Raw genomic sequence first — 72,089 nt, 5'->3', positions numbered from 1 at the left:
CCCGCTTGTAGGTGCTGGTGAAGTTACGGATGAAGGCTTCAGTGAAGTCTAGCCAGCTGTTGACGATGTAAGGTTTGAGGCTGTTAAGCCAGGTGCGCGCCGTGCCTTGGAGCATGAGGGGCACATATTTTACGGCAACACGCCTGTTGCCGTTCGCGATGCTAACCGCGGTGGAGTAGTCGATCAACCAATCCTCCGGCTTCACGAAACCATTGTACTTGGGCGTGTCTCTTGGGAGCGAGAACCCTTTGGGGAAGGGCTCATCGCGGATGCGGGGGCCGAAGCAAGGCGGGCCGACATCATCTTCTTCTTCCAGGGCCAGGGATCGCGCAAGGCGGTCGATCCGGTGGCGGGCATCATTCTCGCCGACTCCTTCATGGTGACCCAGCCGGCCGCTGAGAGTCGGATGCGTGACAGGCGGCGGGGTAGGGTATGTTTCCCCACGAGGCAGAGGAGGAGGGGGGTTGCCCTGCCACTCCATGGCTCGAGGGCGGCCCTCTGCGTCACGCTCGATGGAGATTCGAGTCTGGCTGCGGCTGGCAGCCGGCTCCTTTTCTTTTCTTGCGCGGGTGTTTCCCGCGGTCGGTGTTCGGGACGTCGCGCCGTGCTCTCGGCGCGGGGGGGGGGCTCTCAGCGCAGATGCCGGCTTCATGCCGCTCCGTGGCCACGTCGATAAGTTGCTGGATGCGCCTGGTCATGTAGGGGAGCTCATTAGGCCCCAGCCCATTCAATTCGGCTGCGGCCGCCTGGGCGGCGCGCAGGTTCTCGAGAGGCGTGGCATAGACTGGGCGGTCTGCTCCCAGCATGTCAGCGATAGCCGCGCCGTGTTTCTTGACGATGCCGACGCGGCTCGGCCCGTCGGGAGGCGGCGTGCCGAAGGCGGCACGGTCGACCTCGCGCTGGTGAGCCTCGGTGAGGTGTCTCATGGTGGCTAGCTTCTGGCCCTCCGCAACGAGGGCTAAGGGGCGCGCCTCCAATGTCTTGGCGTCCACGTCGGCTGGGACGGGGACGGACAAGTCGTGCAGCACTGTCTGCAGGGTGTCGTGGGCGTTTTCGCCTGAGGCGGTGCCGTGGCTGATGACCAGTACCTCAGTGATGGCACTGCCGCTGCTGTCGGCTTGAGGAAGAGGGTCATTGATGATTACCACATTGGTGGGAAAGGCGTCAAGGGATGCCGTGTCGGAGTCGACAAGCATCGGGTCGGTGGAGCCAACTGACTCCAAGTCCGCGGCAAGCTCGCCGGAGACGTGGAGCTGGTCGAGGAGGCTGGCGAGGTGGCTCTTGGGGCAATGCGGGCTCGTCGGAAATGCGAGCCTCGCCAAGAAGATCGGCGAGGCAGCTCGCTGCGCAGGCGTCGGCGACGTCTTGCAGCGCGTCGTGGCAAGCGCCATCGGGCGAGCCAGGCTGGCTACGCACGTTGGGAAGGAAGAGGGTTCCCGTCCAGAACAGGTCTTCGGACGACGGTGCACCTGGCCCACGGTGGGCGCCAAATTTCGGGTGGTTGGTGCGACATATGCCAATGGATGGCTTATCATTGTGGGAGCCAATAAAACATCGCCGGTGCCTGGAAACGGGATAAGGCGAAGACATGCACGCCGGCGAATCTTACCCAGCTTCAGGGCTCTCCGTGGAGATAACACCCCTAATGCTGCTCTGCGGGGTCTCCGCATGATCACTATCTTGACGGGTAGCTACAGGATGCTCCTTGAGCTGTTCGGTGAAAGGATGAAGGAGGGCAAGGCCAGTCCGCTCCTCTTCTCCTTGTGGTGTCTAAAAACTATCCATAGAGAGATCGCCCTGCATGGGAGCCCTGGGGGGTTTATATAGGCCTACCCCCCAGGGGTACAATGGTAATCCGACTGGGCATGGGCCCCAGCCGTCTGTGCCTATGCCCACTGGCTTCTTTGCCGACTGGTGGGGCTCGCCGACTGGTGGGCCCCGCCGGCTGCCGGTCCTCTGGTCGACAGGCCGGCCCCACCGCTCGGGGGCTCTGTTGGGGGCTGGTTACTGTGGCCCCGCCTTTAGTGGCGAGGGCTTCGTCTTGGCAAGCATGGCTATAGTGATAAGCCGCCCGGCGGCTTATCACTGTAGCCTTACCTTGTCTTATCTCCTTAATGGGGCGCCTCCTTCGAGGGAGTGGACTGGCCGGCTACTGGGAATCGGTCGTACCCCAGGCCGACTGGGGGTGGCCTGGCCGCCTTCGGGTGTCTCCATGATGGATGGGACCCGCCACCCACGGGTCGTACTGACGGCTCGCCGTGGGTGACATCATGGTCAATATGGCAACAGTGCCGCGCTGAACGGGTGATGGCCGCCCGTACGGCGTACTGTGGCCAGGCGTGCTCCGGGATTAGGGGATGGCAGGTTTTGATGTAGCCACGCCCCGTCTCATCGCCGTTATGTGGGTGCAGATTTTGAGGGCACGATCTGGGCCGCCTGCTGAGGGGGGGTCGGCTTCTTGGAGTCGGCCTTCTGGTGGCCGGCTTCGTGGAGCCGGCCCTCTCGGGGCTTTCTTCTTGGCGATTTTTAGGCCTAGGCCGCCTTCGCACAGCCGGCCTGAGGGGTAGTCGGCTGGAGGAAGGCGGCCCCACATCTTGGAAGCTTGAAGGCTCGATTGGCCTATAATTTTTCCGAAGTGCCAGGGGGAGCCGGCTAGGCTACCCATGGTCATTTACTCCGTCAAGCATGAATAATAAATCTTTATCATGAATAAGGAAATATAAAATAACAACTTTATTATTGCCTCTAGGGCATATTTCCTTCACCGACATGAACAACAACAGTTGGGTGATACTCGAATGATTTCCTCGAGTGTTTGCCTGAGTGCGATTTTGGGAAAAGAATATCATTCAACTGAGATGTGTTTGTCGTAGAAGCTCGGGTCCTAGTTTTGGCGGCCAGGGTTACCTGATATCAACAAAAATCCAGTTCCACTGGAAGCTCGAAATAATAATTCGATAAAAAGAGCTTGTGACTGCCTGGGTGAAGACGATTCGACGACACATTTCTGTGTCATGATCTGCGGCAGTGGAGATTAGGCCCTGAACCCTATCTAGCCACTACCCAAAGAAAGTCAAAAGGGGGGTCGGCATGAGCGTTGATATTCAACACCGAGCTCGCTCCCCCCTCGAAAGGATCCATCAATCAGCGCAGGCTCTGTAGCGATTCCATCCCCTATAACCATCTCTCAATGTAGGGTGCTGGAGCTCCTTAGTGAACCCTATCTAGCCACTACCCAAAGAAAGTCAAAAGGGGGGTCGGCATGAGCGTTGATATTCAACACCGAGCTCGCCCCCCCCCCCCCTCGAAAGGATCCATCAGTCGGCGCAAGCTCTGTAGCAATTCCATCCCCTATAACCATCTCTCAATGTAGGGGGCCGGAGCTCCTTAGTGCGGGTACAATAATTCCATACATGCACACTCATGGGCGTGTAAGATGACCTTATAGCAATAGTCGTCATATCTTCCCCTAATAATAAAGCACGGGTTGAGTCTGTCGGCTTCATCGTCGCGCCCTTTTTGCAGAAAAGCCCCTACTGTTTTCTGGTAATTAACCCGCGGTACTAATTTAAGTGGTCAATGGTGAAAAAACGTTTCGTTCATGGGATGACGCACGGGCTCTCCTCCCCCCGTGCAGTGCCCCTCGAACTCTAAATCGGGAGGGGAGCTCCCGATCCAGAGCCCCTCGCCGCCCCACTGCCTTCGCGCTCGGCCTCGCCACCGGCCGCCGCGCCGCCGTCGACCATAGCCGGACCTCCACGCCTCGCGCCCCCTCTTATGGTTGTCCCTCTTCTCCGTTTCCTTCCCCTTTGTTTCTCTCCCTCACACAAGGATTGCCTCTCCCCTTATTCTACAGGAGCAGCCATGGCCACCAATGACCGCCGCCTCGCCCGGATCCAGTCGGAATCGACCTCCTGCGGCTGTATCCGCCCCATCCCGACCTCGCCGACCTTCCTCCCGCTCTTCATCGCGATCCATCGCCGGTCTCGAAGACCAGCGCCTCCCTCCGAATTTTAGTAAGTTTTGTATGTCCGTCCCACAATCCCATTATCTAGCAGCAACCGCCGCTGCCGCCAGCAGCAGCAGGCGCGGCTGGAGATCCCCTCGTGGGCCAGCGCCGGCCAAAGAAGCCCATGCGCGATGACGATTAGCATGAGGGCGTCGCCAACTCGGACACCCTGCTCGCCTTCCCTCAGGACAACGAGCACGACAAGGCGGCAGCGGAGGACGAGGCCAAGGACAGCGTGCAGGACAAGGTGAGCCGCTATTCAGTTGCCATTTTAGTAGGATGGATGGCCGACCGAACCGGTGATATGTCGAGCTTTTATTGAGATTTTGTGATTGGAAGCTTACTCTGTTTTGGCCTACAATGTAGGGACGGGGAAGACCAGCTTAATGCACCGTCTGGTGTGTCATATGCAAGCATCGGCGAATATGAGGGGTTATGTGCTCAACCTTGACCCTGCGGTGATGACACTGCCATTTGGAGCCAACATTGATATCTGTGATACTGTGCGTTACAAGGAGGTGATGAAAGAGTACGGACTTAGTCCCAATGATGGCATTCTTACCTCACTCAACCTGTTCTCGACCAAGTTTGATGAGGTACGCATCTTATATGCATCTCGAATGTTTAGAATGGTAATGTGCACTGTTTACGTACTCTGCTAGGCTATAAAATTCAAGGCAGTACAAACGTACAACCACTCAGTAAACTGGGTTGTTTCATTTTTGCGGGTAACTGATTCATGTAATTCCATCATTCAATGTAAGATGTTGCAGAAATTGTGCTTAATTTATAGTGTGATGCAGAGTTTGTAAAAATTATCTGATTCTGCTATGAATAGTGACAACTTATTTTTGCGAAATTGTATATTTATGCTACATTTATGGTATGTGAGACATCTTTTTCCCCCTCTATCATGTGCCATTCAGCTAATAGATGTCCAATATTCATCCTTGAAGGTTATATCTATTATTAAAACTAGTAAGCATGCACGTGCAACGCACGTCTCAAACAAAACATGTTCACATGATATAATACTAAAATGATTTTTACAAAAAATTCAGATCGCTACAAAATGTTATCATATCACTCAAATTGTATTTTCAAAAAGTGCGACATATTTGTGATCCAACACACATATCATAAACATGTCTTCGCATAAAATTCACTGTCACATAATAATTGTATTATAATTGCTACAAGAATATATTCTCAAATCCGCAACTAAGCATGTTTTGAAGGTCCATCTTTTGAAGCAATGAAGGTCCATCTATAGATGCGATCAATGATGCTTCGTTCAATGTATGGGATATTATTTTTAGCTTCATTCTCTTCGTACTTTAAAATATGCACCAAAAATTGCTTCCTCAGTTGAAAACCATCCTACATTGGCATTATACAACATTGTTATAACAAGTTGTATGTGCAATGTGTATACAAATAAGCATGGTGTAAATAGTCACCTGGGGTATGGGAAAATATAGATTTCCATCGCGCAATGAGTGCCTGTAGTTAAAAACCAAATAACCAGACAAGGCACTGCATATATGAAATAAGCACATAATGTGCGTTGAGTGAATCAATTAATATTGTAATGCGTTTAAAAGATTCATACCAGCATGAGTTTGTTGGAGCATCAGGAACTATGCATTCCCATTTAGAGATATCATCCTTGAATGCAGGGTTTGCAACTTTAAGCGCAAGGTTTAGATTATCGGCCACAGTTTTAAGTACATTCTTTCCAAAAGTAGGTATTGGTATCGGATCAAAAATTAAGACAACTTTTCTATTTTGATCCAAGACAAACAATAGAAATAACCCAAACATATACCAAGGCAATAAAATCTGCAATGATGAAATAGTTTAGAAACACATAGAATATTAATTAAGACCAAGTAAAGCACTGTGACAAATGAAAAAATCTTACCATATCACATTGAGAGATATGATAATCATTACTGTCAGGCCAGCTATGAAACAACCGTTTCAATGTAGCAATTTCCATATGTTCACGATGGCTTGAGTCTCGTGCATAGTGGAACATGGACTAAAGTAAGAATGAGAAAATATTAGTGCAATGAGAAAAAAATGTAGTACGTAATTATAGTAACTTACACAAAAGTTCAGATCCATATAGTGAGATGGAATGTCTCTGAGAAGCTGGACTTCGTGGCGCGCTAGTATTCGCACAGCCACATTAAAGCAATGAATATCCATGTATTCATCATTGCTTAATATGTTTTTAATTTGTCTCAAATTTAAGCTAATAGGGTACGGATCAGAGCTTTTCACCCATTCGCTCCTGTAAAATCAAAATTCTATAAATTATAATGACATCAAAGTAATTTGTTGGAATATAAAATAAACTAAAAAATATGGCTTACTCTAGTAGAGCGACATCATCAACCATACTGATGAACAAACAAAGTTCATCTATTAAATCATCGTTTGTTGGGTTGACAGACGGTGAAAGAATAAATGACCGCGGGATGAGCTCAACTTCTGTTGATGTATTTGATGTTTTGAAATTCTTAGGGGGTCTATCCAGAATCATACATTCTGTGGGATCTGTGTTGTTTTTGTCCTCTTCCATGTCTCGATTTCTTATATTATCATCATTCAATTCTGAGTCCACCAAAATGACAGCTAGTTTTGTTCTAAAATCTGTCATATGTTCCTATTAAAATAGTAATAAAAGTTAAATAGTGATACAACATAGAATAAATGTAATGATACACAGTAAAAAAAATACCTGTGTAGGAATGTCAGACAATATAACTCCTGTGAAGTACTCCATAAAATTTACCATCCACAGACCACAAGATGACTTGCATGATTACAAATATAAAACTTAAATAAACTCAATCATTTTTTATCAAATTTATAGATATTTGTATAAAAGAACTTTTAGAATCATCAAATGATCATGACTGAAACAAGCCGTGATGAAAACAAAATTTTCACAAACTTAGTGAACCGGATATGCCCTATGAAATATAATGTTTATTTCGAAGGTGTAATACAGTACGGTATATTTTTGTAGTATTTTTATTTGGACAACGCCGCACTCAGTGAAACTCCCACCGCCCCCTCATTTCTCCTTTCCTCCCCATTCTTCCCTCGTTCGTGGCCAAGAGATCCCCATCCACAGCCGGCGGCCCGGCGATCTGCTCTGCGCCACCCCTCACTCCTACTGGCGACGCCGGGGCCATCCGTCGCGTGCGCTCTCTGGTGGCCGCTCCCCCCCACCCCCCTCCCCTCGTCACCAGCGCTGGCGGACGGGTAGGCCCTGCTCTGCCCCGCCCCGCCCCTCCCTCCTCCTGGCGACGCCGGGGCGCTCGAGGTCGGCATGGTCGCCGGCGACGCCTTGGCCCTCCGTCGTCCTGATGCGATGTAGCTGCCAGGAGCCTATCCAACCTCTCCCGCGCATCACGAATTTCCCTCCCCCCTGCTTGGGACGCTATCAAGGTCTGGTTCCAAGTCTTCTTCTCCCCTGGATCCGGATGCTCTACTCTCCGATCCCATCTAATTTTCCATGTTTGATTCGGTCAGGAGCAGGAGCAGTTGCTGCTCGCGACCTCCATCTTGATTAAGATGACAATGAAGACCTCCGCGTGTTGTGCTGCTGCTCGGGGGATGACCCTCCCTACGCTTCTCCTCACTCGTCCGGGTCCAGGTTAGTCTCTCTGACCCCACCGCCTGCTCCTCCCCGTCAAATTGGTGCATAGCCTCACTGTGTGCAATGTTCGTCCCCTAGGGTTAGCTGCTCGGGGGCCATGGCGTGTTCCGAGCAGGCGCTGCCTTCGGCGCCGCTGTTGATGATGTGTCCCTTAATAATTCAGATATCTTGAAGGAGAACAAGGAGGTGCCTAAAGGGGATGAGAGCAAAAAGTTTCAATCGAAAGAGGTATACCCATCTGTCTGCAGTTTGATCTTAAGACACTCCTCCCTTGGCCATGCTGTGATGTTTACATCTTTCCACTTATCCAATTTTAGTTCCATTTGAAGCGATGCATATTGGAACATATTTTTCAGTCCTTCCAGCTATTACATGAATAAATGACCAAGTATTAGCATCAGAATCAAAGAATGATAGAAATTGTCTTATCAAAAGATGGTGCAGTGGGACTAATAACTAACCATAGCGGTAAGGTCTTGGCAGGGCATTCCTGGGCCTAGCGAGTCGAGCACCTGGATACGTTTCACCCGGGTATTTATAACTGCTAGGTACCAATGAAAGTGTTCAATGTTTACTGGAATGAATATCTGAAAAAGGGATTTGTTAGTTTAGGTCTCATCTATACAAACATCCGTCCTCGATTGAATTCATCATAGTAATATGTACGGAACTGAGACTCACCATATCATGTTCTAAATAAGTTGTAGCTCTCTTTAATACCCATCTTGGTACGTCATCCCGTATAGAGCTAAATTCCTTTATCATTTTAGAGATGCATGCATTCTCTAAGAACACACTTCCAACTGACCTCATCTATAGATGCTCTTTAGCACTTGTGCAATGTATGTATGCGTATATGATCTACAATATCAAGTGCACACCTTGGTTATAAGAGATATATGAACTTATGTTAAAATCGTCTTGTCATAAAACTACATATACTTACTTCGTCGCCAACAAATTCTCCGGCGGTTAAAAGACATAGTAACTATTTTTTTAGATATGAGTCATTGATGCTCACTAAATTTCTTTTATCACTTGGTTCAGACATGATATTTTCAATGACGGACCAATCATCGCCGGTGCAGGCGTAATCTATCATGATGTAAGCAAGAAGAATTATTAATAATGAAGAAAATTAGTGTAGCAAAAGCAGGGTATAGAAGGATTTGTTCATGCCTTCTGGAGCCACCACGTAGTCTTGTGCCTTCTTAGGTTTGTTATGCATTCGGATAGGGATAGGCTTCCCTGTTTGTGCCCCTTTCATGCCGGATGTGTGTGCTAATTCTTCGTCCTCTGATGCCTCTGTCACTTCGGAGACTTTGGAATCAGTGGACTGCATGCTATGCTTTTTCTCCACTTCTTCTTCGTCAGCTATTCCATTTGATTCTGGCATCGTCTCCCCTATAGTTTCTGCCCCTTCTGCGCCGAATTTTTGTGCTAATTCCTCATCCTGAGCTGGCTGCATTTGTTCACTTGTTTCATTGAAGGTTAATTCCTGAGAGCAACATTACAAGATATAATATAATTAGAATTAGAACTATATGGGACATAGTTGAAAAAATATATATGCCTATGTCACCTCGGATTCAGTGAACCGTGAGCTCTTCATTTTGTGCACTTCATCTTTGTCGGCTATTCCATTTGATTATGCCAGCTTGTCCCCTATATTTTCTCCCCCTTCGGTGTCGAATCTTTGTGCTAATTCATCGTCTTGAGTTGGCTGCATTTGTTCACTTTTTTCCTTGAAGGTTAATTCCTGAGAGGAACATTACAAAGAATAATTTGTATGGAGGATATAAAATAATTAGAATTAGAACTATTTTGGATACCCGAAAAGAAAGCATGCCTTTGTCACTTCACAATCAGTAGCTTGTGTGCTATTTTTTTTCTCTACTCCATCTTTGTTGTCTATTCCATTTGATTCTTCCTCGCTTACTAACTGAAACACACAATAATACAATATTATCCAGTAATTATAAAACAGAAAATATTATTAAGGTGAGCAAAGAATTGTAGGCATGATATTATTATACTACAAATTACATATTGTTTTGTCCCACTAGAATAAAAATAATAATGACATGTGAAAATAAAAATCGCCTTTGTCGACTTAGAGTATCACCTCATCAATCTCCATATTTTCTGTATCATCCTTGATGGTTTGGTCTTCTATCGCCTTTGTTGACTTGGTGTTCATATCCTCATCTTTGATTATCATGCCTTCAATCTGAATATTTTGTGTATGCTCGTCCTTGGCTCCCTTGTCGATGAGTTCCTGAAAACCCAAGCATATATAAATCGTATGCTGCTGGTGGTATGATATTCTGTTAAATACATATATATCACGCACCTACAGATTCTATGGATTTGCAGATGTTTTGATTACACAATAGCGTTGTTTACCGAACTGAAGTTGTGTCATATTCAGAGGGTTAGTATAGTCCTGATATGACTGGCACCTCACGGCCAGGCAAGTTAAATTCTGTTCTGGAATAGATATCCATCTGACATAATTTTGCCATTGTTTCATGTTCAATGGTTACTTGGGCTGAATTGGTGAATGAATTGATGGCAGAGCTCATGTGGTAAATAAGCACTCCTATTTGTGTGTGGAAACCACAGTTTCTGATCTGCTCTTACCATTAGACCCTATGTTTTGTACATCACAACTGGATGCAGATATCCGTACACGTTTACTTAACATAGTGCTACCAGAATATTGTTTTCACCTAAATTATAATGATCTATTTCTTTGTTCAATTATCCAGTCAACCTTTTGAGATTCACTTGCGTGACTAATCATCTGGATGTTGCAATAATAAGAATTTCCTAAGTCACACGGAGCATGTTGGTAATTTTGTAGGGTCACACAGATCATCTAGATGTTGCAATAATAAGAATTTCCTAAGTCACACGGAGCATGTTGGTAATTTGGTAGGGTCACACAGATCATGTTGTTTTACTTAGTTGGATCCCCTTGTTGTTTTGCAGATGCGAAATCATGAATAGGATGAAATTGCAGAGAGATACCATTACCATGATTATTGTAGATTGATCCGTACAGGCCACCGGGGATTGTGGCGCAGACATGGAGGACGATGGTAGGTCACCACTGGCAGATGTGTGCGGCAAGGTGGAGGCCTTCGCGGCGGAGGAGGCCTTCGCGGTGGAGGAGTGTGAGGATGTGGCAGCGAGCTCGCAAAGCAGGATTCAGGGGAGGTTGAAGGGAAACCCTACGGTGCAAAACCCTTTGCTTATTTGGGCTCCTGATGGAGAGGTCGTTAGGTCTAGGCAATATACAAGGTGGAAGTCACGGGAAGGACTTCCATAGCGTGAGGAAGAAAGGGAATCATGATCGCTATGTCAGGCCCCACACTTCCCTTTGATTTATCTCTAGCCCCACGCTTTCCTTTGATTTATCTCAGGCCCCACATTGTTTTTCCTTTTTATTTATACCCAAGCACATTAAATTAATTGAGTTATTTTCATAATACATTTTATACAGAAATATTGAGTTAAGCTAATTGGAACGTTTCTTCGATTTTGTGTCTTCTTTCCTTTACCATTTTGTACAGATAAAACTTAAACCTTTCCGTAAAGAAATATAATTCGTGTTTCCTTTCTCTTGCCAGTTTATTGTACCATCAGTGGCCGTGCTGGATAGGAGGGGCCAGCTAAGTGCTTTTAGTTATGAGTTTGCTAACCCGGCGGAATCTAATATTCCAGAGATTGAAGGATGTAACATTGCAAATGTTGTACTACAGCTGAAAACTCTTGGCATTGATGTGTAACCATCAAGATGAGTTTAGTAATTTTGTTTTCTCATTATCCCTGGTCATAAGTACAAGGAAAATTTGCATTGAGAAGATAGACGCTAGTAAATCCAGCCATCATAAAGTTACAATATTTCAGGTGTGCTAGTGTGCCTTTTATTTACAAATAAATAAATCACACAAATAAACGACATAGACATGCAGATTCGAAGGTCACATCGACATCCTTCTTCTTTTATGATTATTATATAGTGCTATCTGATAAAAACCTGGAAGTAAAGAAAAGATAAGTGCTAGTAAATCCAGCCATCATAAAGTTACAATATTTCAGGTGTGCTGGTGTGCTTTTTGTTTACAAATAAATAAATCACACAAATAAACGACACAGATATGCAGAGTAGAAGGTCACATTGACATCCTTCTTTTTTCATGATTATTATATAGTGCGATCTGATAAAAACCTGGAAGTAAAAAAAACAAAGATAAGTGCTAGTAAATCCAGCCATCATAAAGTTACAATACTTCAGGTGTGCTGTTGTGATTTTTATTTACAAATAACTAAATCACACAAATAAACAATACAGATATGTAGAGTCAAAAGTCAAATCGACATCCTTCTTCTTTCATGATTATTATATAGTGCGATCTGATGAAAACCTGGAAGTAAAGAAAAAAGATAAGTGCTAGGTCCAGAATTAGTTATAGAAAAGTAAAAGGTGCAAAGAAAATACGAACGATCGCACGTACCTCACCCCTCTAAAACATCTGTGTACATAATGTTTTTGGTGCTTCTCCTAGATTTATCAACCTCCCTGTTAGGCTTGGCTAAAATCCGCGTTGTCTGTCTTGAGACACCTCTTGACAATGCAACATATACCTGGCCATGTGAGAATACAGGCTCTGGAAGGTAAATACCAATGTTTGGGATGGTTTCACGCTGTGCCTTGTTAATGGTCATCGCAAAACTCAGGCAGATGGGGAACTATTTTCTCTTAAGCTTGAAGGGAAGTGAGGTGTCCTCCGAGGGTGGCATAGGGATCCTAGGTATGAACACCCTCTTTCCGGCATGCTGACCACCAACAATCTCCGCATCGATTGCATTATCCTGGAAAGCTCTGATCGTAAGTCGTATTCCATTACATAGCCCATTATGAGGGTCGAGGTTCCGTAGCAAAATGACCGGGCAGTTCATTTTTACTCTCAACACATGCGGGGGAAACCCATTTGGTGTGAGCGAGTTCAGCAAATCAATCGTGTAATTATTTTGGAAGTCATCCTCGATAGAGTCAAAGCTTTGGTACACCTTTTCTTCGTCTGGAAACCTGGAGATCATCTTGTCATTCAGGTCATCCACATGCTCGTTTTTGGTCGAGAGGATTGCACGTGTGCTCATATACTCTCTCGACATAGCATTGGTGTGCAGGGATGGGAAGACATCTTTGATGAGCTTGTTAACAGGTTCTTCGTCCTCGGTATAAGAAATCACAATGTCTTCAGGGAGACACACATAGTCATCGCCAATTGTTTCTTCCATTCCATCGCCTATCCTAAGGAGGTATTCAGAGAACCAAGGGTCCGCTTGTGCTCGCATATTACGCGTGAGGCGTATCTTGCGGATGTTCTCCCACAAATAGGATCTCAAAAGTGTAGCATCCGTGATCTGTGCTCTTGTCCCCCAGGTCACAACGGGGAGGACCTGCCTAAAATCCCCACCAAAGACGACAACCTTTCCACCAAACGGTAGAGGACATTCCATTATATCCTGCAGCGATCTGTCAAGCGTCTCAACTGCTTAATGCTTTGTCATAGCAAATTCATCCCAAATTATCAAGGATGCCTGTTTAAGCAACTCTGTCGTACCACTCTGCTTTGTGAAACTACACATGTTGCTGTCAGTGAGCTTGATTGGAATTTTGAACCTGGAGTGTGCAGTCCGGCCTCCGGGCATTATCGACGCTGTAATACCTGACGTAGCAGTTGCGATCGCTATTAGGCCCATCAAACGGACCCTCGCAAGCAATGCCTTGTACAAGTACGTCTTCCCAGTGCCTCCAGGACCATCAACAAAGAATATCTGGCTTTTTTGGTTCGTCACATGATCCATTATGTCATTGAAACCAGCCAGTTGCTCATTGTTCAGGTAGTTGAATAGATCTAGATGTTCTTGATCTGCTTTAACTTGCCTCTCCTCTTTTACCTCCCTATACTCGGCGTCTGAAGAACCATCTGTGTCAACCAAATCCGGAAGCCCATACATTTTAATATCCTTTCCCATGGATTGCATCAGACCCTGATATCCCTAAGGACCATCTACTCAAGTGCTGCCTCATTCGATTGAGTACAGCGGTAATCTTCAGACATTGATGCTAGGTGTTTGTCCCACAACTGACGGATTTATGTTGCCTCACAGAATACCATTATAGTTGCAAACAACCGTCTAAGAGCAGAAGGCATCTGAAATGTTGTTGCCTCTGTCATGCAATCATCAAGTGTCCTGTCATGCTCAATGAGTCCTAAGTGCTCACACGCCTCTCTGAAGGAATTGCATGGATTGTCATTCACTGTTTTTAAATCATCAAATGAAGTGGCACCTCGGACATGGCTGAGGAGCACCCGCAAGTAGTACCTCTCTCCTTCATCAGGGTGTGCATACACCAGTCTTCCAATCTGTGGTCTATTATTTTTTCTTGGTTGCCACTTCTTATTACTGGCAATCCACCTATAATGTTCTGGGATCTCTCTGTACAGCCATTTCTGTGCCTCTGGATACTTCTGGTTCATCTCAAAGTACTCGGTAAGCATGGATTTGGAAGAAGATGACCGAGCAACAACATCTTCCAGATTTTCATAAGCCCTAAATGCAAATGTATGCATGTTTGGTAGATGAAGTTGGAGCTGCAACACAGATGGACTGACACCAAACATTTTAAAGCCAAATATCCTATAAATAGCTTCCGGAGGAGATATATAGTGTGCATCCCTATACTATCGGATTTCGTTGATGATTCCCCCATCATTGATAATATCTTGCTCGAATGCAAATGATGCCTTATCATGCCCTTTGTAGATGTATTTGAACAAGTACTTGACTGCCTTGATGCTCGAGCATGCTTCGACATTAATGTGACGGTTGTATGTCATTAGCAGGAAGGGGTTGTAAGGGACCACCCATCTGTTGTCCAAATCTGCTCCTCTGATCCTAACTCGAACCCCATCGTCCCTCCTTCTGTAGATCGGATATGAATCTTTCCCTTGTAATGTGGCATCACAGAAATCTCGTGGGTAATGAAACCGACATTGTCCATCTATCATGCAAGGGGAAATCTTCTTCAGCGCACCACATGGTCCGTGCAACATGTGTTTGACTACCAGATCATGGAGAACAGGATATTTCTTCTTGTCGGGTATCTCTGCAGATATCACCCGATCATAGTCATCTGGGGTCCTTAACTTGCTTTTGGCTTTCATGATTAAAAGTATATGCTCATGAGGGAGACCTCGTTTCTGAAACTCGGTGACATGTACATAAGTCACAACTTCTTCGAAATGCTTACCCTTAATTAGTAGGTCCATCATACTTCGCTATTTAGCTTTGTATACTCTTGCCACAAGGTCTGGACGGTCTTGCGGCAGTTGTCCAGGCAACATTTCCTTAGTTATCTCCTCCCAGTAGGGATTGCATGTCATGGTGATAAAATAATCTGGTTTACCCCATCGTTGTACTATTGCCATCGCATCCAGAAACCTGCGCTGCATGTCACGGTCACCACAAGAAAATGTACGTGGAAGCACTATTCTCTTGCCAATCCTATCACCATGTGACTCGCCGGCATAGACGGTGTCAACAAGACCCTATAACGAATCAATATTTGACGCTAAGTAGTGTACAAGGTTGAAGCAAAGAGTGCATCATATATAATGTGATTTATTGGTATTAACAGAAGCATGTTACCTGGTATAGGTCAGCACATATAACCTTTTGATTTTCTGGCCATGAGTACCAGTCAAGCCTCATTGTCTCAATCTTGATGTACATGTCAACAGCCCACTATTGGAAAAGGCGCCCCCCGAATAAGATGATGTTAAAAAGCTTTTTTCGGACCTGTAGCTTGAAGCAATAGTACTCCCTCGCGCTAAAAAATTTCCTGGATTTTGTGGCATTAATCTCATTGTCTCCAAACTCCTCCAGGTTATCATCATTGTCATCTAAAAATTGATTAACAAAAAAAGTTGGTATGATAGATAGAATCATAAGAATATAAAAAACAGCAACTACGTGCAAAACCTGCAGGTAAATCAGTGCCCTGGTCTTCAAGCTGTGTGGTATGAGTATGACCAACTTGTTCTCCCATCATGTTGTTGTCTGAAATATGGACGACTGACTAAGTTTTAATTTGACCCAATATGTATATAAATCTGCTATGAACATCATACCTGAATGAAAAGCAGTAGGTTGGTTCCTTTGTGGTACAGAATCATGCACTGAACCTTGGGTTGTGGCATCGGGGAGCCCAATATATGGCATCCAACGATTCCAACCAATCTCCCCATGTGGGAAGAATAGTGGATATGACAAAGGGTCGTAGCAGCCATAGTATGCTCTCATATACACGGGACGATCTCCTTTGCCGTACACGAAAACACTCCTATCAAAGGTATTTTGAGGGTCACTTCCTTCAACCCATATTGCTGCTACCTGCGAAGTAGTTGGCGCATTGTACCTTTGCTGATCAAGGTTGATATCTGTGTTCAGTGAGATCCTATATTCATCCAGATTCGGAACAGCACCAATGCTTCTAAAAGCCTGAGCATAAGGGTTATGTTGTAGTATTGTCAGAATCTTCTGTATGAGATCTAGCCTAAGATCTGGAGACCTCTTAACCCTGTGAATCAAGTTTTCATCCGTATCGTAAATATATAGTTGCAGATGCCGAGGGCCATATTCACCGGACATCAGATCATCAAGAGCGTGGTACAACTGGGCACACTCACGAAAAGTGTAGACGTCGGTTCCTGCGGCAGTACTGACTTGACGATCAAGAGTGACACCAAGAGTTGTGAATGAGAAGTGCGAGTTGAAATAACGTATATTCTCTCTGAAATATTTAGCATCATCATCCGATTGACTTGTAAACAACCGTTTCAACTCGTCAGAAACTTCTGGAGTAAACACACCCACTTTGCCCTTTCTGCAACAAAATGCAGGCCCCTCGTATTGAAACCGCAATGCTCCACAGTGGCAGCAGTCGCTAACCTTTCTAAGGACATGGTGCTTTTTGGGCAGTCATGTATACCCTGTCATGAGTGTCATTAGTGCGAGTTCCATCACCATGATTCCGATCCACAAGGTAGGATTGAAAATCAACATCTGGAAAAGTGTAGACATTTGCATTAAATTAATTTGCAAAACAAACCATTTTGTTGTATTATATATTCTATTGGTACATCATGATAGAAACAATAGACCTGGTTGGGCGAACATCCTAGCTTCCTCATCAGGGTCATCATCTCCAAGGTTGTTGCCTGCCAAGCAGTCTAGCCGCCAACACATTCGATTATGCAAAAGGTGTTTCAAATAACACTTAGGACATGAAACAAAGGTAACCGGGGGAGAGGAGACTTAAAATGATATTATGTGTACCATCAATATTAATCTTGTGGGCATCAGGCTCTAGTATTCCATATGGATCTTCGCCGTGGTTGTCGCCTGATAACATTTTATATGGGAAAAATGAGTAAGAATCAGAGATGAATTGAAGTTAGTAAAAATATACCAATTAGATTCTGAGTGGCACGACTCGCATCAGGGATCGTTTCCATTCCTGGACTATTGTAAGTTGTTTGGATCAGTATAGGTTGTTTCCTTCCATAAGTAGACTTCGTTCCTGAATGAACAAAAGAGGGCCCAAATACAGAAGAAATAAACACTATTGAAATTATTGTAGCAACAATAGACCTGAATGAACAAAAGAGAACCCCCAACTCAGTGCAATCACTCAAAAGAGGGCCCATTTTGTTGTATTATAAATCAGTACTTTTACATCATGACATTATTGTAGCTGAATGAACTATTATATTTGTAGCCTAAATATTTCAATGAACTAACCTTTGTTTTGTAAAGACTCATCTGGGTCATGTAGGTTCATGATTGTACTGAGTTGGGGGTTCTCCTCCCCTGACAGTTGGGTGAATGGCAATCGTCGTGAATGTCGCTGCATCTGGTACGCATCATTTCTGTGCAACCAATTGGTCTCATTGTCGTCATAGATATTCTCGTTGAGCTGCATTGAACTTGGCCTAGGCTCTTCTTCACATGTTATGGTTTGCAGTTGTGTGACTGCCGTTTGTCCGGTAGCTCGCACCTGTGAGACAATGTTACTGCCATCGGCGACGGCATCAATATGCTTATTGTGCTCACTGGATTTGGGTTGTCCCTCACATAGTTCATTTGTATTGTGTGCAGACTGCTCCCTTTTCCCCCGTATCTCCAGCCCATTATGGTATGAATAGACAAATAGTAGATCATTAAATGGTAATACCATTGGGCTATAAATCACCAAAGTCGACAATCATTACCTTGTGACACAGCCGACTCTGTGTGTGTTTTGTTTTCCAGTCCATTGACGTCTGCTGCGCCATTTTTTTTGTTTGTAGGCTTCACGTCGTCTCTTATTTATCCCATCCCTATTTTGTGCATACCGCTCTCTTTCCCTCTGCCTTTTTATCTCTTTACAGTCTGCAAGTCATGACATAGTTCAGCAGCTGAGCAAAATAAATAAGAAATTGAGTGATTGGGTTAAGTACCCAAGGAGTGGTTGTTGGTTATATCCTGGAATGGTGTGCATGCCCCGTTGGGAGTGGTAGGGGCCATACGAAGTTCTTGAACCCTCTGAATGGCAAATTGTTATAATACAATTATATTTGAAGTGGACACTGACTGAGGACTTTCAGATCTAAAAGTACTAATTTGTTCTGCAAGTTCTGACTAATTTTCTTATGAAATTCATCTTCAGCAGTTATAGGGATGAGTTTTCATAGGTGCCTCATTATTCGTCAGCAATTTACAGAGAGTCTAACAAATCTAGGATGTAACAATGGTTCTTAACTGCTTTCATGTGTTGGTTAAATTACAAACTGGCCGTCGCTGATGTGTTTTAGTATATATCGCAGGATGAAGACAAGAGGAAATGAGGGCGCACCTGCGTTGCAGAGGAGTTCGTGGATGGTGACGCCGTGGTATGAGCTCAACGACGATAAGGCAGGACAGCCTGGGCGGTGGCGTCTCAAAGCGTCACCAAGCCTGGACGGTAGCGGCATGTAAAAGCCTTAGGAAGTCCAGAAGAGCATAGACCTGTGATGGCAAAGTACTCATCGTCGCGTCCGTCGTCGGGTGCCTCGCCGACTGCGTAGGGCGTACTCCTCGCCGCGTCCGTCGTCGGGTGCCTCGCCGGCTGCGTAGGGCGTAGGTCAATCTGGATGCCTCGAGGGCCGGCTCAGATTTTTGTGTGTTCAGTTGAATAACCCAGCTGGAGATTACGTGATGTTTCCCTTGTAAGCATAAGCATTATTTTTAATAGTAGTAGATAGATAGTAGAGAAACAACCCAGCCGGAGATTACGTGATGTTTCCCTTGTAATCATAAGCATTATTTTTTTCACCGAACATGGGAGGGCAGTTTTCGTCTGCCCCTTGTTGGCTATTTTAATAGTAGTAGAGAAGCGAGCAGACCAACTGGATTATGTGCTGATGGACACTGAGGGAGTCCTGGATTAGGGGGTCTCCGTACAGCCGGACTATCTCCATTGGCCGGACTGTTAGACTATGAAGATACAAGATTGAAGACTTAGTCTCGTGTCCGGATGGGACTCTACTTGGCGTGGAAGGCAAGCTAGGCAATACGTATATGGATATCTTCTCCTTTGTAACCGACCTTGTGTAACCCTAACCTTCTTCGGTGTCTATATAAACCGAAGGGTTTTAGTCCGTAGGACAAGAATCACAACATACAATCATACCGTAGGCTAGCTTCTAGGGTTTAGCCTCTCTGATCTCCTGGTAGATCTACTCTTGTAACACTCATATCTTCAATATTAATCAAGCAGGACATAGGGTTTTACCTCCATCAAGAGGGCCCGAACCTGGGTAAAACTTTGTGTCCCTTGCCTCCTGTTACCATCCGGCCTAGACGCACAGTTCGGAACCCCCTACCCGAAATCCGTCGTTTTTGACACCGACATTGGTGCTTTCATTGAGAGTTCCTTTGTGTCGTCGCCGTTAGGCTTGATGGCTCCTACTATCATCAATAGCGATGCGGTCCAGGGTGAGACTTTTCTCCCCAGATAGATCTTCGTATTCGGCGGCTTTGCACTGCAGGCTAATTCGCTTGGCCATCTGAAGCAGATTGAAAGCTACGCCCCTGGCCATCAGGTCAGATTTGGAAGTTTGAATTACACGGCCAACATCCGTGGGGACTTGATCTTCGACGGATTCGAGCCACAGCCGGGCGTGCCGCACTGTCGCGATGGGTATGACCTAGCTCTGCCATTGGACGGTACCCCTGAGAGAGCAGCTGGCGGAGAGGAGGAGGATGACAATTACATGCCCCCCTCCGAAGACGAGGCAAGCCTCGGCGATGATGAATTCGTCGTACCAGAGGATCCCGTCGAACAAGAGCGCTTCAAGCGCAGGCTTATGGCCACGGCAAATAGCCTGAAGAAAAAGCAGCAGCAGCTTCAAGCTGATCAAGACCTGCTAGCTGACAAATGGACTGAAGTCCTCGCGGCTGAGGAATATAAACTCGATCGTCCCTCCAAGAGTTACCCAAGGCGCAGGTTACTACCCCGACTGGAGGAAGAAGCGTATGATACAGCTGATCGGCCACCTCGTGGCCGCGATAGAGAGGCATTCCAGCCAAAAGCTCAGCCTCCACCCCAACGCTATCCAAATAAAAAGGCATGGGGAGATACGCCAGACCTGCCAGACATATTGGAGGACAAAGCAAAGCATTCAAGATCGATCTACGGATCACGAGGGCGCACCACTCTACGAGACGGTAAACGTCACGCCGGATACAGTAAAAGCAAATCCGGCCAGGCCGAACACAGCGGGCAGGACCCATACGAGCTGCGTCGCGATATAGCCCAATACATAGGCGCCGCACACCCCTTATGCTTCACAGACGAAGTAATGGAACATCAATTCCCAGAAGGTTTCAAACCTGTAAACATTGAATCATACGACGGCACAACAGATCCCGTAGTATGGATTGAGGACTTCCTCCTCCACATCCACATGTCTCGCAGTGATGACTTACATGCCATCAAATACCTCCCACTAAAACTCAAAGGACCAGCGCGACATTGGCTTAATAGCTTGCCGGCGGACTCCATTAGCTGTTGGGAAGATCTGGAAGCCGCATTCCTCAACAACTTTCAGGGCACTTATGTGCGACCACCAGACGCCGATGACTTGAGCCACATAATTCAGCAGCCAGAAGAGTCGGCCAGGCAATTCTGGACTCGGTTCCTTACAAAGAAAAATCAAATCGTCGACTGTCCGGATGCGGAGGCCTTAGCGGCTTTCAAGCACAACATCCGAGACGAGTGGCTAGCCCGGCACCTTGGTCAGGAAAAGCCAAAATCTATGGCAGCCCTCACGACGCTCATGACCCGCTTTTGTGCGGGAGAAGACAGCTGGCTGGCTCGCAGTAACAACATATCAAAGAACCATGTTACCTCAGATACCAAGGACGGCAACAGCAGGTCACGTCGCAACAAGCATAAGCGCCACATTAACGGCGAAAGTACTGAGGATACAACAGTCAATGCCGGATTCAAAGGCTCTAAACCCGTTCAGCGGAAAAAGCCATTCAAGCAAAGTATGCCGGGTCCGTCCAGCTTGGACCGTATAATCGATCGCTCGTGTCAAATACACGGCACCCCAGACAAGCCAGCCAATCACACCAACAGGGATTGTTGGGTGTTCAAGCAGGCCGGCAATTTAATTGCCGAAAACAAGGATAAGGGGCCGCATAGCGATGACGAGGAAGAACCCCGGCAGCCGCACACTGGAGGATGGAAGAGGTTTCCCCCGCAAATGCGGACGGTGAACATGATATACGCAACCCACATCCCCAAGAGGGAATGGAAGCGTGCGCTCAGGGACGTATATGCGTTGGAGCCAGTCGCCCCAAAAGTTCAACCCTTGGTCCTCCTGTCCGATCACCTTCAATCGCAGGGACCACCCCACTAGTATCCGTCATGGCGGATTCGCCGCACTGGTCCTAGACCCAATCATCGACGGATTTCACCTCACTCGAGCCCTTATGGACGGCGGCAGCAGCCTGAACCTGCTTTATTAGGACATAGTGCGCAAAATGGGTATAGACCCCTCAAGGATCACGTCATTCCAGGCATAGAGGCCCACTGCACAGGCTCAATTACACTGGAAGTGGTCTTCGGATCCCCGGATAACTTCCGAAGTGAAGAGTTAATCTTCGATATAGTCCCGTTCCACAGTGGTTATCACGCGCTGCTCGGATGAACCGCATTCGCTAGATTCAATGCGGTACCACATTATGCATACCTCAAGCTCAAGATGCCAGGACCTCGTGGAGTTATTACAGTCAATGAAAACACAAAGCGCTCTCTCCGAATAGAGGATCACACCGCGGCCCTCGCAGCAGAAGCGCAAAGCAGCCTCTCAAGGCAATCTAGCAGTTCGGCGTTTCAAAGCCCGGACACCTTCAAGCGCGCTCGGGGCAATCGGCGAACAGACCGCCTAGCGTGATCTGAGCTCGCGTAGCAATACGGCGGCCACCCCAATCCCAGCCCAACGGCGTTGTTCGTGTCGCGCGTACATAATTACGCAATAAAAATACCATGGGCACAGATGGGGAGGGGGAGGCACAACTACGGCACGCCCCAAAATGCGGCCTAAACCGCACCAGGGGCTTCCCGTTTGGTTATTTTTTTTCTTTCAGGACTTCAATCTCTGGAAACACTGTCCGGCAGCTCTATTGCCGAACACATGATACAGCAACCAAGGAGGCCGACAACTACGGAATTCCCAGGTGGATTACAGATTTTGTTGGAAATATGCCCTAGAGGCAATAATAAATTGATTATTATTATATTTCCTTGTTCATGATAATCGTTTATTATCCATGCTAGAATTGTATTGATAGGAAACTCAGATACATGTGTGGATACATAGACAACACCATGTCCCTAGTAAGCCTCTAGTTGACTAGTTCGTTGATCAATAGATGGTTACGGTTTCCTGACCATGGACATTGGATGTCATTGATAACGGGATCACATCATTAGGAGAATGATGTGATGGACAAGACCCAATCCTAAGCATAGCACTAGATCGTGTAGTTCGTATGCTAAAGCTTTTCTAATGTCAAGTATCATTTCCTTAGACCATGAGATTGTTAAACTCCCGGATACCGTAGGAGTGCTTTGGGTGTGCCAAACGTCACAACGTAACTGGGTGACTATAAAGGTGCACTACGGGTATCTCCGAAAGTGTCTGTTGGGTTGGCACGAATCGAGACTGGGATTTGTCACTCTGTGTGACGGAGAGGTATCTCTGGGCCCACTCGGTAGGACATCATCATAATGTGCACAATGTGATCAAGGAGTTGATCACGGGATGATGTGTTACGGAACGAGTAAAGAGACTTGTCGGTAACGAGATTGAACAAGGTATCGGGATACCGACGATCGAATCTCGGGCAAGTATTGTACCGATAGACAAAGGGAATTGTATACGGGATTGATCGAATCCTCGACATCGTGGTTCACCCGATGAGATCATCGTGGAACATGTGGGAACCAACATGGGTATCCAAATCCTGCTGTTGGTTATTGACCGGAGAACGTCTCGGTCATGTCTGCATGGTTCCCGAACCCGTAGGGTCTACACACTTAAGGTTCGGTGACGCTAGGGTTATAGAGATATTAGTATGCGGTAACCCGAATGTTGTTCGGAGTCCCGGATGAGATCCCGGACGTCACGAGGAGTTCCGGAATGGTCCGGAGGTAAAGAATTATATATAGGAAGTGCTATTTCGGCCATCGGGACAAGTTTCGGGGTACCGGTATTGTACCAGGACCACCGGAAGGGTCCCGGGGGTCCACCGGGTGGGGCCACCTGCCCCGGGGGCCACATGGGCTGTAGGGGGTGCGCCTTGGCCTATATGGGCCAAGGGCACCAGCCCCAAGAGGCCCATGCGCCAAGAGAAGAGGGAAAAGGAAGAGTCCTAAAGGGGGAAGGCACCTCCGAGGTGCCTTGGGGAGGAGGGACTCCTCCCTAGCCGCACCCTTCCTTGGAGGAAGGGCCAAGGCTGCGCCCCCCCCCCCTCTCCCTTGGCCCTATATATAGTGGGGGGAAGGGAGGGCAATCACATCTAAGGCCTGGCGCCTCCCTCTCCCTCCCGTGACACATCTCCCTCCTCCCGCAGCGCTTGGCGAAGCCCTGTTGGAATCCCGCTACTTCCACCACCACGCCGTCGTGCTGCTGGATCTCCATTAACCTCTCCTCCCCCCTTGCTGGATCAAGAAGGAGGAGACGTCGCTGCTCCTTACGTGTGTTGAACGCGGAGGTGCCGTCCGTTCGGCGCTAGGATCATCGGTGATTTGGATCACGACGAGTACGACTCCATCAACCCCGTTCTCTTGAACGCTTCCGCGCGCGATCTACAAGGGAATGTAGATCCTCTCCTTCCCCTCGTTGCTGGTCTCTCCATAGATAGATCTTGGTGACATGTAGGAAAATTTTGAACTATTGCTACGTTCCCCAACAGATTTCATATAATTCCTCAGCTCGCCCTTGGAAGGGACATAGTCCTACTCTTTTGCTTATTACACTATCTGTATCACTCTGCTTTAATGCAATTTTTTAATATACAATGCATGACATTACGACTACTATCGCATTTTTGTTATATGTATACATATCTATGTGTTCATTAATGACGCCTAGCAACCGTACACTCTGGTACGGCCAATGCACTAGGGGCTTACGTACCCACAATATGGTGTGAAAAGTCCGAACACTTTCACAAGTGCGGCACCCCGAACTTATAGCATTATATGCATCAGCTCCAAATCATGTCTTTGGTCAAATGTTGGGTTTGCCCGGCTCCTATGTTTTGGTACCTTACGTTCCGCTCTATCGGCTAAGGTAGCGCTAGGAAAACTACTGCGATTGTGCCCCGGTTCTGCCGGGCCGAGCACCTTAGTAGAGAAAGTTAAACTGACTGTCATGATAAGGCGAGAGACTGGTCGCTGTTCGGCGAGGTTTTTCGAGTCCCTAAAGACTTATGCCGCTTAGGGCGAGGGGCCGGCTCCGTCCGGCTTACAGGCGTGTATCGCGCCCCAAATTCGGCCTTCCGAATACCAGGGGCTTCGCCGAAATTTAAAATTATAGAATTCTATGGCTAAGTGAGAGTGATAAAGCATTATTAGTCTGGTTGCCTTGTTCGTTGTGCTGAGCACCTCCCTCGAAGGACCCAAACATGGGAACAAGAGTGCTCAGGTTTATCCCGAACACCCCGGCACTCGTGGCATGGGGGTAGAAGTCGAGGACTAGCCATCTCTCAGATTGGATAAACAGCCAAACAAAAGGTAATATTTTAAATTCACACAAGCGTTGCATAGCGAATACGATACAAGTTTTCATACACACAGGACAAAACGAGCAAGTCTCATTCAAATATTACATTTTGCGAACACTCATCCACGATAAGACGGGCGCCCGGCAGAACACCCTCGTAGTACATCTCGGGGTGGCGGTGCTCCTTGCCCTCCGGCGGCCCCTCCTTGATTAGCTTCACGGCGTCTAGCTTGACCCACTGCGTTTTTACACGGGCAAAGGCCCGGCGTGCACCTTCAATGCAGACGGATCGCTTGACGACCTCTAACCGTGGGCAGGCATCCACAAGCCGCCTCACCAGGCCAAAGAAGCTGTTAGGAAGGGCATCGCCAGGCCACCGGACTATGAAGCCCTTCATGGCCTGATCGGCCGCCTTATGTAGCTCGGCCATCTGCTTCAGCTAGTCACTCATCGGCACCGGATGTTCGGCCTCAGCATACTGAGATCAGAACAGCTTCTCCGTTGAGCTGCCGTCCTCGGCCTGGTAAAATTTTGCAGCATCGGACACACTGCGGGGCAAATCTGCGAATGCTCCTGAAGAGCTCCGGATCCGGGTAAGTAATCGATAATTTACTTTTACATGCTTGCTTTGCATATAGAAAGCCTTACCCGCCGCTATCTTCTTTATTGTGTCGATCTCCTGAAGGGCCTTCTGGGCCTCGGCCTTGGCACTCTTCGCGCTCTCACGGGCCGCGGCAAGCTCAGACTCTCACGTCTTCAAGTCAAGCTCCAACGCCTCGTGCTTCGTCACGAGAGCCTGGAGCTCTTGCTGCACCTCGCCCACCCGAGCCTCGTGCCTCTCTCGCTCGGTGCGCTCCTGGGCCGCCTTCTCTTCGGCCTGGGACAACGCTTGCTTCAGGGTCGCCACCTCGGTCGTGGCCCCTGGCAAACATACAATGATCCTGTCATTTAGCAATCGCGTCCTTTTTCTCATCTATAGACGGGGTATTACTTACCCTTGTTCTCCTCGAGCTGCCTCTTAGCGAGGCCGAGCTCTTTCTAGGACCCCTCGAGGGCCTCCTTCAGTACGGCGACCTCTGCAGTTAGTGCGGCGGACGCCAGCAACAAAGCCTGCATATGCATATTGACATACTTATATTAGACTCCTGCGATATTATTTGATCCTCTGTTCAGCTTTTCTTTGTGAACACCGAACAACGCATCAGGGGCTACTGTCTATGCGGTAATATTTCTACTATATTAATTTAAAACACTTACCTCGAAGCCTGTTAGAAGGCTAGCACAGGCTTCAGTCAATCCGCTCTTGGCGGACTGAACCTTCTAGATCACCGCACTCATGATAGTCGGTGCTCCTCCTCGATGGAAGTGCTGCGAAGCGCTTCCAACATAGTGTCCGGCGCCTCTGGATGGACAGAGGTCACCGGCACAGGCGTCTCACCCCCCTTAGAAGGGGACCGCCTACCCGAGCTCTGAGCCATTGGAGGGTCCGGCGCGGTGTTCGGCTGAAGGCCGAACTCGGAGCTCTTGGGGGGCCCGTCCCCTCGGCTCCCAGAGTCCGGAAGGTCGCCTTGAGGTGCCTCCGGGACTATCCCCCCTTGATCCGGTGCCTCTTGAGACAGCACCTCGGCATCGTCGGCTGGATGAGGGGAGGTGGCGGTCGGGACTGGATCGCTATCCATGTCCGACGAGCCCAGGGAGCCGTCCGAGGATACCTCGATATTGGCTCGGGGCGGCCTGCACAATTGAGTTTGACGTTAGGGAAAGCAATGCGACAAAGGAATCCTATGGGTTACTTTGGTATCCGAATACTTATGATCTCCCCTGGGGCTTGGCCCTGGGCAACCACTCGTCTTCACTTTCGTCGGCGGCGGTAGAGCTGTCCGGAAGGAGCGTCCTTCCCTTCTTGGACCCTCCGGCCTCCCCAGTTGGGGTGGCCTTCCTTTTCTTGTCTCCCCCAGTTGGTGGGGGAGCCTCTCCTTCCTCTTCCTCGCCTTCGGGGGAAGAGTGCGCCGCAAACTCATCGGACGGTGAGTCCGACGACGCCTGGCGTCGGGAACTCTTTCGAGCTCCCTTGGCCTTCTGGGTCTTCTCCGGCACCTTATAAGGGGCCGGAGTCAACATCTTCGCCAGAAGGGCGTCTGCAGGGCCTTCGGGCAAGGGAGCCGGACAGTCGATTTGTCCGGCCATCTTCTGCCAGTCCTGTTAACCGCACGGGAGTTTAGATCCCGCATAGAATCAATCTATATAGAAAACAAGTATCCCGTGAAAGGTAAAACAACTTACCGCACTGGCGTGGCGCTTCGCGCTATATCCGCGATCCTCAGTAATGGGGGAGGGACCGCGGCGCCCTTGAACAGCACTCTCCAGGCATCTTCATGAGTCGTGTCGAAGAGCCTGTTCAGAGTTCGGTGCTGCGCCGGATTGAACTCCCACAAGGTAAACTCCCGTTGTTGGCACGGGAGTATCCGGCGGACGAGCATAACCTGGACTATGTTGACAAGCTTGAACTTCTTATCCACCATGTTCTGAATACATGACTGGAGTCCGGTCAGCTCTTTTGAATTACCCCAGGACAGGCCCTTCTCTTTCTAGGAGGTGAGCCGCATGGGGATGCCAGATCAGAACTCGGGGGCCGCTACCCATGCAGGGTCGCGCGGCTCGGTGATATAGAACCACCCCGATTGCCACCCCTTTATGGTGTCCACGAAGGTGCCCTCGAGCCATGTGATGTTGGGCATCTTGCCCACCATGGCGCATCCGCACTCCGCCTGGCGGCCGCTCACTACCTTCGGCTTGACATTGAAGGTCTTCAGCCATAAGCCGAAGTGGGGCTTGATGCGGAGGAAGGCCTCGCACACAGTGATGAACGCCGAGATGTTGAGGATGAAGTTCGGGGCCAGATCATGGAAATCCAGGCCGTAATAAAACATGAGCCCCCGGACGAAGGGATGGAGAGGGAATCCTAGTCCGCGGAGGAAATGGCTGAGGAATACCACCCTCTCATGAGGCTCGGGGGTGGGGATGAGCTGTCCCTCATCTGGGAGCCGGTGCGCGATATCGTCGGGAAGGTATCCGGCTCTCCTCAGTTTCTTGACGTCTCCCTCCGTGACGGAGGAGACCATCCACTTGCCTCCCGCTCTGGACATGGTTGGAGAAGGTTGAGATGGAAGTGAGGACTTGGGCGCTAGAGCTTGAGTGTGCGGGAGCGGATGAGCAGAGGAGGAAGAAGGCGTGGATAGAAAGGTGAATCCTTATCCCTTTATATGGGCGGACAAAATTAAACGTCCCCACTTGCCTGGTAAAACTCGCTTATCCCCCAAGCGCCGCAATTGATGGCACGGTTGGGTTACCCACGCCCGTATTGATGAGAATCCCGTAATAAGGGGAAACGATCTCTGCTTTGACAAGACGTGTCAAAAAACTGCCTCGCGTTATGTGCGGGGCTGGTTAAAAGAAACGGTTTGAATAATCACCCGGCCATGACGTGACATCATGTTGCCAAAACAAGCTAGCGGATTAGATCTGCGAAAACATTATTCTCTCTACAGTGAAATGGGGGACTTATTTTGCAGGGTCGGACACTATCCTCGTATTCGAATTCTTCTGTGATGTATTCGGAGAAGGAACCCGCCTTGCAATGCCGAAGACAACTGCGCGCCGGACTCATCGTCATTGAAGCCTGGTTCAGGGGCTACTGAGGGAGTCCTGGATTAGGGGGTCTCCGGACAGCCGGACTATCTCCATTGGCCGGACTGTTAGACTATGAAGATACAAGATTGAAGACTTCGTCTCGTATCCGGATGGGACTCTACTTGGCGTGGAAGGCAAGCTAGGCAATACGTATATGGATATCTCCTCCTTTGTAACCGACCTTGTGTAACCCTAACCTTCTTCGATGTCTATATAAACCGAAGGGTTTTAGTCCATAGGACAAGAATCACAACATACAATCATACCGTAGGCTAGCTTCTAGGGTTTAGCCTCTCTGATCTCGTGGTAGATCTACTCTTGTAACACCCATATCTTCAATATTAATCAAGCAGGACGTAGGGTTTTACCTCCATCAAGAGGGCCCGAAACTGGGTAAAACTTCGTGTCCCTTGCCTCCTGTTACCATCCGGCCTAGACGCACAGTTCGGGACCCCCTACTCGAGATCCGCCGGTTTTGACACCGACAGACACCCCAGGGTAGATTGAAATCTTTACTTGGTCGGCTTCAGGAGCTAGCTATCATAGCCGAAGCTTGTGCTCGACATTTCCAAAGGTTGTTGCATATGTGGTAGACACCCCCAGGTCGACAAACCCTGTTACCTTTATGAGCAACATGATGTAAGCGTGCAGTATCCTCTACAAGACCCGTTTGGCTCTGGTGCTGACATTTAATAAGGTTGATGTAGCCAAGCATGAGTTTGATCTTGAGGTAAGTACACCCTTGTGATGATTTCAGTTTCACTGTTCTTGATTATGTACACTGGTATTGCATTTAGCTGCTAACATGTATTCACATTGTGTTGTATGGAGTGTGCACTGGTTCACTTTTTGGTATACTTTTGTCAATATGTAACATTTGAGTTGCCATGTTGAGCCATATGATTTAGGTTTATTGAACATCTATATTAATTGACAATGCACAAACAAGGCATTTGTCCATGATGTTTCTTCAGTTTTGCGCTTGGTTTACGTTTTTTTCTTCAATTTTTGGTAACTTGGCCATCATTTATTTGCTGGACCAGTTGATGCAAGACTTTGAAGCATTTCAGACAGCTTTGGACTCCGACTCATCGAACTCATCGTCATTTACCCGGAGTCTCTCTCTTGTGTTGGACGAATTCTACAATAACCTACGCTCTGTTGGAGTACCAGCGGGTCAATGGCCGTCCACCCTGGGCCAAGGTGAGCGTGCCTGAAAATCTTTTCTCGCTGTACAATTTCTCTGCCTCGATTCTTCCATACGTGCCAGATGAATAAACAAAGCACCATTATTTTGCTGGTAGAGAAAACAAAGCGCCATGATAGGCAGCTCCACGGTGTTGATATGATACATCAGAAAATAATACAGTGTGCTGGCATCCCAAAATTTCGATCCAGATGACTCATTTATTCAACTGAAAAAACACTCGCTCTAAACAACATCACCATGAAATTACTTGATCTGGACCGTGTCGTGTCGGCTCTGATTCAGTTGCAATTGAGTTTGTGTTGTTATCGCAGAAGAATATTGTTCTAACTTATGGTTACTAGATTAGCTAAATTCTGATCAATGACTAGCTATTTATGCTAACTGCCTGCTTGCTTTGGGGAGTGTGGATGACTGTCATTTTCTATGTGCTTACTCTGCTTATTATCTGCATGTATAATGTTCTTTGCACGAGTATGATTTTCTATGTAGTGATAATTAGAGAGTAAACTGTAGGTGCCTTGCACGATGGTTGGTCTACATTGATGGAGATGATTGTTTAATCAGGGTGTTTCCACCCTTGGCCTTCAGTACAACTCAAACATGAGATATAGTTTTAACCCTCCACCTAACACAGATATTTCGTGTGTTTTCTGAATAATAAAAGTATCAAGCATTTGGTTTACTGGTTGTAATTGCTGTTTCAGGTTGATGTTTCACTGGACCCGGTGAAGGAGTTGAGCAGAGTACTATCCGAGCGAAAATTTTGAAATGTAGTTGTTCGCATATTCCCCATTTTCTTATTTCTGCTTGAGAAAATCAAACGACGCCTACAAATACATAGAGTTTTGCATCTCATAGTTAGTCCATCTCATGCACCCACGCTTCTGTTACACGGAGAACCACTTTTATCAGTTTATCCAGTGTTTTAATTAGCATATGTATCACTGTGGATACCGGATACTCTAATATCCTTTCGGCTAGGTTATTTTGCGAGGGTTGTGTGCACCGTACCCCATTTATCTGGACCAACGTGTTCTTCTGGCCCTTTTCCAGCAACTGACATGCGACATAGCCAACTACATATCCCTGAAGCTTCAATGGATACAAAAGGTTTACAGAATCTTCACACGTAGGATTTGGTTTATATCTCCAACTCTTTAATGTTCGATTACCTGGTACTCCTTGATTGTGCAGTTCTCTTAAATATTTTGGACCACTAAGCATTTTAGGAAACTGTAGTGGTGGTATATGCACAATATATCTGACAACATAAGTATGAAAAATTGAAAAAAAGTATAATTTCAGGTAATTTGTGTGTCATACTTAACCGCGGATGCTGCTTTGGGTTGTCGTTTTAGTTGATCAAAAAATTCAAAGAATTTTTGTAATAATTCCGACAATTGCACAAGCCGGTCATTCCGAGGTTCAGTATATTTTTATAGCAGAATAATGTACTTGACTAGATGCTACTAGCGTAAATCATTTAAGTTTATTGATCTTCTAGATGAGCTTTTGTGAAACCATGTATCTGTTTGTAGAAAAAAATAGTCCAACATGAAGATAATATTTTCAAGTATGTCGCATTTGTTTTATTTTCCTGCAAATTGCTATCAAGGTGAAGGACAGATACATCACTATGGATTATCTACATATATCAGCAGCACTTGCTTTTCAAATTGGCGAAACATGGCTTGCCTATTCAATTGTCCATTACTCAACATTTCAAAATGCTTGAAGGTTTTAGTATACCCAGTGCCCTTTTATAGAGTTGCAATGAAATTCCTGTTAGATGTTAATGTCCTTTAGGAATTGTACATTGAACTACTGACACATTATCATGCAGGTCATTCATCTTGGGGCACAATTATACGAAGATCAGTGGCAAAACATGAGCTGCATAACTGGTAATGTAATGCTAGAATCAAGTTTCACTTGTAAATTTCAAAGTGATTCCATGATTTTGTTTTCTGTGTACTATGGCTGTGTTGTAACTTGTAACACATACCCTGAGATTTCAAGTGTGCTTCTGTGTACTATGGCTGTGTTGTAACACATACCATGAGATTTCAAGTACGCGAGCAGTTGATTTGAGTTACAAATTATTATTTTCATGTCTATCCATTGAAATATACTCCCTTCGTTCCCAAATATAAGTCTTTCTAGAGATTCCAATAAGTGACTACATACGGAACAAAATGAGTGAATCTATACTCTAAAATATGTCTACATACATCCGTATGTTATAATCCATTTGAAAACCATTGACTGCTTATCTGTCCTTCTATAGCTTCTACTTGAAGAAATGCTCCAAGAATTAGGCCACCATCAATATATTTGTTCATTTATGGGCAAAAGTGTCTGAACGTGAATTATCACTTTTTATTTGTTGAGAAGTTTCTTACCTTTGTGCTGGTCAATAATTTTTATGTAGATTCTGATATTATATTTCTAGCTAAGATGCATTAAATCATTGTAGTATAGTCGAAGGGGATGTTACAGATGATCATTTGTGTACTGTTTGTAGAGAACATATCTCCAATTGTATTATTGATAAATGAAGGAAATTTTTGGCGTTTGCTCCATCAATATATTTGTTCATTTATGGGCAAAAGTGTCTGCACGTGAATTATCACTTTTTATTTGTTGAGAAGTTTCTTACCTTTGTGCTGGTCAATAATTTTTATGTAGATTAGGATATTATATTTTTAGCTAATATGCATTAGATCATTGTAGTATAGTCGAAGGGGAAGTTACAGATGATCATTTGTGTACTGTTTATAGAGAACATATCTCCAATTGTATTATTGATAAATGAAGGAAATTTTTGGCGTTTGCTCCATAGCGAAGCACTAAAGAGGCACGTGGCGACACGTGCATGACTCACCCCTCTCCCCCTCTATTAAACAAGCCCACAACATTGCAAGTTAAAAGCGAGATGGAGTATTGGGGCGGTATATGGATGCAGGAGTAGATCGGTGTATAGACTAGGTGCAGGAGTAGCTCAGAGAGGGTGACCCTCATATCCAGCTTGACAAGATTATTTTTTTGAAGTTTTAAACATTCCACTGAGCAATTCAATGACAAGTGTGTCATGCGGTGGTTGACCTCATCACCTTGCAATCGATCACGTTCCAACGTGCTTTGATCAGGTAAATAACACAACCATCGTTGTCAAGGGCTGAATGAAGGATAAGTGGCAACATGGGCAGGCTATCGTGTTGACATAGACGTCATGGACGAAAGGAGCATGTAGGCACGCTTTATTGGGTTAGAGGGAGTATTTTTTTTCTTCCGTTGCAATGCATGGACATTTTTGCTAATAATCATTATAAAAGGAATGATCTTTCTTGTTATCTATATTTAAACATATCACTGGTTTCAAAATTTCCCCAATTATTGGAAGCTTCTCATCTAAAGAAAAAAGGTTGGCGTGCGCAAAACTGTCGCAAAGAGGGAAACTATGCGCACTAATGAGAGGGAAATTGGTTATATGTGTTTGTAAATTCTTCATTTATAGGTTTTTGATCCATTTATATATATTGAATCACTCTATTGTCATTTGGTCACTTTTGAGTAATATATTCAGGTGGATGAACTCCTCCCCGGTGATTTCTCAAAAAAATAACCTTCCTTTAAGTACATGGTTGGTGTGAGCTTGCCAGAGCAATTTCTCACACTTTTGAACGGCTTTTGGATTGGCTAAGATGTCGCAAATACAAGTTAGAAATGCGACCTTTAGAAATTTGTCGGGAATAGATAGATCTATGTTGACTAGATACAATGCTAACTGTGTGAAGCTAGTCTATTTAGAACTCAGGTTTATACCGAAAACCCAATTCGGTGCCAGACTCATCTGCACCCGGTCATAAAAAATTTAAAACAAATACTAAAAAAATTCAAAAAATCTAATTTTTTATGTGATAGGCAATTTTGTGCGTGAGGTTCGCTCCACATTTCAACTTATTTGGACATCTGAACAGCTCTCAGCAAAAAAAAACAAATCGGGTCAGAACTGTGTGTGAATAGTAAACTTTTTTATAGACCCTGAATTTGTCTTTTTTGCTGAGAGTTGCTCAGATGTCCAAATGAGTTGAAACTTGGAGCGCACCTCACACATAAACTTATCTACCACATAATTTTTTTTAGAATTTTTGGATTTACTTAGTATTTGTTTTGATTTTTTTTTGTCAAGGGGGTGCAGATGAGCTCGGAAGCAGAAACACTGCACTCGGGTTATACAAGATATTCATGCTAAAGTAGTCCTGGCCATCTCAGGCCCGGCCCTGTCGACCCACCCAGGCCCGGCCCTAAAATCCAGGGCCTAGGCCCGATGGGCTTGATCGTAGGTCGGGCTTGGGTTTGAGTTTTGAGCCCACCAGCAGGGCCTGGGCGGGCTTGGGCTTAGCATATTGACATTTTAAGGAAGAGGCCCAGCCCACGGCCCTAAGCCCTAAGGGATTTTCAGGGCTTTTTACCAGATAGGCCGGGCTTGGGCTTGAAAAGTAGGCCCGATGGTAGGGCCTGGGAGGGCCTAGGCCTCAGTTTTTCTGCCATGGGCTTTTTTAGGCCCGACCCAAGCCCGGCCCGGCCCGGCCCATGGCCAGATATATGCTAAAGTAACTCTACCAGGCACTTGATGTCTTTGCCATGGTAATCGGATGGCATTTGCCTCCGTGTTGCTCCGCTTGTGCCGATTCAGGGGTGCCGATCCCGGAGGCACCAAAGAAGCAAGTTGTGGCGACCCCTGCCCCGGTGGCACTGCGAGCCATGATTGGCCACTCAGCAGGGGAGTTGCCTCCCCACGAAGGAATAGATGGCGTGTTGATCTGCTGTGTTGTCTTCTTTTTTCTTTTTTCTTTTGCTCGCACCGGGGAAAATGATGTGGCATAGCCCAGCGAGCGCACTTTGCGCGACTGTTAATGGGTTTAATTAATGGGCGTCTGTGTAAACCACTGGCACGGGGTACCTTGATTGGCTAGCATGCATTGAACGAAGACAACCCTCAACAAAAGCAACATTGGCATTGCCTGGGTGTGTGCCTTGTTGGTAAATTTGACTGCCCCGACACTGGATGTTGGTAATTGCTATCGTTGTAGTCTAGGTGTGCACCATGAGCATCTTCATCAGAACTACCTTGGTACAGGCCATGTATGCTCGACGTATTTTGTTGCGGTGGCTGCAAAGAAAGTCATATTTAAATGTCACCGCATGAACATGGAAACATGGATGCATCTACAACAGAATGATAGTTGATTACAACATACCGGTAATCCACTTCTGAATCCAGGCTCAGCTGCACCCGCCCTTATGAAAAAAATCAAAATAAATATTAGAATAAGTCAAAAAAATTCAAATTTTCTGTGTGGCAGATAATTTGATGCGTGAGGTACGCTACAATTTTCAAATCATTTGAACATCTAAGAAGCTCTCGGCAAAAAAAAAACAAATTCAGGGTCTGTAAAATTGTTTACTGTTCATGCACTGTTCTGACCCGATTTGTCTATTTTGCTGAGAGCTTCTCATAAGTCCAAATGATCTCAAATTTGGAGCGTACCTCACGTGATAAATTTTCTACCATGCAAAAAAAGATTGGAATTTTTTGAATTTGTTTTGAATTTTTTGTGAGTTTTTTTCCTGGACGGGTGCAGATGAGTCTAGGCACCGAAATGCCGCACTCACAACATACCTCGTTGTTTTGAGTAATACTTCCGGGTGTATGTTGATAATTCTGAGGCCCTTTTGGTGCACTGATGACTTTGTCCGCACTACATAATATCAAGGAAGCAAACATGTCCATATATCATAATTATCACGTAAAATAATTAGTATGAAAAGATGAAGAAATTAAAACAATGCATACGGATCCAAAGAGACTTTCCTTGGAGAAGTATTAAGATATTGTGAGAATGCAGAGGACAGAAATATCTGTTAGAAATGATAGGCTCTCTCCGTGGAATATGGTTTCAGTATCTCCACGGTCTTCTTCCGGAGAACAACACCAACCATCCAGTAAGGGCTCCTTTGATTCAAAGGATATCTTTAGGAATTTTGGAGGATTGAAATCCTTAGGATTTTTTCTTATGTTGGCCCTTTGATTCATAGGATTGGATCCTATAGGAATTTATCCTATGGAATCTTTTGTACTACATTTCATAGGAAATCTAACATCCACTCCAACCTCTTTTTACATTTCTTTTGTTTTTCATGTGGAGTCAAACACTCTTTGCTAATCCTATAGGATTCAAGTTGACATGCCACTGCAATCCTATACTTTTCATATTCCTACATTTTCAAAATCCTGTGAATCAAAGAGGCCCCATTCTTTTCGTGACACTTCACCATCATGTAGACAACATCGTCCCCATTAGTGTCGAGGATCGGGAAATTTGTTGTGAGGTTCCTCAATGTTATTCTTCCAACATTACGATCCCACATCTTACTCAACGCCAATGTTTCAGCAAAATCATCCCCCATTGATGCGACAACACATAATGCTTCAGGGCATCATCGACCAAGATGTGAGTTATTTACCCAAAACCACCACACTTAGGGCTAGGGTAACCACTTGGTCCACATTGAAGGCAGAGCACAAAAAACCACCGAAAATGTGCCTAATGCGTAACGCGGAGCACTGATAGTCAGATTACCTCGCGAAAACAGTCAAACTGACTGGTTGGGTCCACCTATAAGGTTGATGTGGAATGCCTATGTGGAAATTTTGCTGAGTTGGACCTAGGTCCCCCTGTCATCCATCCATTGTCTTCTTCCTCCCCATCTCTTCAACCGGTCAAGTAGAGGACGGGAGCTCCGGGGGAGAGGTGCTCGCCGGCGGCAGCCTGGACGGTGCAGGCCACCGCGCTCCCATAACTGAAAAAAGCAGGCCACTCTGGTGATGGAGTGGTGCTCGTCCGCGTCATCCCCTTGGCCAGAAGAGAAATAGCACGGCAGACGCGTGGCGGCGGCGGTCGGTGTTGGTGGCGTGGAGCTCCGCGGCGGCGGTGGCGCTCAGGAGTGGGAGCGAGGAGGCAGGGAGAGCGCGGCAGGGAGAGCGCTATGCGAGCGCGGAACAAGCTCGCACGTCCTGCTGCCGGCGCTGCTCCCGCTTGCTGTGTCTCTGCCTCGTCCCTTCATTCCGTGCCGGCGGCGGCGGTCGGTGTTGGCGGTGTGGAGCTCCGCGGCAGCAACGGCGCTCGGGAGTGGAAGCGAGGAGGCGGGGCCGTACGCTGAGCTCGGGCGAGATCCCGCCCCAGCCATGTCCGCGTCCACCGGAGGACGAGCAGCCACGCTTCCACGACGCGGCCCGCGGACGCGAGCTGGTTTCCCAGAGGAGCTCGCCGGCGGCAGCCAGGAGTGGTGCTGGCCAGGCATTACGCTGCACATGTCCTCTGTGGTGGTTGCGCCGGTGATGTCCGTGTCCAATGCTCGTCCACAACCTGTTCGGTCAAATGCCCACAGAGAAAAAGAGAGAGAAATAAAAAAGAAAAGATGGAAAAAAACACTTCAAGTCATTGACAGGTAGGACCTAGGTCCAACTCAGAAAAATTTCCACATGGGCAATCCATGTCAGCCTTACAGGTGGGCCCAACCAGTCAGTTTGACTGTTTTCGCGAGGTTATCCGACTATCAGTGCTCCACGATATGCATTAGGCACATTTTCGATGGTTTTTTGTGATATGCCTTCAATGTGGTACCAAGTGGTTACCCTATCCCCAAGTGTGGTGGTTTTGGATAAATAACTCCCAAGATGTCGTGGACATGAACAACATGTCCCTTGAACCAGTGGTCCCAGGAAAGATGCCTATAACATGTCTGAACCTTCCAACCATCACTGATATTATTGATTTGCTCTTGTTAATCATGTGTTCTTATGAAGTCATCATGTGGAGTGAGGAGAATGTCCACATCGTGCATCCTATCTATGCTATCAAGATCCTTTGTCACCTTGAACCTCTTGGTGACACCCTCCGGTCTATAAAGATGATGGTCCATCTCGACAAACTTGATGACATCATTGCAAAAGGTGACATCGTGGACCCGTGTCGGATCGCCCATCCGGTCCAAGTTGAATTCGGGCTTAGGCAGTGGGATGAAATAGATGAAGAGGTCGGCTTCCTCCTTGAGAATATTGCAAACGATGATGCCACGCCAGAGGTCGACCCATGCCACCATGCCTCCGCCAAGCGTGATCACCTTGTGAGGTGCAATGAACAGGTCATCTACCCTGATGCGGCTGAGCGGCGCCTGCACTTGCAGTTTCCTGGTGGTCCACGTAGCAGTCTTGGATGAAAAGACGGTGAGGTCATAGTTTGCAAGGGTAGGCATTGTATGCATGAGGTCAGCTAGGAGAAATCCCCCCTCGTCGTCGCATGACACGATACCGACGTTCCATGTGTTCTTGATACCTGGGGGGAGTGGCTGGGATCGGTGTGAGCGACGGCCCGCCGCCGCGGCCAGCCTTGTAGATGAAGTACTCGGCGTGATCACGTCCTTGCACGTCGCTCCGGGGGCTGAGCCGGAGCCTAGGAGGACGAGGTCCTTGTCCGAGGATATAACCCAGGGCTCAACGGCGTAGTCCTCGATATTGAACCCGGTGCCGTGCACGCAGAAGTAGGAGACGGTCGGCGGGTCTGCGAGGCAGAAGGTGACCTTCACGGTGCGGCCGGTGATCGACTGCGCTTCGACGGTGGCGCCGTTCTCGCGGTCGGCGAAGTAGGCCTTGCTGTCGAGGAGAACCGAGCTGGGGTAGCCGGCTGCCTCGTCGACGGCGTGGGGCTGGAAGGAGTAGGCGGGGAAGGATCGCTTCGTCTTCGTGCCCATGATGGTCGGCGCTCATCGGGAGATTCGAAAGCGATTTGTATATGTTGCCGGGACGGTGGCTCGCGTTTGTGTCGGTTTTGAATTAGGCCTCGTTGGTGTTGTTGGTGGGCCTTGTTATCCAAAACATCAGAAAGAAGCAGCCCGACGACCTCCTGCGCCCGGCCCAGCGGCTCCCCTGACCCAACTCCGGTCATCTTCGCCGGGTGGATCGAACACCGCGCGCCTCCGCCGTCTCCCCCTCCCCCCGCGCTCCTTCTTCCGGCGGCCCCTACTCCCTCTTCCGCCGCTCCTTGCGCGCGGCGCCGCCTTCACCAGCACGCCCGCCCTGGCCGTCGCCGCCGCGGCCCGTCTCAGGAGAATACGGGGGGAGGAGGAAGGCCGCGCGCTAATGGGTCCGCCCACCAGCCTCGTTGGGTGAGCGATGCGGCGGCCCCAACCGCTCGCGAGGTATACGGGGAAATCACATGTGGAAGGCGTGGCAGTTGCGCCGAGCAATCCATCTACGGCGTCGTCGACCAAGGTGCGTCAGAGACAGAGCTTCTTTTCTCCAGAATGGCACTGCTGTTCCTGCTTGACACTAATTTTATTTCATTTTCAACCACTTCCAGCTCGAATCTAAGGAGAGAGCCCAAGATTGGACACCGAGGCTATGCCAATAATGCTCCGGAGTTGAACTCCAACAAAGGGAGCTTGTTTGATGGTGAACGCTGCTACACCCTGGGGAAGAAAGAAGGCACCTCTCTCTGCAATTCGGCCGTTGCCGGATCTTCGGAGGAAGCCGGATTTAGTGCGGAGCACGAAACTGGGGAAAAGTGCGAGGCTGATGTCCATTTGGTAGCAAAACTGGGCCCTGGTATTGGGAAATTGATTGTGTCCAAGTGCTCTTTCATTTTTGACACTGGAAGGGACACCTTTGAAGGGAATTGCAGCTTGCGGGATGTTCTTAAGCTTGGTCTCTGGCTCTCACCGGAGACCCTCCGCAGGTTCTGGCGTGCTTCGCGGCTGAGGCCTGAGGATTTTCTTGACATTTTGATCGGTTTCGGACCAGGTGCAGCAGAAGTTAGGAACGCAAGATTTCTGTGGAATATGTATAGGTGGGCTTCGTGGCAGAGCAAGGACTTCCGACATCTTCCAAGGTCGAATGACATCATGGTGTCAATACTTGCAGATGCTCATATGCTCAACCAAGCTGAATCGTTGCTTCTCTTGCTGGATGACAACAGGGCTCTGACCGATGCGAGTAGACTGTTCAGTCAGATTACCCAGATGTATTCCGAAGCTGGCCACCTCGACAAATCAGTGGCACTTTTTGATCGTGCAAGGTCCAAGTGTTTGGTTCCTTCAGCCTCATGCTATCAAGTACTTCTAAATCGTCTGGTCGGAAAGAGAAAAGAGGCGTTAGTATTAAGAGTATATGTGGACATGCTTGAAGTTGGATTAGGCTCTTGCACAGAAGGAGATGTTCTTGATTTTGTTGTCAATGATTTAGTCAAGGGAGACAAATTCTTACAGGCTATTCGTATAATTCGGCAGCTAAAGAGCTTGAACATTGAAATAAGCAAGGGATCATTGTCAACTGTCGCAAAAGAATTTTGCAAGAAGAAGGATATTGGTGATATGATGAATTTCTTGGAAGAGTGGAGGTATTTACCTGAGCTGCGTCTTTGCAATCGAATGCTTGCGTCTTTGTGCACAAATCTTGGTACTGACGAGGCATGGTTTGTCTTGCAAAGATTAGAGTCCTTAGGATTTGCCGCAGATGCTACAACCTTTGGCATTTTCATATGCCATAGCTGTAGAGAAATGAAACTCAAAGCTGCATTCCTCTATTTATCTGAGTGCTTTTCTAGACATATTGAACCTAAAGTTTGTGCTTATAATGCTATTATAGGTGGTGTTTTCACAGAGGGATTGTATAGACATGCGAAATATATCCTTGAAGACATGATTGAAAGAAAAATAATGCCAGAACTTTTAACATACAGGATACTTCTGGCAGGATATTGCAAGTATAGGCAGTTTGATGATATAGAGCATATCTTGAGAACAATGGAGACTAATGGTGTAAATGATCTTCCATCTGGAAATTGTGTGCTCTCTAAGGCCTTATCCTTCCTGGGGCTAGACCACTTAGGAGTGAAGGTCAAGAGAGATAACGCCACTGGCTTCCCGAAAGCTGAGTTTTTTGATTCAGTAGGCAATGGCCTGTATTTGGACACTGACTCCAAAAGGCTTGAGATTTCGTTGGTACAGATTCTTGATAATGCTCTTTACCTAGATATTAACTCGAAGATAGTCAGTGCGTGTCAGCAAGGCAATGTTGCAAGTGCTCTTCTGCTGAAAAATGAAGCTTTTCAATGGGGACATTACATTTCACCAGCTAGCTCTTCAGAACTAATCAAGTCCTTGTGCGCAAGCCCTGCGCATGTTATGGATGTTATTGACCTTATGAAGGAAATGCCATATACATTTGATAAATTGGATGCTCAAACTCTAAATTTAGTCGTCCAAACACTGAGTAAGAATGAGATGTCAGCTTGTGCAAGATTAGTTTTGGACAGGTTATTCAGAAGAGGCTTGCCAGTCAATCAAGATACATATACTTATTTGCTTTTAGGCTTCTGTACAGAAAGGAACATCGCAGGGTTTTGGGAGTGTTGGAATGTTGCAACAAAGTTTAGTTGGTCTCCTGATAAGAAGGATGTGATACCCCTCATCAGTCACTTGTGCAAATGGGGAGTAATGGAGGAAGCCTTGCAGCTTATAAGTGCGCTGCTGGACTGCTATCCATATTTGTTTTTTAGTGCATATTGTGCACTTCTCAAAGAGTTATGCAGGACAGGTTACACTAATGTTGGATGTGCGATGCTGGAGGCTCTCCTAGAAAAGGGTGTGGATGTGAGCCGTTCCCTGATTCTTAATGTGGCAGAGGGCTTCCTAAAGGAGCAGAGGACTGTCGAATCGATTGGATTGTATGACATCTGCCTTAACAAAATAAAAGTATCGGATGTGTTCACCCACCAATTTGCGTTCTCTTCACTAGCATGGTTTGATGCAGAACGATGCAAGGACTTGGTACAGTCTATGATGAAAACAGAATGTTCTGATGTCCCAGCTTGCAGCTGCATTGTGAACGAATTACTGCAGACAGGAAAAGTAAGCCAGGCAATATCAGTTGTTCAAGCATCCACTTTAGGGAAGAAATTAAGTGACAAATTGCTAAATTCCATCCTTCAATCATATTGTTGTCTAAACAATTGGAGAAAAGTAGACGCAGTTCTGTGTATCATGCTAAAGATACATGCTAGCATTTCTATTTCTAGCTACCGCCTACTTGTCCGCAGAATGTGTGAGCAGAGTCAGTTTTCTAGTGCGTTATGCCTTAAGGAGCTGATGCAAGACAGTGAGAAGTCAACAGATCTGATTTTATACAACATTCTGTTATTCTGTCTTTTCAAGAGAAGAAACATTTTGCAGGTTCATGAGTTGTTGAAGGATATGAAAGGTAACGGTATTTCTCCAGACAAAACAACATATGATTTCCTTGTTTATGGCTTTCACAAGTCTGGAGATACCGATCGTTCAGTTACTATGCTTGATGCTTGCATTGCTCAGGGATTAACACCAACCAACCGCAGTCTCAGAATAGTATTGAGTCACCACTGCATGTTAGGGAACCTCGAGAAAGCACTGGAATTATTTCATCTGATTGAGGGCAGTGGATGGAAGCATGGTTTAGTCATTGAGTTGACTCTCATTTCAGCTCTCCTTTCATTTGGAAGAAATTCTGAAGCAAAATCATGTCTGAACAACCTGAGCAGAAGTGCACTAACTACATCTTACATTAGTTTTGATGTGCTAATCAAGGAATTCTGCAGACAGGGTGACGTGGAAATGTCTGTTAATCTGATAAATACAATGTTGAAGCATGGTAGACTTCCAAGTGAAGCTAGCTACAGCTCTGTCATTCACAGGCTGTGTATACTGAAAGAATTTGACCGGGCGCTTGATTTTCTTGCTGAGATGCAGTTGGAAAACCTAAAACCAAGTGAGAGATCCTGTGATGTGCTCATGCGTGGCCTTTGTTCAATGGGAAGAACCAGTGACGCTAAGAAGATTTTGGATTTGCTAAGGACCTTTGGGTCTGCAGCATCCTTTGGCATGTATAGAACTGTTTTTGATAACTACCGTAGGTGTAACAACACACCGGAAGCCGCAGGACTTCTGCATGACATGCAGCAAGCAGGACACGTACCCAACTTTGAGATGCAGTGGTCTGTGATAAGCAATTTAAGCAGTACTGATAGGAAGACTGAAGGATATGAACAACCTATTTTGTCGAAAATTATTTCATCCAGTCAATTCCCCATGAAGGATAATAGGAGGAAATGATTTTTTTTCCCATGCAAAGATATAGCCAATGCTGATGGCAAGGGGATTATGGATGGCTGCCCTCCTACGAATAACCACCGCAAGGCGGCTGCGTCACTGCTACTGTGGCCGCACATCGGCTATCAGCTCGCACGCTAAAGCTCTGTAGAAGTGGAACAGTGGGCAATACATGGACATTGAGCCCGTGGCAAATCTCTTTCTGTTCATCATTTGTTGACCACAAATTGCAGTCCTGGATGCATCCCAGCGAATTGGCAACACAAAAAGGTAAATACCTTGTTATGTTTCTGTACAACATATTCTGGTCATATTGACTCGCGGAGTAGGGTTTAATAGAAATTGTGTTCTTTTACCTTGCAGTGTAGGGTCTTGCGAGCTCCGCAGCTAGAGAAACAAGAAGAGCATCAAGATGACCTTACTTCCGAAGCTGCTCCTCAAAAATATTGTCGTGATTTGATATCTCTCATGTTCTTCTCACGCGATTATTCCTTATATGAGGGTTTGGTGGATAGCCCAACGCCACAACAGTAATATCTCATAGCCTTTTCTTGTGTTCCTAGATGTCTTATTTCAACTTCTGCTATTGTTTTCGTCTGATCACATTGTGGTTCCACGCCAGCACCTTGAAGGAACCATCAGGATTCAGGGCCATTGTTGTAAGCGCCGAATCCTGATTGTGCTCCTCCCCTGCCACACTAGGTCATGTGGTGCCCGCTTGCTCGCATACCCTGCTCCCGGTGACCAAAACGGGCTTCATCGTCGACGCTGCAACACTGGAGCTGTGTTGACGGTGTCCTCCGGCCGTCCATCGTCGTCCACTGCCCGTTTCCCCACATGTCCTGTCCCGGTCCTTCGACGATGTTTGTCTTTGTTTGATCTTTCTCTTCATGTTAACTTGTGACTTAACCACACGGTCAACCGAGCGTGTGCAATGTCCTATTTCGAGTCTCATCCAATGTGTTGTTGCTTTTTTCACCATGAAGCGATGTATCATAATATTCGAGGGGTCATCTTAGCAATTGAACGGGTTTGTTGGTTTGCTCGTGCTTTAGGGGGTGTTTGGTTTAGAGATTTTTTAGTCCCAGAAACTAAAAAAAGTCCTTAAAAAGTCCCTAAGAACCAAACAGGAAGGACTTTTTCTACAGAGACTAGAAAAAGACTCTACTAGAGAGTCTTTTTTGATTAGTCCCTGGGACTAGAAAAAGTCCTAGGACTTCTAAACCAAACACCCCCTAGCACTTTTTATGCATGATTCGAGGGGTCTCTTAGTTGCAGCAAACATCCGCTTTCGTATCAGTTTCGGACCGTATTTGCTCCGTGCTCGTTTTTGGCAAGTATCCGTTTCCGTCCTGCTTTCCGAGAGGTCTATGTCCGTTTCCGCTTCCAAGCAAAACATGAAGAACAAATAGTACAGCACACGTCTGCTTTTTTCTCCTCGTCTCCCCACCAAAGCTCTCTTTACGCGGCCGCGACGACCACCGTCTCTGCAGAGAAGCCATCACCGACGTCCGGGCGGGGCGCCACCGTCGGCTGCATCCACCGCCGCACAACCCCTTCCTTCCCGTCATGCCTCCCGGCGGCCGCTATGTCCCCGCCGACGCAGATGGGATGCCTCGACGCGTAGCAGGTGCAAACGTGGAGGCCGGTGTCCAGACGAGGCTCCGCAGTTGGCCGCAGCCCCCACGGTATGAACTCTATTCCTTTCTCGCTCACTGCTCTATTTTTCTACTCCCTCCGTAAACTAATATAAGAACACTTAGATCACTACTTTAATGATCTAAACACTTTTATATTAGTTTACAGAGGGAGTACGAGCCAGCCACTGTCCCTCAAGCAACACGGCCAAATTCCCGGCACCTCGCTTCCACTTCCATTACTACATCTACACAAAGGAAATGTGCGATTCTCAGCTATATCCAAACTTAACCATGATCCACTGGCTTTCGGCTACTTGCTGTATCTGCTACTCTGCTATGCCGGTTTCTATATTATTCAGTAGATAGATGGTTAGTTGATGAATAAGTTGTTCTTTATCGACGTAACTCATCGAGCTTGTGTTCTTCTGCTTCAGACGGGAGCATCCGGCATCTGCAAAAACGTATATTCCTCCCGGCAAACAGTGGCGGCCTCGAGGCCGACGGTACGTATGTGACTCTTGCTCCATTGTTTCTATTTTATCCATCATACGATGGAATTATTCGTCTCCATAGTTTTAAACTTTCTTGTCTACCAACCTTCCGATCATGTTTCCATTTCAGATATGAGTACCCTTATCATGGTGTGCCCGCGGGGCGTTAGAGCCAAAGAACACCAACACTTCCTCTTCCTCCACGCAGGCAGAGGCGGCGGCTCACGACGTCTCGCCAACGTCAAGGCACTCGTCTCCATCTATTTTGGCTCCTTACTTTTCTGGTTGGCATTTACAGTTTTTCATCAGAACAGACCTTGTGGGTTCTTTCCACACGTATCCTCCTCTGGGTGGGCCGTTCCGGAGCTTGCAGGAAGCCAAGGATGCTATCGCTAGCCATCTCGACGACCTGCGCTCTCCAATAATGTGAATGTTCTCAACTTTATCATGGATTTTCGCATGTCAGAAATTACAATGTTTTTAACATATAGAATGCTCTGACCTGAACTAGGCGCAAGGATGGGCTTTCGGAGGCGGAGATAGCGGTTCGATATTGCCTTTACTGGCCTGATGGCACAAGGAAGATATCTTCCAAAGACAATCCGAAACCTGGGAATATCAGCCGATTGGTTCAAGCTTTACTGGACAAGTACAATGAAGATCACCATCTTTTAGGGGTTTGCTCTCTCTCCCTCCTCCTTGCCCTCAGTCTCTGTCCTATTACCAGGTCTGTGTTAATTGTCTTATATTCATGTACTAGGTGCTGATACAATCCATGCCTCCTTTTCAGGATCTTGCATATGAACTTGATGGTGTTGTGTGCTTCCAAGAATTTTATATGGGGGAGATTGGCTGCCTCAGTATGTACTATCATCTCAATTTTACTACAAAGACTAAAGGAGCTGATGATTTTCACGGTGGCATCAACAATCTATTCTTTGCTGAAGTCACACAAATAAAGGGCGAAAGTGCTGAATATGTGCTCAATTGTTTCTGTATGGTGAAACGCAATGACAATGGTATTTCTTCCGCCTTACGTTAAGTTTTGTTCATACGGTTCGTGCTCACATTTATATGGTAGATGTCATTTGGTTGCCCCTAGTGTCATGTTTACCTTAGCTTTCCTGTAGTTTTAATATCTAAGCTAGTTCATGCCCAGACATATGTAGTAACTGTCTACACATGTTTTTTTTCCTAAGGCCGATGCTATGAATGTATGAATTATGGAAATGTTGATTTGAAGCACCCTGTCAATGGTGATAAATATAAAGGTCGCCACTCTCACCCACACAAAGTAGGGTACGGTTTGGTCGATCGAGGGGTACCTGAATACATCCAGAATGAGGAGGATATGCTGGCGGATGAGGAGGCTAGGATAAGATATATATACAAGGTACTGTTTATATCTTTTGGGGTTGGTACTTGCCAGTAATTTTACTGAAGTGTTATTATTCTGTTTCAGTGCCCTGATGATCGTACTATTGTGGCAAAATCGGATGGTGCAAGAATGCCTGCAGTTTTGGCCAAGAGAGAGGATGTTGGTTTGGCCAAAAGAGATGATGGCCAGGGAAAAGGGAAATACATTGTACCTGCAAGGCGTCAGTTGGTTTGAGTATTCCCTTATGCATATGTTTTTTTTTACTAAGAAAGTGCAAGACTATAATTCCTAAACCCTACATATCTATATACCTTATGAAAATGTATTTCATGATAAATCTGATGATATTGCTTTTATAGTATGGTATTCAAAGTTCACAAAAAGTATAATATGCACTATATTTTAGGACGTAAAAGGTACCATCATTCTGTCCTACTAGTATAGTGCTCCCTTCGTCTTAAAAAAGTCTTGTAAATTTGGGCAATGCTACGCGTCGGTCGGCAGATTTTTTTTAAAAAATCCGCCGCCTCGCGAGCCATTGAATTCAACGTGGGGTGCATGTTAGATTTATAACAAGGAGGGTCTAGCAAGAGCAAGATCGACACCATCAATGAAATTTCGTCAAGCCTGTGATGCACAGCAACCAACAATGGTGGAGGAAAGTGAGTTGTACCTGAATAGTGCCCGACCGAAGCGACTCAGTCTGAGATTTCGTAGCCACAACATGGCAAGCATGCACGGCCTCACCATGAGCGAGAGAGGGCACCAAAGCCATTCTGGCTCAAATAGGATGGAGGTCTTAGTGCTAGGAGAAGCATATGCCCCCTGGCCGTTGCGTAGACAGCTCTCTACATGCAAATACAATACAAAAAATTGTTGGAATTGTCAGCTGAATAGCAAATTCAGTTAGAATTTCATGTGAACATAAAACCTCAATTTAATGAGATCAATAAATCTTATTTTTACAAAAATAATAAACACAAGTGCTAGAACAATACTTGTACCTAAATAAAGTTTACAGATGCACATGAATAGATCCACACGAACAGAGCCAAACAAAGGGTCGAGTTAGTAACCTCACCATGATCCCGAGATAATTGCTATCCATATGGAGGTGACTCCATCATTGCTATGGAGTAGAACTACAGAACCACAGAACAACATCTCTCCTCATGGAAACCGGGGTGAGAAGAACACGTAGAGGAGCATCATGTCACGTCACATAAGGCGCGATGTCAGGCACGCCGGCAACCAGCAATGCCATGGAGAAGAAACATAGCAGAACCAGCTGAGCGAGGATGTAGTGGATCAATGGGAAGGTCAACACAACAGCTTGGACCAATTGAATTGATGGCCATTAGATGGGTCGGTGAAAGAGAATTGGGTGGCACTTGGCCAGGGTCTTTCTTTGCAATGTTCTTCTTCTTCGGGATTGCACTCCATCGCCACACTTCCCTGTGGTCTTCTCCATCCCGCCAGACACCCCCTGCTTCTTCTCACGCCGTCCCGCGGTCTCGTGTCACTCGATGGCCTCGCTGCTTGGTAGCTACTTCACTGTAACAATGGGAACCAATCTTGTTTCAAGACAAGATTCTGTCAGTGAAAACTACAAAACGCATGAATCATCATGAAAACGAATAGCAGTACATCATAACCAAGTGAAGAAATAAATAAGAAGTGAAAGGAACTTGCAGAAATCAATTTCATATGTGAGGATAATCTGCAAAATATGTTTGTCAAGACAAATCTAAAAACCAAACTGCTTGTGTGACTTTAATATGAATTAAATTGCTGAACCAAATATGTTTGTCAAGACAAATCTGAAAACCAAACTGCTTGTGTGACCTTAATACGAATTAAATTGCTGAACCTCGGTATAGTGGAAAAGATATTACTAACCTACAGAGTAAGACTTCCAATCCTACTGTTTGCTAGCAGCATAATAATGTGACTCCCAGCATACACTAACAATGCGAAAAAATTAGAGCTGGAAGGCATGAATTCCTAATACAAAGAACATGATGATGAAAAACTAATTCAAGCTGAACAGAATCAAATCCTACAGCTCATCCATCTTATGAGGAAAGGATTCCTGCTTCCAAAATGAAGATACCCTGCAAATAACATGGAAAATACAAGTGAGTTTGTACAACAAAGCTGATCCTATTGGAAAGTGCCTAACTGCCTACTAATTCAGGATGAGCGGGTAAGAAAGCATCAGACTAATATGGTGCAGATTTTGATTGGCTATGGTACATGTAACTTTGAAATTGCCGTGAAGAAGCTAATATTCAAGGCACAAATGAGATCTGAGATACAGTATAAATTGACAAGTAGATCTCAGTTTATCATCTGCTTTGAAATTAATTGGAATATAAAGAACTCTGCCACAAGGAACCGCACCCATAGCAGATCAGTCTGAATACAGGTAGCAACAAATCGAATTTGCATCACAACCTTTTCAGTTTCTAAACGGATAGAAGGGAGGAAAGAGCCGGGAAGTCTTACCAAGCAGGATTGGTGTCCGAGACGAAGTCATACTCGAGGGACAGGTAGCTGAGGTATCCGTCCATGTTGCCCACCACGCTGTCCTTCCGAAAGAACTCTGCCCCGCCGATCATGCCCCCCTTCTCTCCCTGCCCGTGAAGAGCTGAAAATGTAGTTCTTGGTTGCCTTAGGAATTGATAATTTCTTGATTGTATCGCTGAAAATGTAGTTCTTACAAGATTCTCATTGCCAAATTGTTATGGCAGCATGAGTGAAAATATGTTCCTTTTAAATGCTTAGGTTCTATAGAGACCTCTGATGTATATCCTAAATTACTGTATTGTGTGCTTTTGTAAAATAAACTGTATTGATTCAATTTATATATTTAGTACAATGGTTTTGCTCACATCACAAATATCTAACAACAAGAGTGATTACTGAAAGCATAAAATATATTTCAATTTCTAGGCCGCTACATTATTTTGAAACATGAGCTTTTTTAAAACTGAGTGTTTGACGTAGCTTGTTGTTATTGTCAAAATGAAATAGCGAGTATATATTTGTTGCTTTTTGTTTAGGAAAGTGAAAAAAACAAGATGCCGTTTGTATGCCAGGAATGGCATATGTGAACGACTCAAGTGGTAGTTTTTAGGGTAGGGGCAAGGGGCATTTTTTATAAACTGCCATGGCAGTTCTTTAATTTAGTGCAATTTTTTGAGAAACAGCCATCCACAGGATCTTGATTGTGCGGTTCTGTGTGTGTTCACTGGGACCTCATCACCAGCGAACGTTCGCCGGGTATTGTTCAACATGGCTCTAATGATTCAATCAAATTTCATTGCAAAGTATACTGGACCAGGCTTTCCTTCTTTCTAATGCGGTGTTAGTTGGCATTAAGTTGTGAAATCCAAATCCATACATTTACAGTTCTTGTTGTTCTAATTACACAAGTATTTTCACTTTTTTTTGTTAACTAATCTTCACACCGAACACCATCTCAGTAACCAGACCTGATATAGTACTTAGTTTTGGCATTAGACACAACAACTTTGACATTGATAATTTCCTCATATATTTAGTAGGACAATAAACTTGTCTAGCATTTCATTATGAGTTGCAGGCTCTGAAAATAAATGTATGTGCCCCCTAAATGATTAAACGTGTGGTTTTGGAATTATGCATGCTGACATGCATTGGCAATCATTATTCAACAGTATTCCTTTTCACTGAAATATAACCATGTAATGCTTACGATTTAATCTGGTTATCTAGACAACTAAATGGGTTAATGTTATGCTTAGTATCTTTTGGCATATGTAATGCATGGAAGGAAACCAGTGTCTTTTGATAGGGATTTCTGGAGGTAACACGCCTCTGACTGTATGCACTGAATTTCAGATGCTCTGTTTAGAAGATGTCTTCTTCAGTAGTACTACATATTTTTATGATTTCCTGTAACTTGCTGATATGGCACTGGTTTGCCGCATGGTGTGCTACAACTACACTCCAGGGGAATATTTGTTCAGAATCTTCAGTCTTGTAATTTTCTCCTTGATGACAATGACCATGCTGAGCTGGGGGATTTGGGATTCCATCCTTGCTGTTTGGACTTCCGCTGCCAAATCCAGATCTTATCCAAAGACTTGGGACTCCAAATTACATGCCCCAGAACATTGGCGACCAAACATCAGAGGCCCAATTAGTTACGAGACTGACTCGTTGGGGTTTCGCTTGGAGCATTCTTGAGATGTTCAGTGGCGTTCAGACTTGGTGTGCCAAATCACCAGATGAGATTTATCAGTCAGTTGTCCTGAAGAAAGAGAAACCGATGTTCCTGTACAATTTACCTACGGAGGTCGCTAATGTCCTCTCTGGCTGCTATGAGTATGAATTTCGGGATCACTCCTTGATGTTAGATATCTTACAGTCATTTGAAATGTAACATGCTAAAACTCTGTTTCTGCTTCTGCCTTGTTAACTTATATAATTTGGTTAAACTGCCATGGATGGGTGATTTTACCATATTTCATTTTCATATTTGCTTATATTATATTGTACAAACTACTAAGCATTATTGAAGTTTGTCACATGAAAGCATGGAACTGCTTTCTTAGCTGTGTCGTTTATAGTCATATATGGTCAATGCAGGTTTATTTTCCTCCAGAGTTTACTTTTACTATGTCCTGGTACTGGTTTTCTCTGCAGGTTTCTCTACATTAGCTTTGTGTATTCAAATTTTTTGTTCCTGACAAGAAGTGCATTGCACATGCACACTTATATGAACAAGCCTTACATGATTTGCTCTTTTACTGATGGACTGAGGAGGTCAGAGATGTATAACAGCCGTATTGATCCAAATGACAAGTACGGCAGTGCTAACCTGCTTACCTAGAATTTTACCACATCCTAAGACTTGCAAATCTGTATAATAGGAATGGCTAGCTGTTTTCTGGTCTACAACCGTGACATCTGGTGGCATCTCTCACCATGTCTGCACATAGTGTTTAGTCATGATTCTTGCATACTGTCGAGACTCGAGAAGGGCGTGACATTTTTTCCTGAACTGATTTCTAATTTTTTTTGCTTACCGGTTGAGCTCGGTTTCAACTCTTACCTGAGTAGTTGATAGGAAAGCCTGATGCAGGTGTATGGAAATTATGCAATTCCATGAGGTTTGGAGTTGTCCAGTATACTACTGAGGCCTACATATTTTGCTGATGCAGGTTGGAGGTGACACATGAACGCTGGCAACGCAAAATAGCAGATATAAAATAACTGCAGCTCAGGCCATGTAGTTCTACAACAACCAAGGAAGAAGTCCGTTTTTTAAGCCGACCTTGGCCAAGCATTTAAGCTTATATGGTTGCTCTCTATTTTTCAGAGGTGCGTGTACTGAGGACGCCCATGATTTGGGGCCAAAAATCTAGACAAAGTGACAAAACTTTGTACGAGACTTACTTGAAGCCAAGGAGGTCAGGGGAGGAGGACAACAAGGCTGGGGAGCGGAGGCGGAGACCGACGGGGAAGAGAATGACCAAGCATGTAAATCTAGAGCACAAGCTCGTGATTTATCAAGGGAGTGGCGCTGCCGCCGGATTAGAAAATCATATCTCACGTTAAGGTGTTTTTGTCTTTTGTTTCTGTACAAATTTGGTGCAGGCAAGTTTTTGATGATATATATAAGATGAATAGCATTATCTTTTTATTGAGTGCATGTTCTGATAGCATTATCTACTTAGAAAAAATTGCTATATGCGTGTAGTGAATAATATCTGTAGGCGGTTTCCCACCTTGTCCCTTGCTAACTGTCATGCCGGTGTTGAAAACTGGCTCACTTAGAACGGGAGTCAGTGGACTTTGTGATCAAAGTGAGGGTTGAGAGTGAGCACGGGTTGGGGTTGGGATTTGCAACAGGAGCAATACAGGTACTATGGATTATGGTCACTTCTGTAAGTACTCTCAACAATGCTAGAAGCACTACTCCATGATTACAGCAGCACATTTACTATGATATAAAGTAAGATTAAAATGTAGCTGACCAATGTAGGCTCAGGAAGAAGTTTTTATTATACTTACTTAAATATCATGTGAATGAAGCTAAAAACACCATTTTCTAATATTGTGTGAGAATTGCGTAAACACAACAACAAGGAACAATAGATATTAATTTGTAATAGAATTTTAATTGGATCATCGCTCTATATGTATACATTGTTAATTTATCTCTTTTATCAATTTTACAAGTGAATTGGACTTCAATAAATACCCCCATTGTGCTCGTGCTATCTTGTCTCTGCATGCAAAATTGGACATGCGTTGTGTTTACATAATTTTAGCAAAATATTTTCGTAACACGTGACAAAGCACCAACATTCCCGTACTATCTTATCTCTATATGTGAAAATTTACATCCATTATGTTTATACAACTCAACAAAAAAATTTTAAAAGCCCGTGACAACGCACGGGCGTTCTACTAGTACATATACATTGCTACGTTATAAACGGAGGCGATACGCGCGCGTTGAGGGCATAGGCGTAGCTTCCCTCTCCCTTCCCCTCGTCTCTCCCGCCGGACGACCATCATCTGTACTGTACAGAAAGGTCCACTCCGACCTCTTGACGGGGCCGCCTTCAACCCCGTCCGGTCATGCCTCGCCGCCGCGCTCGTGCGACAAGTCGTTCCGACAGTCGCTATGTCGGTGCCGGCGCTGACGGGGGTGGACGACTCCCCGCCGACGTGGACGGGATAGCTCGGCGCGTAGCAGATGTATACGCGGACGGCCCCCGCTCCGGCGTCCAGACGAGGCCCCACGATCGGCGGCAGCCTCCACGGTATGAACTTCATAGCTTCGCCCCTCTCTCGCTTCTTTGTTTTGTAAGTCATTGTACTGTACCTGAATCAAATTTGGCCAAATTCTAGCACCTCGTCTTCACTTGAGTTACCACATGTACATCAAAGTAATGTGCAATCCTCCGCTATCATATCTTAATCATGATCCACCACTAGCTTTCTACTACTCGTGCCTGCTACTCTGCTATGCAGCTGGCTGCCATATTAAGTAGATGGTTGGTTCATTGATAAATAAGGTATTCCTCAACTGATCGAGCTTGTGTTCCGCTTCAGACGTGAGCAAGCGGCATCTGCAAAAACGTCTATTCCCCACCCTCAAATCTCCTGTTCCATGGAGAAAACCCGGGCTTCCCGCAATCTGTCGCTGCCTCCACGGTATGTGTCTCTGTTCCATTGTTTCTAGTTTATCCATGATAATACGGATTATTCAATCTCTGAAGATTAAAAAAATTTGTCTACTGACCTTCTGACAATGTTCCACTTCAGGTGCGAGTACCCTTATCGTGACGTGCCAAACAACAAAAACACTTCCTCTTCCTCCACGAAGGCGGAGGCGGTAACTCGTGACATCTCGCCAATGTCACGGCAATCGACTCCACCTGTTTTTGCTCGTAATCCTTCTGGTTGGCATATACAGTTTTTCATCAGAATAGATGTTGCGGGCTCATTCCACACGTATCCTCGTCTGGGTGGGCCATTCCAGAGCTTGCAGGAAGCTGAGAATGCTATCGTTAGCCATCTTGATGACCTGCGCTCTCCAATAATGTAAGTTTTCTCTAATTTTACATGGATTGCTGCATGTCAGAAATTACAGTGTACTAACATGTAGAATGCTCTGACCTGAACTAGGTGCACAGATGGGCTTTCGCATGCGGAGATTGGAGTAAGACATGAGCTTTACTGGCTTGATGGCACAAGGAAGAACTCTTCCAAAGGAAATCCGGACCGTAGGAATATCAGCCTTTTGGTTCAAGCTTTACTGGACAAGTACAATGAGGATCGAAAGTCCTATTCTGAGCTCGAGCTCAGATGGACCTGTTATCCCAGCCATCGTCTGGCGCTAAGATTCGCATCAGGAGATGTATTTTACTGCGTATTCTGAGTAGTATGAGTTGCTTTTCCACAGACTAGGGCCCACTCACCGACCGCATTTATTGGGACGTCCATCATCCAGCACTAGCCGGCTCAGATGGACACTAGCGACGTGGTCCACGGCTCAGCCGTTACACACCGAACGGTGGATTCCAGCAAACATTTTTTAATATATACATGCACTGCATCGACCGCACACACCCTTGCTCTGGAAGATTCACTTTTCTTCCTCGCAGCCTCAGGAAGTGCTGCCACCCATCCCTTGCCCTGGCTACCTCGACAAGGTGGTCACCTTCGCCTCGCGTGCCGGAGCTTGCTTCTACAAATGCGTCAGGAAAGATGTAAGTGCCCATCTGCCATGAAGAACAATCTTTTGGAGCTTGGATCCCCACTCCGTGTCTGAAGTTAGAATCCATGCAGGCTGAGCTATGCGGGTTCATTAGATCCACGGACACGTACCTGCCGGAGCTGACTCGTGCAGGGCTGACGCAGCCGTACGTGCTGCAACCCCCCTTTGCTATGCACCCGTTGGCTCCCCTTCAGCAGAGATACAGGCGAGACCACAACTTCGACCATGGCAGCCAGGCGGAGATTCAGCCAGCACATGTGCGCATGCAGCCACAGGTGCAGCAGCCGAGCCTCCCCCGTGTCGCGCCTCCACGCTGCTCCGCCGACAGCCAGCGCATGACGCTGCTCTTGGCCGGAACCAACTTCATCCTCGTCCTGCCAGCTAATCCAACCCTAGTCCTGCATGACAAATCAGCAAACTGATTACACATCCTGACCGAGACTGTTTGTTTGTAGTGGAGCACATATACTTAACACATTTCTTTCATCATACTTCTGCACAATCATGGAAATTTCAAAACATACTCGGAAAACATTACAATTAAACCTATTTTTTGGGCAAAAATGACTCCTGAAAAGCTCACCGGATATTCTTCACACAAAACGTAACTATCACTAGTGCCTAATCATAATTTGAACAAATATTTTTTGTACAAACACTTGATCTCTGGCTATGGTGATCGGTCACAACTTTATGTATTTTGCATAGTGCTACAGGGCCTAAATTTAGATGAAACACACTCGCTGCTGTCTAGCCGCTACATACATTCAGGAAAAGTGGAAAACCCATGCCTTCGAACTAGTTTTGTCTTAGTAAGTTTAGACATTTCCAAAATCAGCAGCACTAATTTATATGGTCAATTACTTCGAACTTCTGTTCATAATAAGCATCAATTTATAAAATCCAAGGGGCCCTACAGATTGCAATAAGCTGAATATTAACCGTTGACATTTCGAAAATTCAGCAGCACTAGTTTCCTAAAATTCAGCAGTAGTCTGTCATATTAAACCTACACATTCTGAAATTCAGCAGCAGTAGTTGTCCTCCCGTAGTCCTAGTCAATTTCTTAAAATCCAAGGCTAAGGGTTTTACCTTCAAAAGCATGCACAAATTCATGAAAACCTGGGGACAAGCCAACATTTGAAACTAAACCAGACATGCCAAGCTGGAACACAGTTCGACTTATTACATTACCTAGCCACTGGCCAAAATGCAGAGTTACGAAAAGCATGTCAACACCTAAAAATTAACCATGGTCTAGATTACGCCGAAGCTAAAACATGTCACCTACAGGCATATGCCTCAATAGCAAATAAGATAACTGAAAAGACTTCATGAGCCCATCAGCTCCTACCCAGTGCATTCCCCAAACTGCATTCTACTTGCCAGCCTTAGTTCCATTGCTTTATTTATTACAATTATTTTGCTGGTGCCCCTCAAACTGCATTCTACTTGCAAGCCACAGTTCTTACATTTGGCAGGCTTCTGAGGTTGCTTAGGGACATCACCACATCAGGGCATGTAGTTTGCTTATGCCCTTGTTTTCAGCATATCATGCAAAACCTAGTCCTCTTGCTTAGACCTTTCATATGGAGCCTTCTCCGTACTTGTCGTTGGCCATCCCATATCTTTCTTTTTCGCTGGAGCCAGCAGTCCTTCCAACCTGCTGCTTGTCCTCGAAACCGAATCATTGTTAGCTAAAACAGCAGTAGTTGCTTTGACGTTCATGTTTTGTTCCGCCGAAACCAGCTCCATGGGGGTCTGATTCACCACAGCCCCCCTGTCTGCCAGTCTATCCTCGAGGCCAAGACCATCCCTAACTTCTGTATAGGGTAATATCACTGTCAAATTCGACTTGAACAACTCCATTAATCGATTGTAGGCTTCAAAACTAGTGTCGCCCAGCCTGACTAGTTCCATTGCGTGCATGTACATCGTGAAGTTTCTGTACGAAAAAGGGTTGTTCTGCATACTGTCCTTCTGGTATTGTATCAGATGAGGTGGCAGAATGTCGCGAGCATCCCTCGTCCATGTCTTCACTATATGCTTAGCTGGTATTTTTTAGCCCTAATGAAACCAAGCATGTCTTCATTATGTGCACGCTTTTCATGAGCTTCTCAGATAAAAATTGTACTCCACTGTATCTGATTTACTAACAACAAATCAGTGAGAGCATCACCAGAAGCCTCGCCCAAGGAGTCGAATGTAATGCCGAGAACAGGTGTGATCACATTTTCAGCCAGTTTCTCTGCAAAACATCTGACAGCCTTGTCGAATGCACTGATTCGATTTGGGCATGGTGTCCTGCTTGGTGCAGCAGCACCAAGCCTCAGTCTGCGAACACCAGGCAGTAGGCATGATTTATCCAAATGCATTGTACCAACTGCTCTGAATCCACAAAGCTATAGCTGACTGATTTCTTTTCTGCAATCCAATTTTCTATAATAAAATCTTTGCATCTCTCATATCAAATGGTTTCATTTTAATACAGTTTGCTAACTACTCTGAACCCATACATCTCTAGCTGCCTGATTTCCATCTGTGATCACATAATTAAGCTTTTCATTATCTGACTATCAATAATTAGAATGCAGTGTACTTACTCCTCTGAACTCAGCAAACTGCAGCTGCCTGATTTCTTTACCGCACTCAATTTTTCTTTACTAAAATCTTTGCATCTCGCATATCAATGAGTTACAACTGAATGCAGTGCACAAACTACTCTGTTTTACTGAAATCTTTCCTTATCTGATGACATAAGGAAGTTTTTTCTCATCTGAATTTCAACTACGTGAATGCAATGGAGTTAACCCGCTGAACCCGGTAAATTACAGCTGCCTGATTTCATTAGGGCTACCAATTTTCCTCCACTAATTTCTTTGCATCTCTCGTATCAGGAGGGTTCAGCTAAATGCATTGTACTAAATACTCTGAATCTAGAAAGATATAGCTGCCTGATTTCTTTACTGATGTCAATTTTTCTTTACTAAAATCTTTGCATCTCTGATGACATACGGAAGCTTTTCCACTGACCTCTTATTCCATCCGGGCGCCTGGGGATTCGTCTTCCCCTCGGGCGTCGGAGGGGAGCTATCCCTTCTGCCCGCTGCGGCCTCCGCCCCTGATCTGTGCTTTGCCGCTGTCCGCCGCCCTGTGATGCTGCCGCACAGCATGCTCCGCCACCACTTCGCCATCGGCAACCAGAGGGACAGGCACCAGGCTCTCTTCTATCTCCTCAAGCACAGCAGATCTAAACCAAGGGAAAAAACAAATCGCTGTCAACAAGCTGACCCAGACGCCCGAAAAATGCAGACAACCTCGCGCGGCGAAGAAAGGATCGATGTACCTGCCGATCGGCTGCATCAAGAACTCCATGTTGGATCGCCGCTGCCGCTCCTGACCTTTATCTCCCAGTCGTCGCCTTCAAATCGTCAGTCGCTTTGCAAGAGAAGACGGCTGGACTCTGGATTCAACTCGACTCGTGCGGCGAGACGGTAAAGCGAATTTCCTGATCCACGGATCAGACGGCGGCTCTGATTCTGATCCATGGAACACCTCCCCGGTGGCAAACTGCCGTCCTCCCCAGCGTTAAATCTGGCCCACTGGACACCGCTGCCGGGGACGTATTTCGGAACAGTACCCGATTTCTGGATGACCACCGACGCTAGGATAAATTAATGGCACACATCTAGAGGGGCTAACCAACGACGTGGATAACGAGCTCATTTGAGCTCGTGCTCAATTACTCCACGTCCAATGAGGATCACCATTTTTGAGGGGTTTGCTCTCTCTCCCTCCTACCCACCCTCACTCTCTATCGTTTTCTTAATTGTTTTATATTCATGTACTAATTGTTGATACAATCCATGCCTCCTTTTCAGGATCTTGCATATGAACTTGATGCTGTTGTGATCTTCCGAGAATTTTATATGGGGGAGATGGGCTGCCTCAATATGTACTATCATCTCAATTTTACTACAAAGACTAAAAGAGCTGATGATTTTCACGGCGACATCAACAATCTATTCTTTGCTGAAGTGACACAAATAGAAGGAGAAAATGAAGAATATGTGCTCAATTGTATCCGTATGGTCAAACCTAGTGACAATGGTATTTCTTCCACCTTATATTAAGTTATGTTCATATAATTTGTGGTCACATTTCTCTGATCGACGTCATTTCGTTGCCCATAGTGTCATGTTTCCCATCATCTCATCCATTATCCTTGAGTTTTACTAATCCCTCCGATCCGAATTAATTGACGCAACCTCTATACAATATAAGTAAGATATTGTATAGAGGTTGCGTCAATTAATTTGGACCAGAGGGAGCATAGTTTTAATATCTAAGCCATTTCATGCCCAGACGTATGTACTGACTGTGTACACATGCTTTTTTTTGCCCAAGGGCGATGTTATGGCTGTATGAGTTACGGAAATGTTGATTTGAAGCACCCTGTCAATGCTGATAAATACTCTACGATGGTCTCTATTCTGGCCCATTCAACCTATGTTGTGGTGTGGTTCCAGAACGAGATGTTGGCCATGATGTACCTACATACATCCAGAATGAGGATGATAGGCTGGCGGATGAGGAGGCTGAGATAAGACGTATATACAAGGTAATGTTTATATCTTGTGTAGTTGGTACTTATTAGTAATGTTACTGAAGTGTTATGATTCTCCTCCAGTGCCCTGAAGGCCTGAAGAACCTCCTATTCTGGCAAAATCGGATTGTGCAAGAATGTCTGCTAATTCGGCCAAGAGAGAGGATGCTGGTTTGGCCAAAAGAGATGATGGCCAGGGAAGCGGGAAGTACATTGTACCTGCTAGGCGTCAGTTGGTTTGAGTATCCCTCAAGCATATGTTCGCTTTTGGGATCTGTTTTAAATTTTTTATATGAAAGTGCAAAACTATAATCACTAAACTCTCTATATATATCTATATTACCAAATATTCACTATATGAAAAAAAAGTATTTTCTTAGAAAATCTGAGGTGCAAACGAACAAGTCCGTAATATATTTTCCCAAATCTAATATCTATAATAAAATATATATACCATATGAAAATATATTGCACGATAAATGCGATGGTATTGCAATATATTTAGATAAAAATATAAGTACAACTTTAGTACGATGAAAATATATTTGGGAAAATATATTATGATGAAAATATGTTGTCTCAACTTTAGTATGATGAAAATATATTTGGGAAAGTACATGTACGATGGAAATATATTTTCATCATATTAAAGTTGTACCATATGAAAATATGCATGATAAATGCAATGGTGTTGCTATCATACCATCGCATTTATCATGCAATATATATAGCAATACCATCACATTTATCATGTAATATATTTTCATATGGATTTAGTACAACTTTAGTACGATGAAAATATATTTGGGAAAATACATTTACATGAAAATATATTGCAATACCATCGCATTTATCTTACGTCCCAAAATAAGTGTGTAAACTTTAGTACAACTTTGTATCAAAGTTAGTACAAAGTTGAAACACTTATTTTGACACGAAGGGAGTAGTATTTATGCATTTTTTTATGTTTAAAAGATATTAATTTCGAACAAAAAATGGATATGTGTAGCTAAATAGCAATTATATTTCAATCAATTTGTCCAAATAAGCTACAAAATTCAGGTTACTGCTGGAAACATGTATAATATTTACTTAATTTTCTCTGGATGTTTTAAGAAATATCAAATGTTGAACGAAAATTTGGATAGGTAAATAGCCATTGTCTCCCGGTCCTTTTGTCCAAATAATCTCATAATTTTCTGGATTACTATTGAAATTTGGAAACATGTAATATTTACTGAATGTTTTCTGATTTTTTGCAAAATACAGTTTTTATACCAAAATTTAAATTTGTTTAGCAAAATAGTCATTATATCTCCCAATTCTCTTGTCCAAACAAGCTCAAAATTTCCTACTCTCTCCCTTCCGGATTATAGGGCTTAAATCTCAAATCTCATCAACCAAAACATTTTGTGAGTGAAGAAATGTATCTTGTACTTTACAAAATTACCTCAATTAAACTCATGCATTAATTTGGATTAAATACAGTGCATGCATGCTTGGCCACTAGATGAGTAGGAACATTGCATGCATTGGTGTGTTTCTTTTTTATTCCTGCATGCAAAGATTTAATGCACATTAGAAACTAAAAATGAGATGGAGATGAGCCCTTTTAAATTGAAAAAACAAAAAAAATTAAGATAAGCCTTATAAACCGAAAATGAGGGAGTACTCCATAGTATATTATTTTAGTCTGTCTTGTTAACTATAATTAGTAAGAGCATCTCCAACGGCCGCGCCAAACGACGCGCGCGTGGGGTAAACCCAGCTTTTAGCGCGCGCGGGGCGTTTTGCCGTGCTCCAGCGGCGGCGGGAAACTCGCGCACGCGGGAACTGTTTGCGCGCGCGCGAAAAGGCGCCAGCTCGCGCGTCATTTTTTGCGCATCGCTTTCGACGCGCCTATAAAGTGCGGCGCGCGCCACGCGCCTTCTCCACGCCACCTCTTCTCCTCTTCCTCTCCCTCTCTGCCACGCGCCGCTCCAGCGCCCCACCACCGACGCGCCTCCACCGCTCCGGCGCCCCTCCACCGACACGCCGCCGAGGAGCGTCTGGCTACCGCGGCGTCCGCCTGCGCCTCAACGGCGGCTACTACTCGGAGATATGCTCCGGCGATCTCCGGCTCGGCCTCGGCACCTACGGGACGGCGCGCGAGGCCGCCCGCGCGTACGACGCGGCGACGTGGCGCCTAGGCCGGCCGCGCGGCCAGATGAACTTCCAAGATGTGTACACGCTCCAGCAGGCGCTCGACGTCGCCCCGCCGCCTCGTCTGAACACGGCGCAAGATCGTGCAGAGCACGCCGAGCGGCAGTGTCGCCTCCTCGTCGCCCAGGAGGACGAGCGGGTCATGGCGGAGTGGCGCCGGCGCCACCCGGAGGACGTCGCCTACGAGCAGGTCTACTGGGCAAGGCGCCGCGAGGAGGACACACGAAGGCGCCGCGAGGAGCGGTTGGACAGGCGTCGGCGGAAGGCGTTGGTGAATGCGCAGTCCGATCTCGTTGCAGCAGGTGGGCAGTCGTTCTTCACGCCGGACGATGATCGGTGGCTGGACATCTGGCTAGATACCTCGGACGACACCGCCGAGGATGATAATGGTGATGATGATAGCGACTTAGAGTAGTTTTTTTATGCAATCTATCTCGTTTTTTATTGTTTGTCGTTTTTATTATTATGCAATCTATGTTTCCGATGTAAAATACCTTTGTATCGTTTAAAATCTATGCAATCTATCTAGTTTTTATGCTTCTAATGCCTACATTTCTAATTTGTAGAATGAGCGTGCATGCTACATTTTTTGCGCGCTGCTGGAGCGGCGCGCGCGCTGCATTTTAGCGCGGCTGCTGGAGCGGTTGCTGCGCGCCGCACCAAACCAGACGATGGGCGCGCGCTAAAGCTGTTTTTTGCGCGTGCTGCGTTCAACGCTTGTTGGAGATGCTCTAAGGCCGACTGTCAGTTTAGGCGTGGTCACACGACACTCCCCGCCGGCTGCAGCTTGCCCTCCACGTCCGCTCGCTAGGGTTGGAGCTTTGTGATTCAATCCCCTTGTTCGCTCATGCTGGCGACTGTTCTTGTACGCAATAATGTTGTACGAGACCATCGTTCACTCAACACCATTGATCTCTAGACACCATTTTTTAGGATATGTGCATGGCAGGAATATTATACTGGATGGTGGGAACAATTATATATGGCATCAATAGTTTAGTGAAAGTTAAGAGTCCTACATTTAATCATCCTATTCAAGAATTCATCCGATTAACCAGTTAACTTGCCGATTAATCCCTACTCATAGGGTCCCCGAGTAGCCGATTACCCGATAAATCATCCGATTAATTGATTAAATGGCCGATTAACTTGCCGATTAGCCTATTAATCTCCTACTCACCAGCCGACCGAGCAGCTACCAGTTAACGATTTCCTCAACAATGTTTAATCATAAAGTTCTTTTCCTGTACCTGACAACCGTGGAGAAGTGGGGTACATGGGCTGAGACATAGAGGGTGCTTGGATACGTTTTAGTCTCATGACTAAAAGTAGTGGGACTAAAACTTGCTAGCCTCATCCATGCTTGAATTCAAATACTAAAGAGACTAAAATCAAGTTATTGAGCATTTATTATCCTCCAAACTCTCCAATCCAGAACTCGCATGTGTTAAATGAGAGAAATTAAATGAGGAGAGAGAAGGCTAATACATATTTTAGTAGGTTTCCTATGACTAAAAAATTTTAGCCTCAAGACTAGTCCTAGCCTCTCTTTTAGTCAGGGGTGCTTGGAACTTTAGCCTCTAAAAGAGACTATTTTTAGTCAGACTAAAAATAGTCCCTTGGATCCAAGCACCCTCATAAGAGCTGTGCCAAGGGGCTAAGTTTTTTTTCTACGAATACACAAAACTTGCATATCATCTCATTGATAGAAGAAGTTTAGAACGAGTGTGAATATGGTACAACACATGACACAAACACAACAGCCATGAACATGGTGCCCGAAACAAAGAAGTAAGGGGTGCTCAGCCCAAACAGAGAAAAACACAACTAAACTCGTCATCATGAGAAGTAGTCAAAACCAACAACAAGACGGCGCATTCATGAAGAAAAATGATGCGGAGACGCCACCGCTATCCGATCCGGATAACTGGAGCTAGGGTTTCCTCTGATGCGTCTTCAAGAAGGGGACGCCCCCCGCGGGTGTCACCGCTGCCAGCATAGCATGCAGGGATTTCGCTTTGGCCAGAATTCGAGCAATCCCAAGTTGTCGGATCACGAATCGAATAAGAGGACGGCAGGCTTCCGCCCAATAAACATGTGGTTTGAGCATGCTTGTAAGAAAAACGATCAATAACTACAAGTCTACAATACTAAATAGATATAATATAAAAAATAGATTCTAGTATGTATCTAGCGATATTAATATTGGGCTCGCTTCAGTGTTTCTGGCCGTCGCTATGTGGTTTACAGATATAGATAAAATTAAAAATTATTATTATCCATGATTGAAGATGAATAGATCAGAAGTTTTCCCGTAAAAAAAATCAAGTTTTGATATCATAGTTTTCGATAGTTTTTCCTATAAATTTAATTAAAGAAATTCATCGCTCGGCTTCGGACAAAATTTATAGGACTACTTTTCAGAAATAGAGGGAGTAGCTTGTAGTAACAAGTTTTGCCCGGCTCCGGTGAGGTAGGGGCGTTGATGGTGACGCGTCCTCTGCCTGCTCCAATGCTTGTAGTCGTCTCTCTCGATGGTCTATGGATCTAGATTTTCTTTTCTGGTGTTTGTTGTACTGTCACGATTGATGATGAATCTTTCCCTAATAATAAAGCACAGATTGTTTCCATGGATTCACCGTCACAATACGCTTTTGCCCAGTCGTAATATGCTTTTACGATTCATATAAAAAATCGTAATATAAATAAGATGGTACTAATTTAGGGATATCCAACGACCCTTCCTCTCGATCCCATCTAGACCTCCAGCCTACCTCCACCTCCTGCCACGCTCTGCCTTGTCTCACCGCGCCACGACGGAGATCGGATCTGTGGGAATCCATCACCTGTTCTGGGAGTGAGTGGACGGGGACGTGAGGCGGCGGCGACGCTGGTGCTCCTCCAGCGAGGCGCTGGACTCCAGTGAGGCAAGAAACAGGAGGAGACGGCGGAGAACGGACCCGTGGGAATCCACCTCCTGTTCCGGGAGTGAGTAGACGGGTGATGTCGGGCGGCGGCAGTACTGGTTCGAGGAGATGCCGGTGCAACGTTTGCATGGTCAGGTGCACTTGGCTTCAGGCCCTGGGAGGCGCTAACAAATCCACGGCCGCGCTGCTGTGTTGACCAGCACGGCCTGCTCGTGCAGTGTGCCGTGACCGGCTACTAAAGCCAGGCAGCAGAGAGATGCAGGCCAAGGGTGAAGCCGGCGGGGTGCTTTAGATGGAATGTGCTTGGATGGGGCGGAGAGGTGAAGGAGGACGTGGTACAGATCAGGAGCGGTTGTGGTGCCTACATATGTGTACCCCGTTGTTTTCTCCAAGCCCATAAAATATGTAGCAATTCATATTGGGTCTTCTTTATTCAGGGTAAGATAGCGGAATATACCTCCGGTTAATTTTATATTGTTCACATGCATTTACTTTATTCAACTGACGATCGGGTCTTCTTTTACTTTTGTTCCTCAATCTTAGACTCGTAGTCTCGGTTGAGGCCATGCATGGAGAAGGTGAGCTTGCATTTTCTGAACATGCGTTATAAACTGAATCATCAAAAAGTATGGTGATAGCCAGCATTACGGTGCTCTAAAATTATGCAATGATGATCCCAAAAGAACGATAGCTATGCAACACAGTGGTGGACATTGACATTTTGGGTTTTTGTTGCGAGTTCTGTTGAATATTTCTCTAATTAATCTTCCATCAAAAAATCTAATTAAGCTTTCCTTATCAGTATTGTCAGAGGATGACTTGACTATTGGAAATTTGATTGAAGATCTCAATGATGGCAATTTTATGTACAGTTGTTCAAATTATGGCTATTCCATGTATTGTTATTCAGCTCCTGCTTTCTGACCAGTAGCAAATTTTCACTTACTAAGAGCATCTACAACCAGTCCATTCAAATCCTATCCAAACGTCTGGGCGGACAATCCGGACACCGTCTGGATAGGAGAGAGAAGGAAAAAAGGTAACCTAACCAGACCCCCAATAGGAAAATGAATGAAAAAAAAGGAATATGCAAAATAAGGGCTCAAAGCACATACACCACTGGTTGGACGCGTCCATGGACATTTGAGAAGCCAAATTTTCCCATTGTGGTTGTAGTGCCCTGAGCAAATGTATTATTTGGGATTTTGGTCCTTCTATATGTTTTACTTCCTACAATTGCTAATGCATTCCTTTGGTCCACCCAATTTTAGTGGTTTCTTTAACCCGTTGCATCGCACAGACTTTTTTGCTAATAGATAAAAAAAATTCCCCCCAAAAAAAGAGTAGCTTGTATTTGTGGTAAGTAGCAGTAATACGTTTATAGGTTTATTATATACATATACATACTTATTCTCTCTCCTTTTTCCCGACCGCTTTGGCATCGATTGATGCGATTTCCAAGCTCTCTATGTATAGCAGAGCGTTTGCAAGTCCGAGTTTTTTTAAATAAACATTAACTTTATTGATTAAAGATAATTGTTACATCGTCAATCAGTAAACGTACAATATCCCTCATAGACTCCTCAAACCAGTCCTTCGCGACTGAAAATTTCGCTAGTCTGGCAAGTTCCTGAGCCACCTTATTTGCATCCCTATTACAATGTTCAAACCTAACAAAAGGAAATTCACAAGCTATAAAATAACAGTCATCAAACACTGTTGCCGCCGGTCCCGCCGAATGTCCTTCATTCTTCATTATTTCAATCACCTCTATATTGTTAGAGTTAACAACAAGACGATTGCACCCCGCCTTTTGTGTTAGGAATAGGCCAAACCTTAGAACCAACGCTTCTGTTGTTAATACATTGGCACACCAATCAATCCTCCAGTTCCACCAACGATGAATCTTCCATTATCATCTCTGAGACTAGCTCCAGCTGTGCCCCTAAGTAAATTATGGTCAAAAGAGGCGTCAACATTAAGTTTAACAAAACCCATAGGCGGTCTGCTCCAACCCCCTGTTTTACTAGTTGCCTTTGGGTGGTGTGCATCAATATAGTTAGCCGTTATAGCCAGGGCACCCATAGAAGTTTGGAGTGCGTCTTGAACCTTTCCTTCATGAACCAGTTTGCGTCTATCCCACCATAAATACCAAGATGTAACCGCGATCAGTTCACTTGCTTTCTGAGAACCCATTATTGTTAAGTCTTGTTCGGGCATTAATAGTAAGAATTCCAAAACCGCCTCTCCCGCACGATCAACAACACAAGCTTTATTGATCACCTCATGCAATCCTAGCTTGCCCCATACCTCTCTTGCCTTTCGACACAAGAGTAAAACGTGTTTCGTATCTTCTGCCCCATTGGAGCATGAAGGACAAGTGGGTGATACTTTTATGTGCCTATTAGCAAGTGTGGCACGGCACAGGAGGGTTCCATGTAAGGTACGCCAGATGAAAATCTTTACCTTTGTTGGACAGGATAATTTCCAAATCTTACGCCAAACAGGATTAACATTGGTTCTTCCCATACCATTAGTATGTTGTAGTTTTGTCCCATATTGTTTGTTCCATTCCGCCAAATAAGCTGATAGTACTGTAAAAAGACCATTTTTTGTATAACTCCAAGCAATGAAGTCTAACATATTATGCATCGGTAGGGGGATTGTGAGCACCCATTGAGCGTCAATTGGCCATAACGTTTCTTTCACCAAATCTTCATCCCAAGTACTCGTGATTTGATTAATAAGATCAGAGATCTTTGTTAGAAGTGAAGGAAATATGCCCCAGAGGCAATAATAAAGTTATTATTTATTTCCTTATATCATGATAAATGTTTATTATTCATGCTAGAATTGTATTAACCGGAAACATAATACATATGTGAATACATAGACAAACAGAGTGTCACTAGTATGCCTCTACTTGACTAGCTCGTTAATCAAAGATGGTTATGTTTCCTGACCATGGACAAAGAGTTGTTATTTGATTAACGGGATCACATCATTAGTTGAATGATCTGATTGACATGACCCATTCCATTAGCTTAGCACCCGATCGTTTAGTATGTTGCTATTGCTTTCTTCATGACTTATACATGTTCCTATGACTATGAGATTATGCAACTCCCGTTTGCCGGAGGAACACTTTGTGTGCTACCAAACGTCACAACGTAACTGGGTGATTATAAAGGAGCTCTACAGGTGTCTCCAAAGGTACATGTTGGGTTGGCGTATTTCGAGATTAGGATTTGTCACTCCGAATGTCGGAGAGGTATCTCTGGGCCCTCTCGGTAATGCACATCACTTAAGCCTTGCAAGCATTGCAACTAATGAATTAGTTGCGGGATGATGTATTACGGAACGAGTAAAGAGACTTGCCGGTAACGAGATTGAACTAGGTATTGGATACCGACGATCGAATCTCGGGCAAGTAACATACCGATGACAAAGGGAACAACGTATGTTGTTATGCGGTCTGACCGATAAAGATCTTCGTAGAATATGTAGGAGCCAATATGGGCATCTAGGTCCCGCTATTGGTTATTGATCGGAGACATGTCTCGGTCATGTCTACATTGTTCTCGAACCCGTAGGGTCCGCACGCTTAAGGTTTCGATGACAGTTATATTATGAGTTTATACGTTTTGATGTACCGAAGGTTGTTCGGAGTCCCGGATGTGATCACGGACATGACGAGGAGTCTCGAAATGGTCGAGACATAAAGATTGATATATTGGAAGCCTATGTTTGGATATCGGAAGTGTTCCGGGTGAAATCGGGATTTTACCAGAGTACCGGGAGGTTACCGGAACCCCCCGGGAGCTATATGGGCCTTAGTGGGCCTTAGTGGAAAAGAGAAGAGGCAGCCTGAGATGGGCCGCGCGCCCCTCCCCTCCCTTGGTCCGAATAGGACAAGGAGAGGGGGCCGGCCCCCCTTTCTCTTTTGCCCCCTCCGTGAATCCTATTCCAACTAGGATTGGGGGGGGGAATCCTACTCCCAGAGGGAGTAGGACTCCTCCTGGCGCGCCTCTCCTAGGCCGGCCGCACCCCCCCCCCCTTGAGCCTTTATATACAGAGGCAGGGACACCCCAGAGGAACACAAGTTGATCCACGTGATCATATTCTTAGCCGTGTGCGGCGGCCCCTGCCACCATAGTCCTCGATAATATTGTAGCGGTGCTTAGGCGAAGCCCTGCGACAGTAGTACATCAAGATCGTCACCACGCCGTCGTGCTGACGGAACTCTTCCCCGACACTTTGCTGGATCGGAGTCCGGGGATCGTCATCGAGCTGAACGTGTGCTAGAACTCAGAGGTGCCGTAGTTTCGGTGCTTGATCGGTCGGGCTGTGGAGACGTATGACTACATCAACCAAACGCTTCCGTTGTCGATCTACAAGGGTACGTATATCACACTCTCCCCTCTCGTTGCTATGCATCACCATGATGTTGCGTGTGCGTAGGAAATTTTTTGAAATTACTGCGTTCCCCAACAAGAAGGTGCCCCCTTCTTGGCGTAATGACCCTCCTATTCGCACAGTTTGGGATCCATATATCTCTCCAAATATTAATATTTTGTTCATTTCCAACCTGCCAAATATAACCATTTTTTTAGCAATTTTACTCCCGCCATAATACTTTGCCAAGTAAAAGAGGACCCCTTCTTTAGTTTTGCGTTCATTAAGTCCCCATCCGAAAAATAATTAGCTCTTAAGATACATGCACATAAGGACTCAGGATTATCAATCAGACGCCATACCTGTTTGGCTAATAAAGCTAGATTGAAGCAATGTATATCTCTAAAACACATGCCTCAAGCTATCCAATGCATTCTCTTCTTATTGTCCTCGTCACCCCATCAAAATTGCGACATCGCGTCTATGATTCCTTTACAATTTGTTTTTAGGAATTTTAAAGACGGACATGGCATAAGCTGAGATAGTTTGTACAACAGATTTGAGCAATATTTCTTTTCCTCCGGCGGATAATAATTTTTCTTTCCATCCACTTATTTTCATGATGATTCTATCAATCAGGATTTGGAAACAATCACTTTTATCCATACCAACATTTGCAGGCAGACCCAAATATTTATCACTGAGTGCTTCAGTCATAATATTTTGAATTATGCAAATTTGCGCCTTGTCTTCCACCTTTGTATTGGGAGTAAAGGAATATACTGGAGTTCTCAACACTTACCATTTGCCCCGAGGAGGCACAATATGATTCCAATACTGATATCAATGCCTCCGCATTCATAGCATTTGCCTTCATAAGAATCAGGGAATCGTCAGCAAAGAGAAGGTTTGAAACCGAGGGTGCATCTCTGCTGACCTTTATACCAGAAATATTTCCATTTTCCTCTGCATTTGCTAAAAGGGCAGTCAGACCATCCGTACATAATAAGAATAAGTATGGAGAGAGAGGGTCTCCTTGTCTCAATCCTTCAGTGGGTTTAAAACTCTCAGTTTCTTCCGTATTAAAACAAACACGGTATCCATAGAGGATACACACTGCATAATCAGGTTTACCCAGTTTTTTTGGAATCCCAATTTGAGCATAATCCTTCAAGAAAGACCACTCTACTCGGTCATACGCTTTGTGCATGTCCAACTTAATACGCTTTGCAAGTTCGAGTTGGAGTCACGGTCTGTTCTCCTGCGCACGCTATAAAACGGAGGTGATACGCGCGCTGGGGCCCGCCGTCGCTCCCTTCCCCTTCACAGGAAAGCTCCTTTATGCGGCCCGGTCGACAACGACTACCCTTCCTGCCATGCCTCGCCGCGCTCGTGCGGCATTTTTTTTCGAAATTGAGGCAAAAGAATTGTCTCATCGATTAATTAAAAAGAAGAAAATTGCCTAGTTAATTTAAAGAAAACTGGGCGAAAATCGATACAAACAACCCAAAAGAGGGCTACTCAGAGAGCACGAAGCACCACGAACACATACACTGTTCATCCAATGCTCCTAACACACAACACTCACACCCAATGCTCCTAACACACAACACGAACACATACGCTCGTGCGGCATGTCTTCCCGACGGCCGCTACATCCGTGCCGACGCTGATGGGGACGGGCAACCCTTCACCGACGTGGATTGGGCATCTCGACGGCGCGTAGCAGATGTAAACGTGGAAGCCGCCCGCTCCGACGTCCAGACGAGGCTCGAGCTCCGCGACCGGCGGCGGCCTCCACCACGGTATGAACTTTATCACACCGTCCCTCTCTCGCTTATAAAGTTACCCTCCCTAAAGCAACATGACCAAATTCTAGCACCTCGTCTTCACTTCCAGTTACTACGTCTACACAAAGTAATGTACAATCCTCAGTTCTCCTATCTCAAATTCTCAATCATGATCCACACTAGATTCGTACTGCCTGTTGTGTCGACATTCAGAAAAAACTAGTTTCTGTGTCTGCTGCCACACTAGTATTTTTCTCTCCCTCTCTCTCGGTGCTGCATTGTTGATCGATTCAACTTCGTGTATACATCTCCCATGATAAATAAGTTTGTCCTTGAACTCATCGAGCTTGTGTTCCACTTCAGATGGGAGCATGCGGCATCTGCAAAAACATCTATTCCTGACCCTCAACTGTCACGTTTCCAGGAGAAAACCCGGGCTTCCCGCACACCGTGGCTTCCCCGACACCGACGGTATGTGCCTCTTGTTCCCTTATTTCTACTATCTCTATCCTATAATATAAAAACATTTTTAACTCTAGTGTAGTGCCAAAAACGTTCTTATATTATGGGACGGAGAGAGTAGTTTATATGTGCCTGCGCCATGATAATATTTGATTATTCATCTCCAAAGATTATTCATCTTCAAATCTTATATCCATGATAATATTTGATTATTCATCTCCAAAGATTATCTGTTGTCTACTAACCATGTGACATGTTTACACTTCAGGTGCGAGTACCCTTATCATGATCTGCCTGCGCCATTGGAAACGCCGCTGCTGGAGCCAAAAGGACCCCAATACATCCTCTTCCTCCATGCAGGCAGAGGCCTTAACTCATGACATCCCGCCAACGCCAAGGCACTCGTCTCCACCTATTTTGGCTTGTTACTTTTCTAGTTGGCATTTACAGTTTTTCATCAGAGCAGATCTTGGGGGTTCTTTCCACACATATCCTTCTCTGGGTGGGCCATTCCAGAGCTTGCAGGAAGCTAAGAATGCCATTGCAAGCCATCTTGTTGACCTGCGCTCTCCAATAATGTGAATTTCCTCAACTTTTTCATGGATTTTCATCACAACAGAAAGTACAATCTACTAATAACATATATAATGCTCTGACCTAAACTAGGTGCACGGATGGGCTTTCGAAGGCGGAGATTTGTATACGAGAGGCCCTTTACCGGCCTGAT

At 45.5% G+C, this 72,089-nt stretch overlaps 1 protein-coding gene and 4 long non-coding RNA genes across 6 annotated transcripts; 3 read left to right on the top strand and 2 right to left on the bottom strand.

Annotated features, from left to right (window-relative positions):
• Nucleotides 1–38,912: 38,912 nt before the first annotated feature.
• On the top strand, nt 38,913–47,053 carry LOC125552765 (pentatricopeptide repeat-containing protein At5g15280, mitochondrial). Of its 2 annotated transcripts, XM_048716431.1 has the most exons (11): nt 38,913–39,321; nt 39,410–40,444; nt 40,787–43,460; nt 43,554–43,720; nt 43,813–44,878; nt 45,265–45,333; nt 45,452–45,747; nt 45,833–45,998; nt 46,112–46,340; nt 46,521–46,714; nt 46,784–47,053. In XM_048716431.1, exons 1-3 carry the CDS (start codon nt 39,266–39,268, stop codon nt 43,191–43,193), a joined length of 3,498 nt encoding a protein of 1,165 aa, XP_048572388.1. In that variant the 5' UTR covers nt 38,913–39,265; the 3' UTR covers nt 43,194–43,460; nt 43,554–43,720; nt 43,813–44,878; nt 45,265–45,333; nt 45,452–45,747; nt 45,833–45,998; nt 46,112–46,340; nt 46,521–46,714; nt 46,784–47,053. The 2 variants fall into 2 exon arrangements, with proteins under 2 accessions (XP_048572388.1, XP_048572387.1); XM_048716430.1 differs by having other exon boundaries at nt 39,410–43,460.
• Nucleotides 47,054–47,256: 203 nt separating this feature from the next.
• Nucleotides 47,257–49,363, bottom strand: LOC125552766. The gene is made up of 3 exons (XR_007303795.1): nt 49,208–49,363; nt 47,781–48,813; nt 47,257–47,547 (listed from the first exon to the last, which is right to left on the bottom strand). It is a non-coding gene; the product is annotated as an uncharacterized LOC125552766 (long non-coding RNA).
• Nucleotides 49,364–49,529: 166 nt separating this feature from the next.
• LOC125552767 lies at nt 49,530–52,366 on the top strand. The gene is made up of 2 exons (XR_007303796.1): nt 49,530–51,124; nt 51,910–52,366. It is a non-coding gene; the product is annotated as an uncharacterized LOC125552767 (long non-coding RNA).
• A 2,242-nt stretch (nt 52,367–54,608) lies between these two features.
• On the bottom strand, nt 54,609–58,576 carry LOC125552763. Its single transcript, XR_007303793.1, has 4 exons — nt 58,327–58,576; nt 58,014–58,230; nt 55,091–55,378; nt 54,609–54,950 (listed from the first exon to the last, which is right to left on the bottom strand). It is a non-coding gene; the product is annotated as an uncharacterized LOC125552763 (long non-coding RNA).
• A 29-nt stretch (nt 58,577–58,605) lies between these two features.
• LOC125552764 lies at nt 58,606–60,296 on the top strand. The gene is made up of 4 exons (XR_007303794.1): nt 58,606–58,759; nt 58,862–59,090; nt 59,388–59,601; nt 59,671–60,296. It is a non-coding gene; the product is annotated as an uncharacterized LOC125552764 (long non-coding RNA).
• Nucleotides 60,297–72,089: the final 11,793 nt, after the last annotated feature.

The sequence above is a fragment of the Triticum urartu genome, chromosome 4 (assembly GCF_003073215.2).
Source record: "Triticum urartu cultivar G1812 chromosome 4, Tu2.1, whole genome shotgun sequence".
Classification (NCBI taxonomy): Eukaryota; Viridiplantae; Streptophyta; class Magnoliopsida; order Poales; family Poaceae; genus Triticum; species Triticum urartu.
This window is presented reverse-complemented; position numbering and strand designations above follow the sequence as displayed.

Coding starts and splice junctions, on each gene's coding strand:
- LOC125552765 (XM_048716430.1), top strand. CDS start 39,266: ATGTGGAAGGCGTGGCAGTTGCGCCGAGCAATCCATCTACGGCGTCGT. Junction 39,322..39,409: donor CTACGGCGTCGTCGACCAAG/GTGCGTCAGAGA, acceptor AACCACTTCCAG/CTCGAATCTAAGGAGAGAGC.